At 44.3% G+C, this 71813-nt stretch overlaps 2 protein-coding genes and 2 non-coding genes across 8 annotated transcripts in view; all 4 read right to left on the reverse strand.

Annotated features, from left to right (window-relative positions):
* Positions 1–4989, reverse strand: part of Slc25a3 (solute carrier family 25 member 3) — a 7510-nt gene extending 2521 nt beyond the window's left edge. Inside the window, exons 1-4 of the mRNA XM_052753112.1 lie at positions 4858–4989; positions 4468–4616; positions 2750–2871; positions 63–242 (exon numbers count right to left, since the gene is read on the reverse strand). Of these exons, the coding sequence (XP_052609072.1) occupies positions 63–242; positions 2750–2871; positions 4468–4612 (447 nt within the window). The 5' untranslated portion in view covers positions 4613–4616; positions 4858–4989. The remainder of the gene's footprint in view (positions 1–62; positions 243–2749; positions 2872–4467; positions 4617–4857) is intronic.
* Positions 4990–29683: 24694 nt separating this feature from the next.
* Tmpo (thymopoietin) lies at positions 29684–56680 on the reverse strand. 5 transcript variants are annotated; one of them, XM_052753105.1, is made up of 9 exons: positions 56365–56680; positions 48778–48904; positions 46837–46995; positions 41463–41560; positions 35453–35572; positions 35260–35355; positions 34756–34866; positions 33857–33945; positions 29684–31836 (listed from the first exon to the last, which is right to left on the reverse strand). In XM_052753105.1, the coding sequence occupies exons 1-9, from the start codon at positions 56665–56667 to the stop codon at positions 31551–31553; spliced, it is 1389 nt and encodes a 462-aa protein (XP_052609065.1). In that variant the 5' UTR covers positions 56668–56680; the 3' UTR covers positions 29684–31550. The 5 variants fall into 5 exon arrangements, with proteins under 5 accessions (XP_052609065.1, XP_052609066.1, XP_052609067.1 ...); XM_052753106.1 differs by lacking the exon at positions 35453–35572; XM_052753107.1 differs by lacking the exons at positions 35260–35355; positions 35453–35572.
* Positions 56681–65434: 8754 nt separating this feature from the next.
* Positions 65435–65506, reverse strand: Trnaw-cca (transfer RNA tryptophan (anticodon CCA)). The gene has a single exon. It is a non-coding gene; the product is annotated as a tRNA-Trp (tRNA).
* Positions 65507–66149: 643 nt separating this feature from the next.
* Positions 66150–66221, reverse strand: Trnad-guc (transfer RNA aspartic acid (anticodon GUC)). The gene has a single exon. It is a non-coding gene; the product is annotated as a tRNA-Asp (tRNA).
* Between the last annotated feature and the right edge of the window lie 5592 nt (positions 66222–71813).

Genomic DNA, 71813 nt, shown 5'->3' on the forward strand with positions numbered 1-71813 from the left:
ACACAACATTCTTCTTGATCCCAAACACTCAGGACTTTTAGTGTCAAAGTTAACCCACATACCTCACCAAGCATGTTGCTATATAAGACTTTGAAGACTTCATAAAAGCCGAACTTGCAGAGCCCTTGCATGGAGTAGCCAATAAAAGTTGGGGCCCATCCTTTAGCCAGACCACGAACACCATCCTCTTTCAGGGTAACGGAGAACCCGTTAAATATGCCCTTGTACTTCTGAGGGTCCACCTTTAAGAAGGGAAATGTTAGTAAAATGCAAAGAGCTATGTTAACTAGCTGTGTGGTGTTTATTTGCAAGTTTTACAATGAGTTTTCTAAAAGAATAAAATTTAAAAATAATCTAACATTTTGCAAACATGGTATTCTACTAAGTTTTTCTTTTTTATTTTAAAATTTATCAACTACAAAAAAAGGTGTATGCCAGTTCTTAGCTTAATATAAACACCTATGATTTCTAAAAATCTGTGTGGTATATTCATGTGTGTGTGCTTCTGTGTGCATGCATGTGGAGGCCAGAGGTTGATGCTGGGAACATCTACCATGGGATCTTTCTCCACCACAGTGCCCGTATCTCAGGCTAGCTGGCAGCGACTTCCAGGGATTCTCCTGCATCCTCCCTGACGCTGGGATTACAGACATGTCCAACTTTTTACACAGGTGCTTAGGAATATCACCTAAATTCTTCACACTAACATAACGAATACTCTACCAACTGAGCCACCTTCCTAAACAAACCGGGATGATGTGGGTGGTTAAAACAGGGTCTCTATCCCAGGCTGGCCTCAAACTCATAGTGAGCCTTCTAACTCTGCCTCCCAAGTGCTGGATTATAAGCATGAGCTACCACTTCCCAGGCCCTACTCAGGATTGTTCTTATAAGTAGAAACAACTTCTACATTAAGGTCTAGGTTCCTTTAAACTATACTTAACTCTTGGATAATCATAACTATAAAATTCCAACAACAATAACAAAAAAAAACTGTTATTAATTCTCACCACCTTTTTCTTTTTCGAGACAGGGTCTCTCTCACTATACAGTTCAGGCTGGCATCAAACTGAAGAGATCTACCTGCCTGTGCTGGGATTAAAGGCATGTACCACCACACTACCTTTTAAAACAATTTAAAGCTATTTATTGTCTAAATATGTAAATATGTATTCCTGATATCGGAGTCCTTAAGTAGATTATACTATACTGTGAACCTTTGTGAACAGTAGATAATCAAACTAAATACAATTTTTAGAGGTACAGCATCTGAGAATCTTTTACTTCAGAAATTAAATTCACTCCAGAAGACATGCATGTTTCAGAGAAGCTATACTTCACACCTATTCACTTAACAACCAATGGGGTAAGGGGAGCTTATCTCACTATCTCTGCCAGTACTAGAAGGGTCGGTATACATCACCTTCCTCTCTCTCCCTCCTAATATTTCACCTTCCTTTCTCTTTTAGGTAAGGAGACTTCTAATCCTGTTTGGGACAATAAATTTGCAATGTTTGATTACTTTTGTTTTAATAGTTATAAGATATTCAAATAATAAATATAGAAGAGGCAATGCTCACAAAATTTTCCTATAGAGACAGTAAGAGCTTTGAGAAATCAACATGTTCTTTGCCTCAGTCTAGCAATATTTAGGGACAGGAAGTTACTTCACATAACACATGAAGATTGATTACCCATTCTGATAAATAAAATACTTATGCAAGGACTACTTGGGGTCTTAAATTAGTAAGCCTTGAAAAAGACCTCTGGCCAGAACTAAATACCAGCAGTTATGACAGCTAACAATCTACTCACACGTGTGAGAGGCACAGTCAAGGAGCACTGGAGAGGCAGCTCAGTGCTAAGAGTTCATACTGCCCTTCCAGCAGAGTTCAGTTCCCTGCACCCCTGCTATACAGCTCACAACCCTGGTAACTCCTGCTCCAGGAGATGGAACACCCTCTTCTGGCCTCCTTGGGCATCCACATACTTAAGTAACAATCCAGAAAAACAAAACAACAACAAAACAAAAAAACACCTTAAAAAAGAAAATGAAAAGGAACTAGGAATGTCCTTCCTGAAGCCAGCCGTTGTGAAGCTCCTGAGACAGCTGAGACCTGGGGCTGGAGAGATGGCGCGACAGCTAGTTATGAGCCCTGGACTGGATTCTCAGCACCCAGGTGGCTCACAACCACCGCTAACTCAGGCTCCAGGGAATCAGATGCCCTCCTGTGGCATTCCTGGGCACCAGGCACACATGTGGTACATGAACATACATGTAGGTATCCATACATACAAAGTAAAAATAAATCTTTTAAGAAAGAAACAAAAGGCTGGAAATGTGGCTCAGTGGTTGTGGTGCTCCTAGCACACATACTAAAGACCTTGGTTCCATCCCCAGCACAATATACACTAGTAAAAAATGAGGCCATCAGTTTGAGGGGAAGTGGATGCATGGGAGGGGTTGTCAGGAGCAAAGGAAGAGGGAAGTGATATAATTACATTCTAGTTTAAAACCATTTTTTAGTTAGTAAGAGAGACCACATATACAGAACACACCCAGGCCAGTAAAATGGCGGGCGCTTGCCTGCAAACCTGACAGCCCGGGGCAAGTTCCAAGTGGTGTGAACCAGCTCCCAGAGGCTGTCCATCTACCTCCACAGACACCCACCCACATACTGACATATCAATATTATTCATTTATACAGTAGAAATAAGTATAAATAAAACCACTCATGCCAATACAAACCTGCATGCGGCATTTTACTAAGTCCAGGGGAACAACAGCAGTGTGTGTCAGCCCACAACTTAAGACCCCACCAAAGCCACACAGTGCATAATACTTCATGGAGCCAAATTCACAACTGTACTCTGCAATAAGACAAGACACACCATGCATTTTAATATAAACTCGTATTAGCGGTCATCAACTTACCTCCTCGGTAGGTTAGGTTTCCACACATCTTGTTAGTAGCAGTCTATGTCTTACAACTTAGCAACCATATTTCAACAACGCTTTGGTCCAACATGCAACACAAACCTGCATTCTGCATTTAACCAGATCTAGAGGAACCAATGCTGTATGTGTTGTGCCACAGCTAATAATTCCTCCAACTCCACAGAGGATAAAGAATCTGCCAGATCCATAGTCACAGCTATACTGCTCTGTTTGATTGAAGGAAAAAAATCCATTATTTCTTCAGAGATTGAGAAGTCCAGGGGAATTAAAAAAAAAAATTCTATTTCCTTTTGAAATAGTACTATAACTACTAGGCAGCTTTAGCCACCAGCTACAATTCGTTAGAAAGATGAGTTCTTATACGGTGTAAATTATAAGAAAGTCATTGTCGAACCAAATCACTTAAAATTATCAGGATGTGTATCTGTGAGATTTCAATTGCCTCTTGACTATTCTCTAAAAGTCCCTACGGTGGTAACTTCAACCAAGCGCAGTTGTTAAGAGAGTAAAGAACAAATCAAATTCAAAAGGAGCACTTGACACGTAGAGCCTGCTAGCTTTAACGTTTACTCCAGCTATTAGCCAACTACTCACTCATGAACGCCCATAAAACCACAAGTGCCTAATTCCTGCAGTCAAAAAACGTTAACCATCGGCTTTAGCTTTTTAAAGCAGAGGACGATGAAAGGAAATAAATCGGAAAGCGGAAGGACTTTTCGATTCACATTTTAAGACATAACAGAAGCACATGAATGACTGGGGGGCGGGGGGGGGGGGGGACGACGCCTTTCTGTTTTACAGGCAGTGTCGGTAACCACTTTTGACTCCTATAATTCAATGTTCAGGTTTCCCCGTACCCATGTTCCACTGGGATTTAAAACGCACAATTCAATCAATCACCTCGAATCCCAGAACATAACCTCAAAGGGACGCCCACCTCTTAACAATCTGCAAGTCATCTCCTTCACCAGTAGCACCAAAAGCGAGAGACCCCCCCTCCCATCACCTCATAGACAACCAAACGAAAAGATGACCTCCCATCAGCTAACAAAAAAAAAAAAAAAAAAAAAAAAAAACCACTTGGAAAATGTGAGCGCAAAGGAGTCTTTTTCCAGGAGGGGTTAAAAAAAAAAAAATTGAGGCAAATCAAAAGTTATGGAGTTGCAACTGTGGCTGACCAGTGATCAGAAAGGAGACTTTACCCAGCTGACTTGGCTGACCAAGCGGGCACACGGGGGAGATAAAGAAGTTGGGAGCCGCCTCTCTGCCTCTACTCCTTTGGGGACACAGAGAGGTCACTGAGTGGCGCTGGGCCCGGGCCCTTCCACGCCCTTGAGGGAGGGCCAAGGATCCCGACAGCGGCCTCGGGTGTCAAGAGCTTGACATCCCAGGGTCAGCGTCCGGGATCGGTCCTCGGACCTCCAGCCCGGGTCTCGGAGGCTGAGCAGGGGGCGGGGGGGAAGGACAGCATGACACTGGCGCTCGCACGGAGCACGGGGTGACCTCACCTTCCACGGCGGCGGCAGCCAGGTGGCGGGAACGCCGGGGCGGGCCCGGGGGGCTGCGGGGGCCCGGGAGGCCATCGTGCACCAGCTGCAGGTGCGGCGCGTTGAAGGGGTTCGCCCGGGCCAGATGTGCCACGGACGAGAACATGCTCCTGCGGGGGGGGGGGGGGGGGAGAGAAACGGGGGGGGAGGTGAGAGACCCCGCACGGGGCCATGGCACCGGAGCACCGAGCCCGAGCCCCACGCCGGCTCGGCGCCCTTGACGAGGTCACGGCGTCTTCCCCCAGGGACGCCGCGCCCGGCCGGGCCCAGCGCCAAGGCGGCGGCCACCAGGGACCTGAGGGCTTCGGCGCCCCGCACCCTCCGCGCCCAGGCCCGGCCGCGCGCACTTGCCTAAGATGGCGAACACTCAACCGCTCGCTCGGCCAGGCTGCGGCGCACAGAGGCCGAATGTCCTCCCGGCCCGGAGATCCGTGCCCTTTCGCGCGGCGTCACCGTGACGCGCCCCGAGCGTCACTGCGCCGCGCGCCGCCCATTGGCGGAGAGGAGCGCGGAGCCCGGGCGTCACCACGTCCTCCTAGCAACCTTATCCCCGCCCCCGGCCCTTCCGGGTCTGCCAGTGCGCAGGAGGATTCGTACTGCGCAGGCGCACACCCCGAGCCATGCCCTTTTTTTTTTTTTTTTAAATGTGTAATCTTGGCCTTGGCCCGGCAGGCGACCTACCCACTTTGTCCCTTCACCTTCAGGTGTTTCTCCTTGGCGCCAGGAATTTTTTTACATACCTTTAAGTCATGGCTGGGATAAAGTTTTTAAAGCAGGAATGTTTTAAGTGATGGGTTATTTAGGTATTGAAGCTAGGCCGTGGCTACAAGATCTTATCATGTCTCAATGCCTGCCATCATCAAACTTATTGTAAAAAAAAAATTCCACTCACTGACTTTAGACATAGGCCTGTCTAAATTTTCCACCAGGTTCTGGGGGAAAGAAGGTGCAGGAAGAACTCATACACTACACAAAACAGCTTCTGCTTGGCAGTAATGTGGCGTGGAGATAGTCAATGCTTCATCCCTGGAGGCACAGGGATGCCCTGGAATGAAAGTGGACTGCCAGTCTGTGCTGAAGACATTCAGAAGATCATCAATACCCTCGCATCAAGAAGGAAGGGCCTAGTTCCATAGCGGGGAGGGTTTAGTAGGGATTAAACATTCTTGCTTTTAACATTTTCCTGGGAAATTTAGCTCATCTTTACTAAGCCTTTTTATTTAACCTAAGACACTAACAGAGCTGGCTCGTGGGCTGACCACTGTAGTTACACTAGGTCTACCTCTGTGTTTAATGCTTTGCTATATCATTTTTAAATTCTTTTTTTAGCCGGGCGGTTGGTGGCGCACGCCTATAATCCCAGCACTAGGGAGGCGGAGGCAGACAGAACTCTGTGAGTTCGAGGCCAGCCTGGGCTACAGAGTGAGTTCCAGAAAGGCGCAAAACATTTTCCATAAACTTAGGCGGCTTATATTGGTGTGTTGCGGGATATTGGATCACACTGTGTGAAAGGTGCCTTCTGATTGGTTTAATAAAGAGCTGAATGGCCAATAGATAGGCAGGAGAGAATAGGCATGACTTCCGGAAAGAGAGAGGAACTGGAGAAGAATCTAGGCACACAAGAGACACCAGCAAGATGTGGAGCAAGTCAGATGTACAGAATGAAGAAGCTAAAAAGAACAGTGATTAATAGAAGCGGGTTAATTTAAGTTACAAGAGCTAGTTGGGAACAAGCCCGAGCTAAAGGCCAAGATTTCATAATTAATAATAAGTCTCTAGGGCTAGAGAGATGGCTCAGAGGTTAAGAGCACCGGCTGCTCTTCCAGAGGTCATGAGTTCAATTCCCAGCAACGACAGGGTGGCTCACAACCATCTGTAATGAGATCGGGTGCCCTCTTCTGGCCTGTAGACATACATGCAGGCAGAACACTACTGTACACATAATAAATACATTTATTAAAAAAAATAAATAAATCTGTGTCATTATTTGCGGGCTGGCGGTCCCAAAAGAAAGCTAACTACACATTAGTTATTTTTTGGTTGCTGTGATACAACATCATGACCAAGGCAACTTATAAAAGGAAGGGTTTATTTGGGCTTACACTTCCAGAGGGATAAGCTCTAAGATTCCATCCATCGTGGTGGGGAGGCGTGGCAGCACACAGTGGGCGTGGCGGGAGGCGTGGCAGCACGCAATGGGCGTGGCGGGAGGTGTGGCAGCACACAGTGGGCGTGGTGGGGAGGCGTGGCAGCACACAGCGGGCAAGGTGGCAAGATCAGGAAGCTGAGAGCTCACAGCTTCATTAACAAACAGGAAGCAGAGAGAGGAAACTGGAAGTAGGCAAGGCCTTTTCATTTCAAAGCCCACCCCTGAGGTCCATAATGCCTCCGGCAGGACTGGTAAACCTCCCTGAACAGTGTTACCAAGGCGCCAAGTGCCAGGACTTTGGGGGACAGTTCTCATTCAAACCACCCCAGGGCTGGAGGCATAGACAAGTGGTACAAGAGGCCATGAATTCCATCCCCAGCACCAAAAAAGAAAAGAAGGTGAGCGTGAGCGTCCAGATAGCTCAGAGAAAGGTGGCTGTAGCCAAACCTAACACCCGGAACTGGATTTCTGAAACCCACAGATTCTCAAAAGCTGCCCTCTGGTTTCTACATGTGTGCCATGGCTCACATGCACCTACCCCCCCCACACACACACACACACAAAATAAAATCTTAAAATATGCTTTAAAAGTATTATCTAGGCACAATATTAAAACTCTCATTTCTTGAATTTTTATGTATTATTATCATTTTATGTGTATTTGTGTGTGTGTGTGTGTGTGTGTGTGTGTGCGTGTGTGTGCGTGTGTACACATAGAGGTTAGAGAACAACTTCCGGTTGGTTTTCGCTCTCTACCATGTGGGTCCTGGCTTGCCAGTCCTGGTGGCAAATACCTTTATACGCTGAGCCGTCTCAGCAACCTCCTAAACTCTTCCATTTAGCATGCTGCCACCTAAATAGTATAGGTGGGTGGACATTAAGACAAAGCTGGTCCTTATACCTGAGGCCGAGGGCCATATACAAAAATTACAAGAATGTGGAAGATATACTTAAGAAGACACAGGTGAGATCTCCATTTACTTATTAACAAGGTCTCAAAGGAATATTGAAAGAACTTATTTTCCCAAGAGTGGTAGTGGATTGCTTGTCAACCAAGTTCTACCATCAAATAGATGTGTGATGTCTGTCCCTCCACAGATGTGACAGCCACCCGACCTAAGTTCTGACACACAGGCAGGACTTTGACATTCAGGACGTGTCTGGTGAGAGCTGGCGTCCCAGGAAGATGGAGTTAATTAATACACAAGCAACTTTTATTGGCCAAAGAAAGGTCACAATGTCACTGCCGTCTCCTAGCAACTTTGTCGGGCCGTCTCCTCCTCCCCCATTACACTACATCTTCCCGACTGGCAAAAATCTCAGGAAGAATTCAGGAGTAGAGAGGGTATCAGAAAGTAGTGACAGATAGGGTGAAAGGTACCCAGACACCTGTGTGCCTTGGGCCCCCCACTAACCAGGATCGTCTACCTAATTTGCTCTCGTAGAAACAGAGGTAGTCTTGAAGGTTTATAAAGTGACCTTTATTTTTAAAAAGCTTATAAAGTTTATTCTACTCCTGCCTCTGGTCCCTTCTCCCAACGCCAGATAATATTGTTATAGCTGGATAAAGCTGGCGCCCTTCCCCTCAGTACTATGTATGCATCTGGTCCGGAAGTTGGCGGATGACATTCATGGCTAGCTGACAGAGCCGTGTGCTTCTCTGTCCTGCCAACAAGGTGACCTTCATAGGGTAACCGCTGCTGTTTCACGTCTGCTTCCCCAATAGTATACAGATTTTTCTTACGGTTAACCCCAACTCAAAAGCACGCAGGGAAAGGAATTCTGGGAAATATAGTTGCAGCTTTACAAAACAGTGAAGAAGTCACAGGGCTGGTGAGATCGCTCAGCAGGTAAAGAAGCTCACTCAGCCAGCCCGAGGTCGAGTTCAACTCCCGCAATGCACATAAAGAGGGAAGGAGAAAACCACCTCTACAGAGTTGTCCTGTGACCTCTACATACAGTCACACACACACACACACACACACACATTCACGCGCCACCACAGGGAAGTAATCAAGGTCATTGAGGACTATGACACAGAGCTGGAGAGTTAATTAGCTCTGGGGAAAGATGGTGATAAAGCATGGCTAGCTCAAACTAGGTGAAAGTACAGTGTTTCTAAATGTCTTTACTTGTAGGAGGAAGGAAAAAAGCACTCACCACCTCAATATCTGTAAACCAGGATACCGCCTTATTAACTTTACTATAATCCACACCTTACACAGTGCAGCTGAATGGGGACGTGGTAGGAATCATCATCCCTGTATCTCTGGTGTTTTGTTGTTTGTTTGCTTTTTGTTTTGGAATAAGGTCTTGCTATGTAGCCTTGGATGTCCTGGAACTTGCTCTGTAGACCAGGCAGGCCTCAGCAGAGATCTGCCTGCCTCTGCCTCTAGAATGCTGGGATTTAAGGTATGTACCACTGTACCTGGTTATCCCTGCTTCTTTTAAGTCCTTGATGTAGGCAGATGAGGTGGCTCAGTGGTTAAAATCACTTGCTGTTCTTGCAGAGGGCCTGCGTTCAGTTCCCAGTGTCCACAGGGGGCCTTACAACCACCTGTAACTTTAGTTACTGAAATCTAGTGCCCTCTTCTGGCCTTTGTGAGCACCAGACAGGTATGAAGTATACTTATATAAATACATGCAAAGCACTCATTCACAGAAAATATAAGTAAATCTTAATATATATATAAGCAAACCTTAAAAAAAAATAAAGTCCTTAGGTAGGTGTGGTGGTGCACACCTTTAATCCCAACGCTCTTGAGGCAGAGGCAGGAGGATCTCTCAGTTCAAGGCCAGCCTGGTCTTTAAGAATGAGTTCCTGGACAGCCAGGATTACACAGAAACTTTGTCTCAACAATAAATACACAAACAAATATAAAAATAAATAATAAAGTCCTTGATCATGCCATTAATCTCTGTGATCTCTGCAGGAATGTAGCACTGCTTTGGTTTAACATTTTGGAATTTCTAGTGCCTTCGTCTGGGCCTTTTATATGATGAGAGCGCCAAGTCCTAACCACTAGACCATCAGGGATGCTTGGGCCTTTTATATGATAACAGTCCTCATCCCACAGACCAGAGGCTCGGCACAGGGACTCTGCCAATGCTGAGTTCATACATTCCCAATGTGCATGCTGTGGGATGTCTTTCTGTATGCTTTGAATATGTGTTGCTCTGAATGGTTCATAGATAAAGCTGTGTGGCCAATGGTGAGGCAGAAGAAGGTTAGGCAGGACATTCCAACTGGAGGAGGAGAAGAAAGGAGAATGAGAAGATGCTGAGAGCCCATGCCAGGAGAAGCAAGATGTGAAGGTCCCGGTACGCCACGAAGCCACGTGGCAAAACATAGATTAATAGAAATGGGATGAGTTAAGTTGTAAGAGCTAGCTAGCAATAAGCCTGAGCCAATAGGCCATAGAATTTGCAATTAATATTAAGCTTCTGAATGATTATTTTATAAGCATCTGTGGAACTGCAGGGCCAGGTGGGACCGGAGAAACTTACGGCTATATGTGCATTTCAAAACTAGAGAATTATCATAAGATTAGTGTGGTGAGACCCAATGAGACAGATTTCATCCATAGGCTACTGATTGCTAGACTCCTGAAGTCTCCATTTAGGCTGGTGACCTAAATGGTATTTTGGGTCTCTAGGAATTGAGGTCAATTCAGAGATAGCATCCAATAATATGTTTGGAGGTTTTTTTTTCTCTTTTTCATTGAATAGCCAAACTAGTAAATGGATACAAGAGATGGAAACCTGGTGATGGTAGCCAGTGCCTTTAATCCCAGCACTCTGAAGGCAGAGGCCAACCTAGTCTATAGAGTCAGGACAGTCAAAACTACACAAAGAAACCCTGTCTCCAAAAACAAACAAAACAACAAAAAAGACTGAGACCTGTGGTGGTTTGAATAGGTATGGGACCCATAGGCTCATATATTTGAATGCTTGGTCACCAGGGAGTGGCACTGCTTGAGAGGGATTAGGAGGTGTGGCCTTGTTAGAATAGATATGGTCTTGTTGGAGGAAGTGTGTCACTGTGGGGGTGGACTTTGAGGGTTCAGAAGCCCAAACCAGGCCCAGGGTCTCTTTCTCTCTTCCTGCTGCCTGCAGATCCAGATGTACAACTCTCAGCTACCTCTCCAGCACCATGCCTGTCTGCTTCCTGCCATGCTGATAATGGACTAAACCTCTGAACTGTAAGCCAGCCCCAGTTAAATGTTTTCCTTTATAAGAGTTGCAGAGGGTTGGTGCCGGCAGCGCACGCCTTTAATCCCAGTGCTTGGGAGGCAGAGGCAGGTAGATCTCAATGAGTTCGAGGCCAGCCTGGTCTACAAAGTGAGATCCAGGACAGCCAGGACTGTTACATAGAGAAATCTTGTCTCAAAACAAAAACAAAAACAAAAACAAAACAAAAACAGAAAACAAAAAAAAACCCACCTCCCATTGTGGGAAAAAAAAGAGTTGCAGAGGTCATGGTGTCTCTTCACAGTAATAGAACAGTGACTGGGACAAGACCCTTGAGGTGATTATGTGGCAGAAGTTGCTGTCTACCCATCTAAGGGATGGGCTTCCCTAACCACTTAATCTTCCCAAGAGGCACCCTCACAAATTCTTCCAACAGTATGTTCAATAGGTTTTTTTTTTTCTGGTCAAATTGAGAACCAGGAATTTATCATTACAAGAAAAAAGAAATTTTATAACAGAACAATTTTGACGGTATAGCAGGGTCTTCCTCTACCCAGAATAGTAGTAGGCAGAGAGAAAGACAAGGTAAGCATATAGCAGAGCCAAATGTCTATAACAAAGAGGGCTCATGGACAGATTCGGTGCCTTATAAACAGGGTTCAGGTGGTAACTTTGACCAGAGGACTGGAGTTTGGCTCCCAGCACCCATGTGTGGTAGCTCACAACTGCTTTTATCCAGCTCCAAAGAAGCTGGTAGCATCTTGTGGATTCTGTGGGTCCCTGCACACATGTGCATATACTCTCTCTCACAAACACACATACACATAAATACAAAATAAATCCTTAAAAAAAGAGTCCAAGGAAATTCTTATTATCAGGTGTGCCTGAGATCTGATCCTCTCAGGGGCTGGAGACGGACATGAGGGACAACACCCAGGGAACAAGCTGAGCTGAGACAACATCCTGAGTTACCTCGTTTGCCATAGAAAACACTCAGTTACCAAAACTAAGTCCCCAAGGTTGGGGTGTAACACAACTGGTGGAGTATTTGCCCATTATGCGTCACGTTCCCTGGGTTCTGAATCCAGCACCTCAAAAACATGGAAACAAAAAAACAAAAGGAGTCCCTGCTTCCCGTGAACTCTCTCATAGCCATGGTGCACAAATCAGTACACCACACAGAGTGGAACAACTTCTTGATTCTGTAAAGGAGGTGTAAAAGGAGACAGGCTGTACCAGGGGCTCCAAGAGAGACACAGCCGCAGATTTGGTAGGACACAGACAATTTTACAATTTTAGGGGAAAAACCTAGAGGCTGTTTGTTCAAAACACACACACACACACACACACACACACACACACACACACACACACACACACACACACGGTTTGCAAAATGTCTCAGTGGGTAAAAGCACTTGCCCCACAAGCCTCCTGAAAGTTATCCTCCGACTTTCATGAATGCCCCCCCCATCTCCCTCTCTCTCTTTTTCACACACAAACACTACTTTAAAATTATTTATGTGTATGAGTGCTTTGCCTGCATGTATGTCTGTGCACCACATTCATGTCTGGTGCCTGAGACCAGAAGATGTCAGATCCCACAGCACTGGAATTACAGTCAGCTCTGTGCCATCATGTGCGGGTTGGGAATCAGGCTTGGGTCCTCTGGAAGAATGGCCGGTACTCCCGGTCTCAAAGCCAGGTCTCCAGGTGCAAGCACAATTTTTTTATTTAATTTGCAAAAAGAAAAGGAAATGTTTAATAATGAACATAACATAAAGCATTAAAGAAGCCAGGTGGTGGTGGCGCACACCTTTAATCCCAGCACTCGGGAGGCAGAGGCAGGAGGATCTCTGTGAGTTCGAGGCCAGCCTGGTCTACAGAGTAAGTTCCAGGAACAAATAAATAAATAAAACATTAAAGTTCTCCCGGGAGTAGAAACAGTTCTGTCCATCTGTAGGCACAGCGGGCAGGGTGGGTCCATACCTACTTTCTGCTTGTGATCTGGGCCACTATTAAGTGAAACATATTGTGCTTTTGTCACAATTAAAACCCCACACCACTTAGGATACCTTAATGTAGATACTGAGGGGTCTGCCCACAAATGGGCCTACTACACTTGCAGCCAGCTGTACATACAATAACAGAACCTCAAGAGAAAGTCATTCACTTGGCCATTGTGTCTCAGTACTTGGGAGGCAGTCAGTTGCGATGGACCAGCTTCAAAGAATCCAGATATCCTTTAGAGAACAGCAGCTTCAAACGCTAATGGAATGAACGGACAGGCTTTATTCTTCCGAGAGAAACCTACACGCCACTAGCAATTACTTAACATTTCCATAATGTGTGCTGCTTTGAAACATTGTAGGAAAAAAATCCAGTATTTTCCCTTTTGATTTCAAGAATTTTAAATTTTAAAAAATATTTAAATTATTGCTCATTTAAATTACAAAGTAGGGAAACATAAAGATCAAAGTAGACCAGTTATTCAATTTATTTAAATGGGGTGATTTGTGCATTTGGATAATTTGTTTTTCCATGTCAAAATGATCAGATTGGATATGGGAATTAAATGGATGAAGTTTTATTAGATTCATTACTTAAATAATTCAGCCAAAATTTAGAGATGAATTTTCTATTTTTTATTTATTTGTTTGTTTTTGAGACAGGATCTCACTATGTATCCCTGGCTGTCCTGGAACTTACAATGTAGACCAGTCTAGCCTTGAACTCATAGAGATCTGCCTGCCTCTGCGCCCCAAGTGCTGGGATTAAAGGCATGTGCCACCATGCCTGGCCTTAACTTTTCTATATTTAAGAAGATGTGATTAAGATAAGAATTTAAGCCGAGCGGTGGTGGCGCACGCCTTTAATCCCAGCACTCGGGAGGCAGAGCCAGGCGGATCTATGTGAGTTCGAGGCCAGCCTGGGCTACCAAGTGAGTTCCAGGAAAGGCGCAAAGCTACACAGAGAAACCCTGTCTCAAAAAACCAAAAAAAAAAAAAAAAAAAAAGATAAGAATTTATACTGTATCAAGCTGATAATAGAAAATAAATTAATTAATTTAAAAAAATAAAAAATAAATAAATGAAAATTTGAACTATAAAAAAAACCCAAAGAAACATATTTTGCTAAAGTAAAAAGGGGGAATCAGGGGCTCATCATTCCTCTCCACATTCTATTCTTTCCCTTGTTTTATATATTTTAAATTTTTTATCGGTGGATTCTGCTGGAGTATCCACTGCAGATAAGCACTGGAGGGCTCCTGTTGCAAATCATCCTCTGGAGCGATGGAAGGATCTTTCTACTGGCACTTGGAGGAGACCTGATCTGGTATTGGTGTGGGCCCGGGGATCTGTTTGTGTCTTTCCGCAGGACAATGAGGTTCCTCTTTGGGTTCCTGAGTGCTGTGTGTGCCCTGTGGCTGCTGCTGAAGCCCAACATCACAGAGACCTATTGGGCCTTCATGAAGAACTCTCCCCTTCTGATGCCAATGGGAATTGAGAGCCCAATTTGCAGTAAAGCTCGTTAAGAAAGGGAATGGCTCAGTTGCCTTTAGCCTACTGGCTATGGGCGGATTAGGACTTCTGTTGGTCTTTTCTGTGTCAAACACACACATTGCAAGCCCAGCGCCACTTTGAGATCTTTGGTAACAGTTAACTCTGCAGCTCACACACGATTAAGCCTGTATGATAATGAGTATTCAGAGACTGGTAATGCCTGGGGGGCACTCACCAACCTAAGACAGAGCGCCTGTGTGGCCTGGGCAGGCGTCTCCATGATGGGTAAGGTGACCTGCTGATGTCCCACACAACCTAAGTCAGAAGCTCATTTTTTAGTAAAAGGGGGACCTGTAGGACCCTGGCCCCCGTTTTGGGTAACTGTTGCCTTGCTTGCTGACCTTGACCTTGATGTCCTTCCTGTGCTAATTCCCTGCCAGGTTCCACCCTCCTGAATGCTTAAGGGAAGTTCCTTGTCTGTATACTGCATATTGGGCGTTAACAGCTTTGATGCAAGATTGTAAAACATTGGTAGTGAACTTCTGCCCTCTGGGGTTCTCCCATTGTGCTGTATTTAAGACCTCTTCCTTCCTTCAATAAACGGCATTCAGCATTTAAAAAAAAAAAAAAAGAAAAGAAAAGAAAAACCAAAAACCAAACCAGACCAACAAAGCAAAACAAGAAAAAAGAAAGGGAAAAAGAAAGAAAAGGAGTTTCTTTGTGGAAGCTGTGGTATATCTTCACTCTTCAGTCCTTTTGTCTTCGTTTGCAAGTCAGTGCTGGATTTTTTAACTTTTTGAAATTACCTTAGTTGACAATTTTATCCCCAGACAATTAAAAAAAAAAAAGGTTGTGATTAGTTGGGCCTGATGGGGCATACCTGTCATCCTAGCTACTTGAGAGGCTAAGGCAGGAGGATTACAAGTTTGAAGAAGCCTAGGCAATCTAGTTAGATCCTATCCCAAAATACAATAAAGGCATGGGGATGCATTTTAGTGGTAGAGTACCTGTTAGTTATTTCGAGGCGCTCTTACCCTGCGAGGAAATGTCACAAAACATGACAAAATCCGCTAACAAGAGTTTCATTAAGATGAAAGGGACAGACAAGTGCTCAGGCTTGTGAGAAAAACACGTGTGTAGAGAAGAAGAAGGCAGCCGGGAATATGGCGCCGCCGGCTTATAAAGGCTGGGCGTGCACAGGTCGACTTAACTCCACGCATGCACGTAGATCACATGGCTGCATTGTGCGCTCTTACGCAACCATGCAAAGTCATGGATCCTGGTCACGCGAGATGCCTTGACCCGGAAATGGCTATTTTGACCTGGAACTGGCTAGGCGGAAGTGTCCAGGTCTGCCAGGCATGTGCAAACACGCCCAACTGTGGGGGCCTGTTGTGAATCCATCAGTACCTGCCTAGCAAGAGTAGGGTCCTGGGTTTGATCCCCACTACTGCAAATAAAATAAAATGTAAAAATACATGTATATAGCCAAAAGTGGTAGTGAATGTCTTTAATCCCAGCACTCATGAGGCACGGGGCAGGTGGATCTCTGTGAGTTCAAGGCCAGTCAGGTGTGCAGAGTGAGTTCCAAGACAGCCAGGGCTACACAGAGAAACCCTGTCTTGGAAAAAAAAAAGTGTGTGTGTGTGTGTGTGTGTGTGTGAGAGAGAGAGAGAGAGAGAGAGAGAGAGAGAGAGAGAGAGAGAGAGAGAGAGAAAGACAGACAGACAGACAGACAGACAGACAGAGACAGAGAGACAGAACATCTGAAGGACATATACCTGGACATGTAATTTATTCTTAGGATGGTCTAAGTTGCTATATAACTTCCTTGTTGTCGTAGTTACTTTTCCTGTTCCTGTAATGAACACTACATGGTAGTTTAAATGAGAATGTCCCCCATAGACTTGCGTATGTAAATCCTTGATTCCCAGTTGGTGGTGCTGTTTGGGGAGGTCTAGGAGGTGAGGCCTTGCTAGAGGAAGTATGTCACCACGCCCCCCTCCATGGCAGTGATAAACTCTTACTCCTCTGGAGCCATAAGCCGAAATAAGCCCTTTCTTCTACAAGTTGCCTTAGTCACGGTGTTTTACCACAGCAATGGAAAAGTAATTAACATACACCGTAACCAAAAGCAACTTGGGTTTGGAAAGGGTCTATTTGGCATACAGGTTACTGTTCATCCAAGGCAGGAACTGAGCAGAGACCATGGAGGACGCTGCCGACTGCCTTGTTCTACTTGGGCTTGCCCATCTTGCTTTCTCGTACAATCCAGGACCACTCGTCCAGGGGTGGCACCACCCAGAGTGGGTTGGCCCTCACACATCTATAATTAATGATGAAAATGCCCCCACAGATGCCCCCACAGGCCAATATGATGGAGGCAATCTTCAGTTGTGGTCTCCTCTTCCCAGGTGTCTATCAAGTTGACAAAAACTAGTCACATCACTTGTGTAATCATGGAGTCCATATCTTGCTCTGTGTCTTGCACATCTGTGGGATTACTTGTACCAATTTTATTACTGATTTTTTGTTTGTTTGCTTGTTTTTGAGACAGTTTCTCTGTGATTCCTCTGACTGTCCTGGATCTCGCTCTGTAGACCAGGCTGGCCTCGAACTCACAGAGATCCGCCTGCCTCTGCCTCTACCTCCCAAGTACTGGGATTAAAGATGTGTGCCACCACCATGCGGCTTGTTACTGACTTTTGAACAAAGCCGTTTCTTGCAAACTGTATACAGTCTGTAGTGTCTTTATGTATGAGTGTTCTCACAACTCTATTACATAAGTGCATTTCCTTCTGAGCAAATGGCTAAGCCTCAGCCTTAACTATTAAGAATTTCTAGGGGCTGGAGAGATGGCTCTGTGGTTAACAGCACTGGCTGCTTTTCCAGAGGACCTGGGATTGAGTCCCAGCACCCACACGGAAGCTCACAACCATCTGTAACTCCAATTCCAGGCTATCTGACACCCTCTTTTGTGAGCACTAAGCAACAATCACAATACCAGACATACATTGGGAAGCCACCCATACACATAAAATAAACTGAGGGAAAAAAAGCAGAAAATACATTTATTTTTAATATCTGCTGGGAGTGGTGATTTATGCTTTTAATCCCAGCGCCTGAGAGGCAGAAGCAAGTAGACCTCTGTGAGCCAGAGGCCAGCCTGGTCTATATCGAAAGGTCCACGCCAGTAAGGTTACCTAGTAAGACTCTCAAAAACCACAAAACACAAGAAAGAATTTTTTTCTAGACAGGGTGTCTCTGTGTAGTTTTGGAGCCTGTCCTGGATCTCACTCTGTAGACCAGGCTGGCCTCGAATTCAGAGATCCACCTGCCTCTGCCTCTCCAGTGCTGAGACTAAAGGACTGTGCTTCTATGCCTGGCCCTAGAACTTTTCTTTAAAATAAAATAAAATACATACAGAAATTTTTTTGGTGGTGGTGGTGTGGTACTTTATAGCAAAAAAAAAAAAAAAAAAAAAAACCCAAAAAAACAAAAGACAAAACAGAGACATGAAAGTCACTTTTCTTCCGTCTAGACGCTACTCTGGAAACGCACGTAGCATTCAGCAATAGTTTTCACGCCCTTTTAGTGGTCTTCAGCCTGGAGCAGTCCTTCCTTCATCATTTATGGCCTTGGCATTTTGAAAAGCACAGGAGCTCAGGCCACACTGTGGAGAACGTAGATCATTTTGGCTTCTGTGACTTTTTCAAAGGACGTGGTTCAGATTACGTATGCCAGCCGGGATGACGCCGAAGGGCAGGCCTGGGTGATTGGCAAGAAGCACTGGATATCGATGTGTTGCATTCCTTGTGAGGTGAACTGTGATGAGCAGAGTTCTCCACCAGGCCTCTCCATGACAGCATTTCCATTTCCTCCATCATGGGAGGTAACTTGTGGGGAGAGAATTCTGAGACCATGAAATATTCTGCTCATCCACCCTTCACTCATTAATTTTCGCATCAGGAGATGATTCTTGTTTTGTTGTTTTGAGACAAGAGTTTACTCTGTAGCCCAGGCTGCCTTCACACTTACCATAATTCCCGCCATCGCTTCTGGAGTGCTGGGATTAAAGGCATGAGGCGCCATCCTGACTTCGCACTCGTGGTTCCTACCTGAATCAATTATTAACCGTGATGACTGACAAATGGTGAGTTTCCTAACCGCATAAATCTTCCTGTAATCAGTACTAAGTCTATGCTTACAGGGTTCTTTTGTAAGCAGGCGCTTTCCATTTCCCCATGGACAGATCTCAATCTATTTAAGCACTAATATCTAATGTTTTCATATTCCTATTGCCTCTGACTTGGCCAGGGAAGACCCTTTAATCCAACCCTTTGTTCTGTTGACAAGTCCCCGTTGTTTCTGAAGCTCTTCCTTACTTTGTGGCACATCACAGTGTCCCACGCTTACCTTATGCCTCTCTCTACCTCGAGCCTTGGAATCATCCACTTCTCCAAAGAGCGCTGAATCCTGCTGGAGAACCGAAGGAGCGGCTCTGGCAACAAGTTATGCTTGTTTCTCCCAGGATGACGCTGTTCCAGGCTCTTTCCATGAAGTAGCTCTGTAGTGTGCCTGCATTCCTGCCAGCACAGAAGCCAGGTCCAGCTGGCTCCTGTATTTTAACATGTCCCATCACTTTTGAGTATATTCTTACTTTTGTTTTGCTTGGTTTATTTATTTACTTTTTATTTTATTTTATTTTTTTGAGACAGGGTTTCTCTGTGTAGCCCTGGCTGTCCTGAACCTCACTCTGTAGACCAGGCTGACCTTGAACTCACAGAGATCTGTCTGCCTCTGCCTCCCAAGTGCTGGGAGTAAAGGTGTGCACCACTACTGCTTGGCTTACTTTTTTTTTTTTTTTTTTAAAAAAAAGACTATTTGTGTGTGCCTGGCAGTGGTGGTACACACTTTTAATTCCAGCACTCGGGAGGCAGAGCCAAACGGATGTCTGAGTTTGAGGCTAGCCTGGTCTATAGAGCAAGATCCAGGACAGGCTCTAAAGCTACAGAGAAACCCTGCCTCGAAAAAAACCAAAGCAGGGGGTGGGGGTGGGGGGTGGGAATATTTGTGTGTGTGTGTGCGTACACATGTATCTTGCCTACATGTATGTCATGCACCATATGCATGCCTGGGACCCTTGAGGTCAGAAGAGGGCATCTGATCCCCTGTGACTGGAGTTACACAGTTGTGAGCCACCATGTGGGTTCTGGGAATAGAACCTAGGTCCTCTGGAAGACCCAGGTATTATTCCCAGTCAGTGCTCTAACCACTGAATCAGCTCTCTAACCCACATTCTTTTGTTTTGTCTTTATTTTTTGAGACTGTCTCATTCTATTATGTAGCCCTGGCTGTCCTGGAACTCACCATGTAGACCAGACTGGCCTCGAACTCACAGAGATCTTCCTGGCTCTGCCTCCCGAGTGCTGGGATTAAAGGTGTGCGCCACCACCATGCCCAGCTTTCCAGCCCGTTCCTGGCTCAACTGTACTTTTCATTTCTTAGCTCTTGCATCATCCACTTCCCTAACATATTCTGGTACCCTAGAACCCAAGCCTGGGCTTTCCATAATCCTTTCTTAAGGCAAGATTCTTATTACTATTTTTTTTTGAGGCAATTTCTTGCATAAATCCCAGAGCAGCCTCAAACTCATTCATGGCCATCCTCTTGCCTCCTGGGTGCTGTGTCACCACCATACCTAGCCAGGACTCACACTATTGACTTGACTCACACTCCCACAATTCAGAATGCAATTACAGAACTGCATTACAGCCATTTCTTAAGCTGAGAAGTGGTTTCCTTCCTGCATACTCGAATCAACAGATAAATCCTCCAATAGGAAGAAGAGGCAGGAGCTGGAGAGATGGCTCTGAGGGTAAGAGTATGCACTGCTTTGACAGAGGACTTGAATTTGATTCCCTCATCCGGGGATTCTCAGCACGTGCATAGACAGCACTCTACAGCTGCTGTCTGAATGATAACCAAGCACACCCTAGAGATATGTGAGCTGTTCTGCCAGCGCTAAGGTCAAAGGTCTCCACAGAGCAGCACAGTCTCCGCATTCCTTCCTTGCAGTCACTTAGCCCATTACTGACTCAGCTTAAACAGACGTCCCTGCCCGGCAGTTTCCTTTACCGACATCGGATTAGAACCAGGCTAGAAAGTTATTCTTTAGTGTCCCTTTCTTATTTACAATTTAAAATGTACTGTCTGTGCCCAAGCACACACAGACACACTTTTCACAAGTGTGGCAGTCAGAGGAAAACTTGTAACAGCAGGGCTCTCTCCTTCCACAGTGTGGGTTCTGGGGATCAAACTCGGGCCCTCAGCCTTGGTGGGCGGCATCTTTACCCACTTAACCATCTCAGGAGTCCCAGTGTCTGTTTTTCAAGGGACTTTCTAGATGTCCTAAATGTGTTCTTCCAAGGTGGGTGCTTTAGCTGTCCTAAGTGGTTAGAAAGTGACCTTAGTATAAACTGTGACTGCGTTTACAGGACAGTACCCACCTCTACAAAGGCCGAGGCTCCTCTCTTGTCATCGTGAAGTTCCAGGAGCCCAGCAACCTCCCTTGAGGTGGTGGCTGCTGTCTTCAGTTACTGTCTGTGTGTGCGGCCTCCAACCTCTTTGTTCCAGTTCTCCGGTGTCTCTTTAACCAAACCCCATATGAAACATCTCGTTAAAATAACTAGTATGCTATGCTGACTGTAGAGGAATTAGACGATTCAAAAATGTACAGTTAAGCGGGAACACTTTATAGGCTTTATTTGAAAAGAAATTTAGCTACAGCCAAAGCTAACCAAACTTGTTCTTCTTCATTGTTGCTGGTGGGGAGCCCTTGGGCGGCATCTTGCCCAACCTGTGTGTAAATTTCTAAACAGCAGAACATAGTCCTGCTGTGAGCACTGAAAATGACTTGGTAATAAGGGCTCCTGCAGACGGCTCAGAGGGTAAAAACACTCCCCACAAAGCCTGAGTTGGACATATGGAACCCACGAAAAAGTGGAGAGTTTGATATCTGAAACCCACATAAAGGAGAGAACCAAGTTAATAAAGATGCCCTCTGCCCATCCCCCCCACCCTCCCACACACGTGCCAGCTACACCCATACAATAATACTTTTTAAAAAGGAAGAACTAGTCCTGGATTCAGGCAGTGAGGTGGCGGCTTCACACACCATAGGGCACTGGTGGGCTGGCTATCTATCTGGGTAAATTCTATGATGAGAATTTTATACCCTGTCCATTTCGATGTGGGACCCAAACCAAATGTTTCCCAGGTTTTCATGTGCACTGTCAAGACTGATTGGTCACAGGACTATGGAAGCCATGGGCACTTGGGTCCCAGAATAGTGATGATACACTAGCCTTGTGTTTATCCTACGCAGACCATGCCTCTGCAGCTCAGGACAGCTCCCCTCCACCTCTATCTCTTCTCAGTATCTTTTCTTTGGGTTCCATCTCTCCTCATTCCTCTACAAGTCTAGCTGGATTATAGTTTTTTATTATCATGAATAGAAACAAAATAACCAAAGGTTCTTTTCTTTTTATTTCCTATCAACTGACTTTTATATTAATCTACCTGTGCACCAACTTTATTGAAACTACATAAACATAACGTCTAGTAACTTTGGCTTTGCGGGGGAGGTTGGTTCTGGTTTTGAAATAGAGTTCAGCTATATAGCTCAGGATGGCTGAGAGTTTGCTACGGAGCCCAGACTAACGATCCCTCTGCTGCAGTCTCCGAAATGCTGAGACTAAAGGCCTGATTTCTAAGAGTATTTTTTTGACTCGGCATATAATAAAAACAAAAAGAACAGGAACTCAACTCTTAACTTACAACTGATAGGCCATATTTGGTAGGCTTCCCCCCGAGTAAGCAGAATAATTCACCATGTCGATTAATACAGCAGCACCTTGTGTACCCTTTTAGTAAAATCCTTTAGATTAAACCTTTGGGATGACAAGGCACTACTTTTCTTGTACTTGACTTACCAGTGTATTTGTTCGAGACAAAGTCTTGGTAATGTAATTCAGGGTGGTCCCAACTTGAAGTCCTCTTGCATGAGTCTCCCAAGTGCTAGACTTAAAGCGTCGGTCACCTAACTCTAATTTGTTTCCAGACAGTCTCACTATGTAGCCCTGGCTGTCCTGGAACTTGCTATGTAGACCAGGCTGGCCTTGAACTCAGATCCACCTCCTAAGTGCTGGGATTAAAGGTGTGCACCATCACCTGGCTTGTTGTTATCTGGGCTGGAGAGATGGATCAGTGGTTGAGAACACTGGCTGCTCTTCCAGAGGACCCAGGTTCAATTCCTAGCACTTACACATTAGCTCACAACTATCTGTAACTCCAGTTCTAGGGCTTCTGACACCCTTACACAAACATGTAGGCAGAACACCAATGAACACAAAATAGGACAGGGTCTCTATGTAGACCAGGCTGGCCTCCAACTCAGAGATCCATCTGCCCTTGTCTGTTATGTGCACAGATCAAAGGTGTATGTCACAGGGCCAAGTTAGGATCCAATTATCATTATTATTATTATTATTATTATTTTAAATGTGTGTGTGTGTGTGGTGTATGTGTCTGTGATCACATGTACATGTGCATGCAGAGTCCAGATGTCAACACTGGGTGTATTCCTCCAGCATCTTTAAAGATTTATTTATTTATGTGTGTGAGTGTTCTGTCTTCCTGTACATCTTCATGCCAGAAGAGGGCACCAGATCTCATTACAGATGGTTGTGAGCCACCATGTGGTTGCTGGGAATTGAACTCAGGACCTCTGGAAGAGCAACCAGTGCTCTTAACCTTTCAGCCATCTCTCCAACCCCTCTAATATATTTTTTTTAAAAGATGACTTTGAGTCAAGGCTCGGTTGGCCTCAAACTTGCTTTGTAACTGAGAAGACTTTGAATTTCTTACCTTCTTGCCTCTACTTTCTTTTGGGTTCCCCTCCCCCACTCTCCATGTTAGGTGCTGAAGCTGGGTCCTGTGCATGGTAAGCGGGCACTCTACCAAATGACACCTCTACCATTGGGTTTTCATTTAGAGCACAGAATCATAGAATTTATTAATTTATTATTTTGAAACGAAGCATTCCTGGCTGTCCTGGGAACTCACTCTATACATCTGGGATTAAAGGTGTACATCACCACCATGCGGCAGAATGTATTATTTTTTTATTTTTATTTTATTTTATTTATTTACTTATTTTGGTTTTTCGAGACAGGGTTTCTCTCTGTAGCTTTGCGCCTTTCCTGGATCTCACTCTATTCTGTAGTACAGGCTGGCCTCGAACTCACAGAAATCCGCCTGTCTCTGCCTCTCGAGTGCTGGGAAGGCGTGCGCCACCACCGCCCAGCTAGAATGTATTATTTTTAACTTGCTTCTTTTGCTCAATACTATGAAATTAATCCCTAACAGGTAGCTATCGTTCATATTAGAAACCCTACTATATATATTTTACAATTTATAGATTTGTCTTACTGACAGTTTTAAATTTCCAGTTTTTGGTAATTATAAACAATCCTGCTATTAATCTTTATGCACAGCTGTAAGCGGAGTTGTGGAAGTTGTCTGTGTGTGTGGTTGGGGGTGGGGAGCTTGGGGAAGTCCTGACAGGGTGAGGGAATCCAGTTCCAGGAGGAAGATGCCGGCTCTGGGGCGCAGCCTGGGAATTAAGACCCTTCTGCTGACTCATCTTTTCCTGGAAAACTGGATCGCTCCCACCATATGGCGATGAACCGCGGGAACAACAGTACCATGCCACCTCACCGTCACCTGACCACCTCGGCCTCACACTCACAGTGGAGGCAACATGCTGCCGCTGCCGCTGCCTATGACCTTCTTCGGAAGGCTGGAGGATCTCTGTGAGTTCAAGGCCAGCCTGGTCTACAAACTGAGTTCCAGGACAGCCAGAGCTGCTACACCAAGAAACCCTGACTCAAAAAAGCAAAACAAAATGTGGAACCATTGTTTTCCGGTTTGGTAACTAATACACCTGGAGAGATGGCTGGCAGGACTCAAGATAGCCCTAGGGGGTCTGCTGCACAAATCTCAAGTCAGCATTCACTACAACTCCACGCCTGTTTCAGGACAATGGTACCATCTTCTGGAGACACACAGAACTACTGGCAGACACTGAACTTCCACCTCCTGCAGACAGCACTGCACAAGGTCCTGGTGGTCACCAACAGCTTCCTTATGCTCATCTCCCTGGCCTACAATGGGTACTTGTATACCACAACAGCAGCAGGAGGCCAGGGTTGGGATAGGATAGATACTTCCTCTTTACTGGTGTAAGGCAGTGGCACTGAACATCACAGACATTGTCATCAATGTGACCCCACACGTGGCCTTATTGCAGTAGAAAGCATCTGAAAACGACTCCTACTCCAACCATCCTGTCTCTCTCCTGTCCCTTTCTACACACACACTTACTGAATAAAGGTTTAGCAGAGCCTCTTAAGTTTTTCTAATGAGATGAGATTGGCATTTCTCTTGAGAAATCTCCTCCGCTTCCATCCTAATCCTTGTCTAATCCAGGTAGCTTCCTAGTTAATGGGGTTCTTTTTTTCTTTTGTTTCTTGTGCATTTTTAAGAGACAAATTGTGCACTTGGTGGCCGGGGTTCTCAGCCAGTAACATAATTAATTGAATTCTAACTTCAATGGGATTGATGGCTGTTAGGGGCATTCTCACCCAAAGTAAACTCCAGTCTTAATGCAGTAAGTGGGAAACAACTGTGCTTTTCTCTAGGTATGATGTGTTACACTAAGTTTGGAGAGTAGACATATAAATACAGGCCTGGAGTTTGTGAAGTGTGTACTCTTGAGTTGCTCATTCACCAACCTGTGTTCCCGCTTTACATTTTGATGAGAATAAATTTGTCAATCAAAACACAAATAGGGCAATTTCAGATGACAGCGATTATTACATAAAGCCACTGGCATTAAAAACAAAGTGGTGGGTACACCCATGACCAACGCTTGTGCCTTATGTATGTCTGCGTACCGTTATTTATTTTTTCGTTTTCATTGCGCATTATTTGGATATACCACAATTTGTCATCCACCTGACAAATGACTGATATTTTAGGGACTCTCAAGGAGCCCGAACTTGATCAACACTCTAACCAGGGCCATTGGATCACACTGGTCCGTTAGCCAGGAGCCAAATACTGTACCTATACAGATGTCCCATGCTTCCGACTACTGGCTCTAACTTCTGCCCTGCCAATAACTAACTGTTGGTTCTATCCTTCATAACAAGAAGTTGGTCCCAAAAGCCCAAGTTGGCCCAGCTTGAGCCCAGCCATGGAGCAGTTAGGTCTACCAGAACTCCATAGTCAAAGTACACCACTGTCTGGGGCAAATGGACACTCGCAAACCATGTTGTTTTCCATGCCCACATCATCCTGAGTGCCGAGGTGGGAGAGAGCAGGAAGGTGGTTGGTGTGCCTACACACCCAGTTTGGCAAACCCTTCTACTATTCCTGGGTCTCACTGACTTCCAGTTCTGCTCATTCATCGCCACATATTAATACATATCAGGCTATTTTTCTTTTGATTTTTTTTTAAAGGTTTCACTGCACAGACCTGGAACTTGCTATGTAGATTGGGCCTACCTTTCCTCCTGAGTGCTATGATTAAAGGCATGTACCACTGTAGCTGGCTTCAGTACATACTATTTTCTATTATTCACACTGTTCAGTCAGATCTTTGCTCCACTCCCTAGTTACTCTGGAAAAATCTCAGCTTGGGTCCTATTAATTCCAGTTTCAGGTTCATCTAGAAAGTTCTGTTGAATTCCAAGGCTTTTCATCCTCTTGATTCATTTTTGTCCTCAAATAAGGTCAATCGAAACAAGGACAACTCCTTACGCTTGTGACCCCTCCCCCCAACGCCAAGAAACAAGTCCAACTGGTGTTGCCCATATACTCACTGGAGCAAGGTCAAACTCCCAGTGGCCAGCCCCTTAAAGAATACAGAGTCCTTCCCTACCTGTACCCCCACCAGAAGCCATCAATTGTGGAGAGCTACAATTGAGCATATTGTAAGCACCGGGGAAGCAGAGGCAGGTGGATCTGAGTTCCAGGCCAGCCTGGTATACTGAGCTAGTTCTAGGACAGCCAGAGCTACACAGACAAACCCTGTCTCAAAAAAACCCAAGAGTTCTCTCTGAAGGCTTTCTGTCTAAAGCAGCTTCCTTGCCCTTTACAGTCAGGGGCAACATGGGTCATGGACTTCCACATGGTTTCCGGCAACAGCATGGACCACGGACATCCAGATGGTCTTGGGCCTCAGCAGTCTCTGGTGGCAGTAGACCATGGACATCCTGTGGGGAGCCTTTTTGTTCTGCAGATACTCGTGTATTTGCAGCATTTTAAGCTTATTTAAAGACTCCCGTGTTAAGTTTCTCTCAAGTCTCAGTATCCTCCTCGCCAAGACTGGAGTACGAGAGGCTTACTGTGTGCTAACCACTGACCACATCCAGAACTCACTGCACTATCAAATGCCATGCTTTCCAACAATGAGACCCAACCCCGACGGGAGACGGGCTGGGACAGGTACTTTACAGCTGGGCTTGCTTCAGAGCCTTTGGGTCACAGCCGTCTGGGCCGCATGTTTGCTGCCATTATGGAGAGGACCCGGCCTCGGTAACCTGACTGATGTGGCCAGTCACCAGATGTATATGCCCAGTGGATACCAAGCACGCCACATTTTGAAAGCTTTTCAAAAGCAAAGTTGACCTTTCCTCTATATTAGTCTTCCTGTAGAATTCCTGTCATGACTGGCACTACCTTCCAGAAGGCCAAGTTAAGGTCCCCCAGGTTATTTTTCACTTACCCCCTCGGTCCAGATCCAGTCAAATCTACTAATTACTTTTGAAAGACTAAGTTTATATAATAGATCACAGCAAACATTTCAAACAACCATCTACAGCAGTGTTGATGCTCCCTACCAAAATCCCAAGAACTTGGGAGGCCAAGGAAAAAGGATCCTGAGTTTGAGGACACCCTACAAAATTTTGTTCCAGACAGGTGTGGTAGTACATGCCTATAATTCCAACAGTCAGGAACGCAAAGTAGGTGGGAGAGAGCAGGAAGGTGGTTTGTGTGCCTACACACCCAGTTTGGCAAACCCTTCTACTATTCCTGGGTCTGACTGACTTCATCGCCACATATTAATACGTATCAGGCTATTTTTCTTTTGATTTTTTTTTAAAGGTTTCACTACATAGACCTGGAACTTGCTATGTAGATCGGGCCTACCTTTCCTCCTGAGTGCTATGATTAAAGGCATGTACCACTGTAGCTGGCTTCAGTCCATGCTATTTTCTATTACTCACACCTATCAAAAGTAGGAAGGAGAATGAGCGGCCTTGAATTTAAAGCTAGCCTGGGCTATACAGTCAGCAGTCATCCTCAGTTAATAACCAAAAAAAGGTTCTGGAACCAGGCACCAAACCCAGGGCATTGTACATATCAAGTACATACCATAGCCAGTGAGGTAAACAGCTGGCCTGTCCATATGAAAAAGAACTTTAATATAATTCTACTGTGCAGCCCTGGCTGGTCATTAACTTACCATGATCCTTCTGTGTACTAAGATTACAGGCATGTGCCAATATGCACATCTCACAAGAATTATATTCACTAAAGCAGTATATAACATTCTTTCTTACTGCTTTACCACACCTAGAAAGTTGAGGTAGTCACTTTATACAAGCATGGTTCCACCTCTTGATACAACCTTGTGTGATTATCTGACACTTCAGCAGAACTGACCCTCGAGCATCAGGAACTGGCAAAAGTGAAGGTATGTTACTCCCAAAACTGGTTTTACAGAAAGGCCAACACGTTGCCATGGAAATCTCAGTGAATGCAATTTAAGAATTCAGACAGGGGTGGGTAGGAAGGGGCTGGAGAGATGGCTCAGAGGCTAAGAGCGCTGGCTGCTCTTCCAGAGGTCCTGAGTTCAATTCCCAGCACCCACATGGTGGCTCACAACCATCTGTAATGAGATCTGGTGCCCCCTTCTGGCGTGCAGGCATACATGCAGGCAGAACACTGCATACATAATAAATAAATCTTAAAAAAAAAATTCAAACTGATGACATGTGTTACATACAGCCTTTTCCTAATGAGACTCTATTGCTAATAAATGAATTTTTTAAAATGTGTAACAAAAGAGGAGGCGTGTGATAGAGAGGAAAAGAATTTTTTTTTTTTTTTTTTTTTTTTGGTTTTTCGAGACAGGGTTTCTCTGTGTAGCTTTGCGCCTTTCCTGGAACTCACTTGGTAGCCCAGGCTGGCCTCGAACTCACAGAGATCCGCCTGGCTCTGCCTCCCGAGTGCTGGGATTAAAGGCGTGCGCCACCACAGCCCGGCGAGGAAAAGAATTTTTAAAAAAAGCTGTTTGGAAGACAGGAAACAAACAGAAAATGAATTAGCAAAACTAAGGAAGGATTATACTTAAATGTCCACAGAAAGATTAAAACCAAATGCCATTAACCAAAAGCAAGAGGCAGAAGTGAGCCATTTAACCCTAAAAGGCACACAAAGGGCTTGGACCTTAGGAAACCGCAGGGCAGACCACAGATCTACAGCTGTGCAGAATCAGCCTCTCTAGGCAATTCTCTCTGAACGAGAAAGTAAGAAAAACACCTCCCCATAGGATGACCGCGGAAGTCCAAGTCCACACACACTAAGGGCACAGAACAGTGCTCAGCACACAGTGAAGAATACAAAGAATACACTGAGATTCACAAACTTAAATAGTCACCGCAGAGGGACACACAAACGACAAGGACAGAAACAGCAACCTCCATCTCACAAACACAGGCTGTGATGAACTCCAGTCATGAGGTTCAGACTCAAGCAAGACCAACAATCCTGAGTGTTCTACGTGAAAACTTAAGACAGTAGACACAAGCCAGGTGTGATTGTGCATTCCTTTAATGGGCGCTTAGGAGGCAGGTCTGTGAGTTTGAAGCCAGCCAGGGCTACATAGTAAGTTCCTGTCTCAAGGAAAAAAAAAAAAAAGAGGTGGTGGAGACAGTAAACATGGAGGCAGGCCGGGAAGGACAGACTGGAGAAGTCACTGCATTACAGAAAGAGGAGCTTTGGGAGATTCCAAATGCCATTCTCTAATGACTACACAGCGCTTACACCTTGGAACAAATAAAGACCCAACTACTACAGTAATTAGAAAGCAGGGAGAGATTCAAATGAGAACTAAAGCGTAATCTATAAATACCACAGGAGATGCTATATAGAAATCTTAAAATTTAAGCTATCTGAAAATCATTTATTACAACAACAAAACTAGAGGTTAATTACTTTATTATTGAATTATATTGTAAAGTCTACAGCTAGGAATTAATAAATGCTTTGCATTTACATCAAGGACACATTGACTCTAGTGGAATAAAACAGACACAGACAAAAGACCAAGTACACATTCAAAAAAAAAAGGGCATGTTTTACTGGGTCCTACTTTTGCTATATTGGACCACACTTTTCCTATTTGACTGACATTACATATGTTAAGTCTGATTTATCTCCCCACATTTTTAAACATTAAATGGGGCTTCTCATAATTTTTAGTTATAAACAAAAGACTGAAAACATGAGAAACAATGTCTGAGAACAAAGGAACAGATGGCTATTATGTTAAGAGTGGAAAAGTGGAGTAAAACATGGCCCCCCTGTGGCTCATCTCAAAAGAGACACTTTTACTCAGAGAGGCAAGCACTTCAGATACAAGTCAGTTTCTCACATGCCCTGAAAGACCAGACCTACACGTTCTGGTCTTAACGGCAAAAGTTTGCTTAAAATGTCTACGAAATATCTAAAAGCTAAATACAATAATAGAAAATTGTGTGCTGGTCTAAATACTTTTTCAGCTTCTTCCTTTTTAAAAATTAAAATTATCTTTACATTTTGGATGTTATTAAAAATAATTTACATTTTTAGTGTGCTTTACGGTCAATGACTGTAAAATTGCAACTTAAAAGACTAAGTTTAAAATTTTTGTTTTACTTGATTCTACTAAAATTTAGATCTACTGCAACTTTATCTAAGCCATACATGAGGTAAATTTCAGCTAAAAAAATAAGACAACCATAAGAATATTGTTAATCATTTCAAGAGTACATAAAATCATAATGCCCACCTTATTTGAAATTACAAATTAAGCATTCGCTACTGCGTATGTGATTTAAAAGCAAATGTTATACTTTTAAATCAAATTACATCAGGAATTATACAGTTAAGACAAACAAAAACCCCATAAACACCCTTCCTCAACCCAAAACAAAAAAATCCCTGGCAAAAAAAAATTTTTGGTAATAGAAGACATTGAAACAATGAATCCAAATGAAACAGAGGACCAGTGTTTAGTTTCTAATGTCTAAACAAACACCCCCGCACACTTATTTACCTAAAGAATATTATGATAATAAGCTGGATTGACAAGATCTATGCTTTGCTGTAAATAACAAGTACAGGTTCCAATGACAGTCTCATAGCTAGCTAACAGTAGCCTGAAACAGGTATCTGTGTTGCCCTAAGAGATCCCTGTGGAAAACCAAGTGTACTGAAATGGTTTTAATGAAGTAGGACTTTCATGATATGATATGAGAAGTATTTCCGGAAGTAGCATGATAGGCTGCACCAGCAATACCATCATAGCAGAGGTTCCAGAAGAGCTTACTGCTGTACCTTCCATGAACAACATACCACGGCATTACAGGAAGCACAAATGCCTGACCCTCTCTTACTGAACTTCATTCACATTTGTAACATTTTTACTCAGTAGAGAATAAGTCATAAATCTTTTCTGTAAGAATTCCAAGTATTTAATGTGTAGCTTCACATTACATCACCATGTTTTGCCTTTTTTTCCAAATACACAAAACAATGCATTTTCCCCAAAAGTGAAATAAGATGTCCACATTAAAAAAATAAAGCCTACAAAAAAGTTCCAGAGCTAAAAAAATTATTCATATGGCACAGTGTGATCTCCAAAGTCCAAAATATTGAAATGAGGTCCATGTATGCGTCTTGTTTTCAATGCACACTAACTTTACTGAGGTGAAATCACAATGCAGTTCTTCAGTCCACAGTGGACACAAATGTTTTTCTAGTTATTAAAAACAGGAGATCAAGGTGAATGTGCCGAAGTGCCTTCTTCAGTTGGATATTTTAGCATCTTGAAGAAAATTAGAGAAGGGATTTCCTTGGTTGGTTTCCATAGCTTGATAGACCAAAAACAAAAACACTACTACAACAACCAACAGCAACATTTTTATCCACATGGGAATGGAGCGTCCCTTCTTCGTCTTTTCCGACTTGACATCTGCCAAGGGGGCATACTTGGGGACATACTTGGATGAGAATGACGACTCTTCCATCCGGAAGTCACTGAGCTCCAGCGGCCGGCCTGCAGCCCCTTTGATTGGTCTGCGGCAGCTAGCGCTGTTAGAGTGAGAGAATTTCACAAGATTATCCCTCAGACCAACAACAAACTAGCACAACTTTTATTTCTAAGCACACTGTATAAAGCAGCAGCAGCAGCAGCAGCAAACTGACACATTAAAAAAAAAAGCAGAGAGCCCATTTGTTACATTTTTCTTTCTGTGGTGGTGCTGGGAGGTGAGCCAGGGCCTCGCATGGTAGGTGGGCATTTTATTATGGAGTCAAAGCCCAACTACATTTTCATCTTAAAAATGAGCTGCAGGCAGGCTGGAGAGATGGCTCAGAGGTTAAGAGCACTGACTGTTCTTCCAGAGGTCATGAGTTCAATTCCCAGCAACCACATGGTGGCTCACAACCATCTGTAATGAGATCTGGTGCCCTCTTCTGGCCTGCAGGCATACATGCAGTATACATAATAAATAAATAAATCTTTAAAAAATAATAAAAATGAGCTGCAGGGCTAGGCACAACCAAAAAGCCAAGAGTTTGGGTCCCAGCACCCACAGCCATTTCTTCAGCTACCTTTAGCCAGGTGTGGTGGCAAAAACCTTTAATCCCAGCACTCGGGAGGCAGAGACAGGCAGCATCTGAGTATGAGTCCAGCCTGGTCTACAGAGTGAGTTCCGGGACAGCCAAGGCTTCACAGAAAACCTGCTTCAAAAAACCCTCCAAAAAAAAAGTTAGCTACATCATTTATTATAACATAATATCGAGGGGCTGGAGAGATGGCTCAGAGGTTAAGAGCACTGCTTGCTCTTCCAAAGGTCCTGAGTTCAATTCCCAGCAACCACATGGTGGCTCACAACCATCTGTAATGAGATCTGGCGCCCTCTTCTGGCCTGCAGGGATATGTGCAGACAGAACACTGTATACATAATAAATAAATAAATCTTTAAAAAAAAAAAAAAAGAATAACATAATATCGAAAACATGGATAAATACTCTCTAACCGTCTTAAAGGTTATTTAAAAGGAAAAGAAAGACGCTCGCTTTGGCTGTGAATCTTCAAGCCTAATGACTGACAGCCCACCGGGAGGAGAAACCAACCCTGACCTTACAAGAGTGATGAAGCTTGGACTTGCCCACACAAAAACAAAACCCGCCTGCAGCACACACACCTGCAAACTCAGCACTTAGGCGAAAGCATGAGGATCAAGGGTTCAAGGTTATCCTCAGCTACACAGTGAGTTCAATGCCAGCCTGGGCTACACAAAACCAGGGCAGTGGCTTGGTTGACAAGGTGCTTGCTGTTTAACCTGAGGACCCAAGTTGAATCAATTCCCATGAACACACTCGGATACTCTAGTCAACTGACTCAGCCCGTGAAAAACCATTCACTGCTTTTCCAGTAAGCTTGAGGTTCTGAGTTTGATCCTCACAACCCAGGGTGAAGTAGGAGAACCAACTCCAAGAGCTACCCTCTGGGAAGGCAGAAGATAGGATTCCGGGGCTATTTGGCCAGTCAATCTAGCTGAACTGGTAAGCTTCAGAGTTAGTGAGTGACCCTGTCTCAAAATGTAAGGAAGAAGGGTTCAGAAATGGCCCAGTGGAGTAACCATTCTGGCCATATCAACAAGCTGCAGTCAATGAGAGACCCTGCCTCAAAACAGTAAGTGGGGAGCAACAGAAGTCACTGGACATCCAGTGTCTACCTCTGGCTTCCACAAGTAAACACGAGCACACAAAATAAGTAAAATTAAAAATAAACAAAGGGGTGTGTTCATGCATAATTTAGTGGCATGGAGCTCGCCAAACACGTATGAGGCCCTGAATTTGATCCTAAGCTCTGTCAAACCCTGTTTCCATTTTCTCCTTAAAAGAGTTACATGTAATACTCCGGCTTGATAAAATAGATTTTGAATGATTCAATTTCCATGGAGGTGAACCACAGCAGCTGAGAGGAAGTAATGTGTTCACAAAAGAACCACTTGATTCTGAGAACAAAGCTACAACAATGTTGTGATGAAGAACTGAAAGTTCCCTAGAATATATCCATTTTCCATTTAATCCATCCAAGTACCTGATTCCTGTTGGAGTAGATGCTTCATAGGGGAACATTTCCTTGAGAATATCCCTTTCCACTCGTCTTTCCTCTGTTTTCTCTCCCACCTAGGAAGAAACAAACAAACAGCCACAAGTTAGAATTCAGTATACATATGCAGGAATTAAAACATTTAGACAAACATTTTGGGACACCCTCTCATCTAGCCTGGCTTTGTTATCATCTAGGTATTCACAAGCCTCCAAGACTCTTCAAATGTCATCACTGAACAGTATCTAAGGTAGTTATTGGAGGGAAACGACACACATTCAAGGGGAGAATACCCTGCAACAAAACTGTAAATTCCCTACGGAATTTCCTTGTCTTGTATTAAGAGAGAACTGTTTCTTCCTGTTAGAAATTCTGTGATAAAGGATTAAATATAGAAGATGCCTAATTAATGTAGACCTCTATCTTGTTAAGTCAATCAAGCCATTCAAATCGAAAGAAATTTCATTTCCTTTGCCAAAGATTAAAATTATGAGCCATGCAGCTAGCATTTTAAAGATCAGTTATACAGGAGTTACCACAGTTACTTGAAAGTCTTATTGCTTGACTTTTTAACGAAAGTGCAGTTTCCCCACAGCCCAAGTAGCATTTTAAACTTGGATCCATGACAAAAAGAGCATGTTACAAGCAGCACCCAAACTCCCCTGCAATCAGGAACTGAAGAGCCACACAGCAGCAAGAGCATGGTATTATTAGTAGGTCATGCTATATTAATTTCCATTTTCAAAACTAAAATTGTCTTCATACCATATATGCATACATATACACACCAACACACATAAACCTCCCAGGAAAATCCTGTCCCCTCCCACTTAAAAAAACAAGTCTGAAAGATGAATGAAGTAGTGGGCTAAATTGTATCCATTTACTTCAGCTCTCGTCAATGGTTTCTTTGGTGTTCTTCTGGGTATGTCTGAGAATTCAGGGATTGGCAGAATAGAAGATGCATGCTTGAAATTTCCAGTCAACCTATTGACAACCTGCCAAGATTCAAATTATTCAGACTCAGAATTATCCAAACATAGCAAAGACACTTAAAATGAAAAGATATTCCACTTCCACAATATTTGACTTTCCCCTAATAAACATTTAGGTAACAAGATCTAGAAACACATTCAGTGCTTCATACGTGACCTTCTTGTAATTCTTCAAATATTTAGTAAAAAGTATTTTCATAGTATTTAGGATTCTTGTGGAATGAATTAAATTTACTTGTAAAATGGTTACATTCTGGATTCTAAAATCCAGAAACTTGGAGTAAATTAGTTCAAAATGCAATATAAATTTGTGATTTGCCAAAATTCACCCTCCCAAATTCCATCTAAGGGGTAATACAAAGAACAGCACTTAGATAATTTATGAAACATATTTACTAAGGATTCGTTGCTTGAAGCCTTTATAGTTTCAGCTATGGGAGTACTCTCTGAAATTACTGGACCATCTATACGAAAATGTTGTGAAGTTTCCACCTGTTAGTTTGAAAACAGAACAAAAACAATAAATGTAAATAATCACTAAACCCCTACCGCTCTGACAACCCACTTCTAAGCACTAAGCCTTCATCACCCTTTTCCTTGGAGTTCTCCTCGGCCCTCTTGTGGGCTCCCTAGTTAACGCCTGTAGAGCTCCGCCTTTTGACGATCCGCTTGTCCACTCAGTCTCAGTCACTCCAGCTTGAGAATAGCTCTAGTCAAGTACGACACGTTAAAAGTCAGATTCTACCGCAAACACCTTAATAATGACCATTTCAGCACACCGAGACACCAACAACTCTCCCAATGCCAGCAGTTACAAACAATGCTATGCCCTTGAAATAGTTCTAAGGGCACACGGACTTTGCTGCCTTGTAATCATCAGAAAGCAAAGCAGACTAATCATGATTCATACGTGTGTCATTTGTTACAATCCACTTTCCAAACTCAAAATTTCCTAAGTACCTGTAAGTTCTGCCCCCTACCCCCCACCCCCGGGAAATAATTAGGCTGCAAGGCCCCTAACAGTCACTGTCAAACTGCAATTGTGTTCTCACTCCCTACAGAAAGCAGACAGTGTCACCTTCCAGCTCCAGGTCTCTCTCTCTGGGCAGATAAAATGGACCCCCCTCATTGTAAAAGTACTTTAGTGGCTGAGCATAGTGGCACACTTGTAGTCCTAGCTTCAGGGAGGCAGAAGCAAGGGAATTGTCACAAGTTCTAGGACAGCCTAGGGTACATAATGAGACCAATTTAAAAAAAAGTAACGTAGGGCTGAGGACATGGCTTGCTTAGTACATGCAATGCCATGTTCAGTCACTAGCACCACGGAAGAAATCCTTAGCAGTTCTTACAGGCTAGCTCAAATCCAATAATAGTTTATGAACATCAATGGCAGCTTTATGTCTCAGTTAGTAACTAGTAAATCTAAAGAGCTACTTTTTACTCGTAGCCTGTGATAATCACCCTGATTTACTATAAGCACCACCACCCAAACCCTATAATTAGTCTCCTAATCCAATTCATGTTTATCTTTATTTGGATTGATATTAGAAGAGCTGTTTTTTTCCTTTGAGACAGGGCTTCCCTGTTTAACAGCCCTGGCTGTCCTGGAACTCTCTCTACAGATACCAGACTGAACTCGAACTCACAGAGATCCACCTGCCTCTGCCTCCTGAGTGCTGGGATTAAAGGTACAAACCACCAATGCCCAGCAAAAAAAAAAAACAAAAAAACGTTTAATTATGTGTGTTGTGTGTGTGTGTGTGTGTGTGTGTGTGTGTGTGTGTGTGTCTCATGTACACATACATATCACAGACCACAGAGGGTGTTGGATCCCTGGGGCAGGAGTTACAAGCGGCTGTGAACCATGACATGAGTCTGAGAACCCAACTCAGGTCCTCTGCAAAAGCTCTTAACCATCATTCAGTCATCTCTCCAACATCAGCAACGTAAAATTATTGACTCACAATCTGAACCTCAGGGTTCCTTAACCTGCTATTAGTGAGGAAATCTCTGTTGAACGTAAAGTTAATGTCAAAGACAAACCATACAAATAAAACGTAATGAATTCCTATTAATAGTCAAATTCCCAAGTATGTAAATAGAGGCTACACCACCAGCCTGTGCATCTCAATCCTGGTGACACACCTGTCATCTCAGACCTGGCCTCAAGGTCGTGATTCTCCTACGCTCACCCACCTAGTGGTGCTGCAACTATAAGAATACATCGCCACTCATAGCAACTGACTTTGAGAATATAAGTAATAAAACGATCATTTAATGGCAGAATTTAGAAAGATACACCAATCAATTACACAGAGGATTTTCTTACTAGTATGTACATAAGGTGAGTGCTCTATGCTTTGAGCCAAATAAGAACCACAGTCCCACTGATCGTCAGCAAGATGTTCCCCAGAAGTCCTGATTTATCATGGGGACACATGAAAGAAACCAATCTTTTCTCACTGAATTCTGATTAAGCTACCAAGTGAGGAATGAGTCAGAAGATACCAAGTAGCTGAGGCATGTGAGAATACAGGAGCTGTGCTCGTAAAGGTTACACATCCCAACAAAAAAACAAAACAAAACAACCCCCCCCAAAAAACCCCATCTCTGGCTGGGCAGTGGTGGCGCATGCCTTTAATCCCAGCACTCGGGAGGCAGAGCCAGGCGGATCTCTGTGAGTTCAAGGCCAGCCTGGTCTACAGAGCGAGATCCAGGACAGGCTCCAAAGTTACACAGAGAAACCCTGTCTCGAAAAACCATAAAGAACGAGTTGGAGAAAAACAGATAAAGGGGTGCACTTCAGCTGGGTGGGGTGGCTCAAGCCTTTAGCCCCAGCACTCAGGAGGCAGAAGCAGGTCAGCCTGGTCCACAAAAGTGTTTTCCAGGACAGGCTCCAAAGCTACACAGAGAAACCCTGTCTCGAAAAACCAAAAAGCAAACAAACAAAAGCCCTTACTCACACTAAAACCAAAACAAACAAAAGACTACACACAAAAAAATCTGTACTAGGGCTGGAGAGATGGCTCAGCAGTTAAGAACACTGGCTACTCTTCCTGAGGTCTTGAGTTCAATTCCCAGCAACCACATGGTGACTCACAACCATCTGTAATGAGATCTGGTGCCCTCTTCTGGTCTACAAGGACACATGCAGACATTACACTGTATATATAATAAATTTAAAAAAAAAAGAAAAAAAATCTGTACTAAATTACATTACAGTAAGATATACCCAAGTCTGGCATGATGGTACACTTATAAACCACAAGATGTTGACAGAGTGGGATGAGGAGATGGAGGCTCGTGTGGGCTACAAAGTAAGACTCTCTCAAAGTATCAGCAAAGGGGTATAGGTACCTAATATGTAAGAGTTCCTGGATCTGATTCTCAGGACAGCGGGAGAGAAAGGAGGGAGAACATGTAAATACGAATGAGACTAAAGAAGCTATACTACCCCCATGTGTTCACTACCCACACTCGGGTAAAGCATGATCAACATGACCATTCATACTGACTTGTATTACTCCAATAGAGAACAGTACTCTCAGTATTGCTGAGGTAAAGACGTTTGGTGACACCCTGCAAAAGCTACAGAATACTTTCACTTCCGCATTTCCCCCAGACCAAGTGACAAAGACCAGGCGCTCCCTGCGAATGGCTGCTTGTCGTGGCATAACCAGCATGTGAGCACAACTTCTCACACACTCACTAAAGGACAGGGCAGCTGAGTCAATTACCGCATACCCACAAATCTCAGTATGCAGGAGGAGGCTGCACAGGAGACGGGAAGGAAACATCTGTTTTGATTTGGAGTGGACTCTAGGGCAGATGGAAGGAGGGTAAGAGTGCTGTAAAGGGAAAGGAGCAAATATAAATAATCTATGTCGAGTACTTCCTATAGAAGACACACTAAAAAGGAAGTGTCCATTCACAAGATTTTAAACACAGTACTTTACTTTGTATCCTAGTGAGGTATCTTAATGAAAATGCACTGGATTGCATTTAGCAACCTTAGTATTATTTTGAAACATGTAAAACATGATATTTAAATTAAGAAAAGTGTAATTAAAAGAGCCAAGATACTCAGCATAGACACATGTCAGAACCAAGTTTATAACATCTATCTGTAAACCTGAAATGCCATCACGTGCTCAGATTCTCCTTAGGGATGGAGGAAATAAGGGAATGAGACTTCAGACCCTATTTACCCGGCTGGTAAAGGAGCCTCTGTAAAACGCTTGGACAGCATGCAGCAGGCTCTGGGTGTGATGGGGGTTATGACTGGATTACAACCAATCATGAATACAAAAATCACAGCATAAAACCTTTATCAGCCGGGCAGTGATAACGCACGCCTTTTATACCAGCACTCGGGAGGCAGAGGCAAGAGGATCTCTGTGAGTTCGAGGCCAGCCTGGTCTCCAAAGCGCAAAATTGGTCTCCAGGAAAGGCACAAAACTACACAGAGAAACCCTGTCTTGAAAAACCAAAAATTTATCATCCAGTGCGGCTGTGCACACCTTTAATTGTAGAACTCACATTTCAAGGCCAGCCTGGTCTACAGAGTGAGATCCAGGTCAGGCACCAAAACTACACAGAGAAACCCTGTCTCGAAAAACCAAAAACTGGCAAATAAAGGTATTTTTCTGGTTTTCTTGTATGATCTTACTTCAAGGCAACTAAGGAACCCAGCAAAGAAAGTTTTTTTTTATAAAACAATTAATTACTTACAGATATCAAATAATAAGACAAAGAGAAAAGTCATCATTTTGTAACTTCAAATAAAATCATGGATTTAGGCAATACCATCCACAGCTGTTAAAACCTTTAAGTGAAAAGTCCAGACAGGGGCTGGAGAGATGGCTCAGAGATTAAGAGCACTGACTGCTTTTCCAAAGGTCCTGAGTTCAATTCCCAGCAACCACATGGTGGCTCACAGCCATCTGTAATGAGATCTGGTGCCCTCTTCTGGCCTGCAGTATACATAATAAATAAATAAATAAATAAATAAATAAATAAATCTTTAAAAAAAAAAAAAAGGCCAGACAAAGCTTTATATCAGATGAGTCAACCTTTCAACATCTGAACTTGTTAATTAATTTTAGTGTATTTAAAGCAAATTCATGCTGTTTCCTGAAATGATCAAAAGGAGAGCTACAACATCATTCATGAAATATTCTTGTCAAAGAAACTGAATCCAAACCCGGATCAACCCTTGGGTCTATGCTGTCCAATACAGTAGTCACCAGCTACACACTTGTGCTTAAATTGCTATAGTAGCCTTAGTCCAACTACTAGAGACTGAAAGACCACTCTAGCAGACATCCAACACTTCTACTGTGACTAAAAAAAGGTCTACGATACTGTCACACACAGGTCTAGTCTCCAGTATACCAGATTATACAGGATATCAAGAAAAAAAATGAAAACAACCTACCACCTCTAGAATGTGGGAAACACTGTCATGATCAATTATGGTCGCCACATGGAGGGAGGAGAAAATGGCTGTAGTGGGAATTAGTATACTGTTCAGATTCCTCAACTGAATTACCCAGTAAAGCACGTTTGGTCAGGAATGGTGGTACACTCCTGTACCTAGCATTTGGGAGGTACAGGCAGGAGGGTCAGGCAGGGGTACCCTGGGCCCTGCCTCTCCACCTCAACCCCACAAAAGAAAGGAAGCAGGACATGGCAGTGCACACCTGTAATCCCATCTCTCAGGAAGCAGAAAGGTCGACAAGCTGCAGGCCAGCCTGGGATATATAGTGACATGCTGTCTCAAAAACACCACAGAAACGAGGCAGACAGAACGTGGAAAAGACAGATGAATAACAAAGTAACATGGTGTCTAGCTGAAGAGTAAGGATGAGGAAAAGAACCTTGGGTACCAACCCTAAATCAGAGCCCGTAATGCTCCTCTGTAAAGTAATATATTTATTGATGCCTTATACTTATTTTCTCCCCAATTTCCTGTAGTTTTCCTTTTGGAAACTGTATCTTGTTCTCACCCCATCCCCAGATTGTAAATCTTTATCTTAAATAATATAGTTTTAAAACCACACTAGCTTCATAGTGTAGGAAAAAGCTACAAGTGAGGAAACAAGGTAAATCAAAAATCTAGACACAATGACAAATATATAAAACTGTTTTCCCAAGTTCCAAAGAAGCTGTATCCAAAGTACATTTATTTCTATCTTCTTTTTGTTGTTGTTGCTGCTTTGTTTTTCGAGACAGAGTTTCTCTGTGTAGTTTTGCATATTTCTATCTTCTAAAACAATTCTTTCCAAAGGAAGCATGATGGTAGAATCACTGGCCTAGCACACCTGAGATCCCAGGTTCTAATCCGCTGCATCCAAATGAACAATGGGCAGGATGACCAACACCAGACTGCTCAGCACGGGATAGACACCACAGGGTATGAACGCTGACAAATCCAGTGTATCTATTTTCCATACCATTTAACAATGAGACTAAGTAGACGAGTAAGCTGGAGGAGTAAGTGTGCATGCCAACTATTTATCAACGGTCACAACACAAGACAGGGGAGTGCTGCTCAGGTGACTTACACCGGCGTAGGGTGATCATGAAACTTCAGATACCTGATTATGCTCAATTCTTCTTTGCTTGAGTGTTACTGGGGTCTTTGCTCTGCCCTTTAGTGGCTCTCTCTTCTCAAGCTTGAGCTCTATTTTAGAGTCTGGAAATAACATTGGAGAAAGCATTATCTACTGAAACACTTGAGTTATGTTTTACTCATATCACTTTGGAACCCTGGTTTTAGGCACATTAGTACACATGACAATCTGTTTATCGTAATATGTCGGTGGAGCAAAACTGCTTAGTAAAATTCATCAAACAAACAAACCTTCTTACAAAAAACAAAACAGCCCGAACCTCGAATTTTATAATCTTAGTCCATTCTTATCCCTTCCCCGTTTCATCTGATTACTCCTTCCTATTTACTCTTGTCCATTTTCCCACCCCTAGAATAACCTTAAACACAGAAGAATTCCAACTGTTCCGGTGGAGGCTTTTCACTAAAAACCAATGCAAATGTGGAGGTATTCTTTTGTCTAGGCAATTGATTACTGCTCTACAGCAAAGGTTAGCTAGTAAATTAAAATGTCGCATGTGGAAAGGGCAAATTTTAAAAACAAGATTGTGCAGCACCAATCATTTGATTAGGGGGTGCAGGGTTCAATCCTTAGCACCAAATAAACAAATAAAATGAAGTTTCTTATATCATAGTCATTAACCCAATAACACAGTTTAATAAAGAGCCAAGTATTCTAATTCTTGTAGTCTTGGTTTTTACCATAATTTGAAAACCTACACAGAAGATCTAGAGTTCAAGACTAGCCTGTGCTACAAGGTGAAGCTGCCTCAAAACAGAACAAAAACCTCACTTTTTTACTTTTATGGTCATTTATAATAAAGCAGGCCAATTAATGCTGGAACTTTTAGTTCCAAAATTGTGCTTTCTTAGCAAACAATAGAATCCGGTCTTAAAGTTTAATTTTATACAAGCTCAATGGAGCCATGCTTCAAAGTGATCAAGATAACTCTGTGCCTTGCTGAGCCTCCTGTCTAATCTTCTTAGTCCAAATACACCTGCCATCCCTCTCCCAAGACAGTGATTGAACCAACTAGTTCAGACAGGTCAATTAGACCAAGCAACCAACTCCAAGGCCAACCGTCACTAGATCTATGAATCTATCAGTACTGGTACACTGCTCAGTATTATAAAATCCACTCTTCCAGCAAAGCGGAAACTGATTAGACAAATAAGTCATCTGGTTACAAATCAAGTCCTTGTTCAAATTTAACGTCCAATTAAATATATGGTCCTTAAATAGTGGAAAGGACATTTGATCACCAGAATATTTTCAATTATACTGTTGGAATGTTTCAATGATGAAATGGAAAAGGTATGTTCATCCACAAATATTCAACTAGTTGAAACTCCAAGAAGAAAACACACATAAAACATGCTTCTGGAGACCACACAAACTGTTCAAATTTAACAACTTTATTGAATTTGTAGAAGCATTCTACAGGGATACATCGCTTTAAGAAACCACACAGCACTTAACAGGTACATGGATACATGTACATTTGAGAAGACAAGTAACAAAGCTGCAGAGATGGCATGTGCAGTCTGAGAACAGGTAGTAGACATGTACACTCAATGGACTGTATTTGGTTATGCTTAAGACCATTTTCCATGTCTCTACAACCACGCTACCTTACCTTACAACCATACACATGAAAACAAGGCAATACATTGCTTCATACAGACACAGACATTGGGGTAGAGTAAAATTTCTTAAGGTTTTTAGAAAATAATTCAAATTTGCTTTTAGCATTCAGATCTGAAATTTAACTACTCAGGACATACAACATGCCTTTACATACATGTAAGTAAAAAAAGCCCTGTCTTCCCAGTGTCTTTTTCATCTAACGAAAGTCATGTTGAGTGAACATCAACTGTATCAGAACATCTATACTTATCCACAGCTGTGTTCCTCAGTGTGGTCTACATGCTCGTATGACTTGGCTGCCTCCTCTATCAGAACATATAACTGTACACTGCTTTTTTCACTGAAGTGAGCGCATATGTGATGTGTGTGTACATACATACAGGCATGCGGTGTACCTCTTCTCATTCTCTTACAAAGTATCTCTCTAGGTTTAAATTCTTTCATGAAATTTTTTTGGGTGGTGGTGAACTGAACTCAGGGCCACGTGCATGGTAAGCACATGTTCCTTAGCACTGAGATGCAGCCCCTTTCCCTTCTATTCTTGCAGAGTGTCTGAATCAGCACGTGTGTGGACTGGCACTTAGAGTTACACTGATCTAGAGTTACCATAAAGTCTGTTGGAGACAAAAACATGAACAAGAATGCTGACAAATTTTAGAACGTGTGGCTACTTAGCCAAGAGTGACAAAAAGAATAAGTGCAAAGGTCGCCTGGAGATGACCTGCAATGTCATGAGTGGACAAAAGGCCTCCTAGCCAAAGATTTGTGTAATGAAAATAAGCAGCAGCAGCAGAGCAGACTGAAATCACAAGGGCTGTGTGCCTATGTCACTGCTCTGAGACTTGGCCTTCCTGCACACTAGACTTTTCAAACTAAATTCCTGTGAGAAGGGAAAAAACAAAAACGATGATTTAAGTGGTTAACAATGTTTAACCCTGATCGAGGCATAAAGAAGTATGCGAATGGCACTGATAAAAAGAGGGAGGCCGCTAGGCGGTGGGGGTGCACGCCTTTAACCCCAGCACTCATAAGGTGGAGGCAGGCAGATCTCTGTGGGTTCAAGGGCAACCTGATCTACACGGAGAAACCCTATCTCGAAAAACAAAACAAAACAAAAAATGATGATTCTACTGATACTTTAGTTGCTGGAATTCTTTTTAAATCTAAGAGCTGTAAAATTTTTTATTAGAAAGAAAACAATTTAAGACTTGTGTAAAAGTGTTATGTAAAACAGGAAGCTATAAACTTATGTGAGACAAACATGTGAACTAAACTTAAACTGTACTAGGCTTCTCTGTGTGTAATTATACTATAATTGATGAGTGGAAGCTTAACACCTTGAAATTAGTGCTATTAGGAGATTAAAAAGGCCTCAAAAGAAAATTCTGGCATAGAAGCTGCTAGAATTCCTAGAAATGTTCATAAATTCTACAATCAAGAATAAGTCCCTTTGTTTTTAACTACATTACTGTTTATTTCCACGCTTTTTAATAACTTTGTGTACTTCTCCTCCGAAGAGTGTTCCACCCTTAAAGGGAGCAACAGTCAGTTTATTCTTAGAAGCTGGGGTAATCTTACAGTCCTTCAACCACAGATAACGCCGACCCATAGTAGAAGAACCCATGATATGGGCAGACACCCTCACGTCATCAAACGCAGCATCACAAAGATACGAAGCTGCATCATAGGTCCTGCTCAGAATCTCAAGGGCTTGGTGTGCATGACTAGGATCTGAACTAATGATCTGTGCAGCCTGACTTATGTCGGCTTGCAGAGACTTAGCTACAAAGGCAGTGTGGGCTGCAATCTGCAATGCTGATGCTGCAGCTTCATAAGATCTACAGAGAGCTAAGTCCAAATGTTTATCACAAGACTCAGTGGAGGACGCCTGAACTGCTGCGGTGCGTGGGGTGGTTTCAGGAACAAGCCCCAGGATTTCATCATCTACTGCTGGAACCGATAATATCCGTGTTGCCTCGCTGGAAGAAACTGGATATTTGCATGCCAGTGAAGGCAGCTGCCTATCAATCTGCTGCCACTCCTCTTCGATCACGTTTAAAATCGATTCATGTAGAGGAAAAGACGGTTCGGAGGCATCTATTTTATTCTGCTGTGCTTGCTGAGACACTTCTATTCCTAAGGTTGTAAGGGAATGAGAGACAACACTCTTGACAAAAGAAGACATGTGTTCAGATGCAGGCGTATTCTGAAATGCCACACGTGAACCTGAATCCCCTTCCTTTCCGGGCGTCTCACTGAGTCTGAGGACTTTGCGGGGAGAAGACAGGGATTCAGACTCTTGCCGATTAGACTGGCTAAGTCTCTTGCATATGTTTTCTATATCCAGTGTGGGTACAGAATTAGAGATCCCAGGCACACTGCTGACCCCACCCTGGACTAACAGAGAATTAACATAGTCTCTGATCGCACGAGCAAGTGGTGGAGAGATGACCTGGGACCTCTCTGACTCCTGCAGCACCTCTCTTTCACTAGAGATCACAGACTGATCTGAAACACCAGGCCCCTCAGCACTGGATGGCCGAGCTCTACCTTTCCCTCCACGGCAGATATTTTCTACTACGTCTTTACAGTAAGTAGTAGTGGTCTCTCTCATCAGTGAGGGAGACGCTGCAGCAGAGGCCAGCCTGGCAGCGAGTTCACGCTGAGCAGATGATGAAGAACTTTTCTCTACACATCTATCATAGCTAGACTCGGAAGGAACAGATATATTCCGTCCAGCGGCCAACCTCTGCACCTGTCCCTTCCCAGGCAAGACTGTGTCAGTAAGAGGCTCCCTGGGGGGGTCTCCCTTAGAAGTGTGGACTCTCTTAGCTGCCTGCACTTCCGTCCTGCCCAGAGGAGGGCGGGTGGAGATTTCAGGAAAAGAAATACCCTGAAAAAATCCACCAGAGGGAGCAGATGCAAGTTCAGAAAAAGGAACAAAATCCCTAGTGGACTTCACTTTCTTGTGTTCTTTCTTCTTCCCTGTAGAGGCAAAAGAGGCAGGAAGTTTAAGCATGACTGGTTTGGGCTGGTCTTATTCTGTGCCTCCTTGCTAAAACAGTGTTGTTGAAGAAAAGGACCCTGTACTTCACACTCCCAGAAAACCAATCTGGGACACAGTGCCTTGGAAGGCACGGTCAAATTAAATATTTACAGAATCAGCAAATTATGAGTTAAAACTCCAAGTACCAAATTCTGCATTTACTCTAATTTAAAAAGGAATGTACTTCCTGTTCTAAAAAATATTTAAACTCATGGTCAAAACTGCCATGAAATCCAATTATGGAAGCAAAATCTTTTAAATAACTTGCATGCCTATCAATAGAGAAGAAAACGTCATATAACACTATATATTTATTATAAGGAATAAACACAAACATGAAATATGATCCAAAAAATATAACAAGGAACAAAATAGCACATAAAAGACTCAGTATTATCATTTATCTAGATTTTTTAAAAAACAAAGCAGCATTTATCAAACTGACCATTACATATAAAAACTGGAAAGATTAGATATCAAATTAATGATTTCTTCTGGAGATGTGATAATGGGGAAAGAAAAATTTTGAGAAAGGTTCCATTTGCAGCAAAAGTTAAGTGGCTATTTAGACATCTATCTTGTCCATACTGTTTTAAATTTTCCCTTCTTCACGGTCAACACCGAGTCGGGAAAACCCTCAGATGTGATGAGAGCATTTAACCCTACCTTCGTCGTTGTCACTGTATCTGTCGGAGTCGTTACTTCCATTCTGTCTTGTGTTCTCTGCTGAAGAAGAGACTGTTGGCAGGGGCGTAGATGACCGTGATTCTGTTCCCTGTTCCCTCAGCTTCAACAGCTTTTTCTCATACAGCTTCCTGGTTGTCCCTGGGACAAGGCAGAAGTTCCACTAGTATTGACATGAAACTGTCTTTTTACAAGATTGAAAACAAACAACAAAAAACTATTATGTGTGTGTGCAGTGCAGATGCCTGGAGACCAGAGGAGCCAGATCCCCCTGGAGCGGGAGTCACAGGCCATTGTGAGCCACCCAGTGTGGGTTCTGGACAAGACTCAGGTCCTGACAAGGGCAGTGGACTCTTCAAACTGGGACCATCTTTCCAGCCCCTACAGGAAACCAGTTTTTAAGCAACATGCTTTCCGTTTCTAAAGTGATTAAATATAATACATAATGAACTCTTTTCTGAAACGGCTGTTCCTCTGAGATGTTAATGCAAGATCATAATCCGTTTTTCTGAGACAGAGTTTCTCTGTGTAGCCCTGGCTGTCCTGGAACTCACAGAGATCCGCCTTCCTCTGCCTCCTGAGTGCTGGGATTAAAGGTGTGCACCACCACTGTCTGCACAAGATTACAATTTTCTTAAAAAGGTTTTATTATTTATGTGAGTGGGTGTTTTGTTGGCATGTCTATCTGTGCGTCATGTCCCTGGTGCCTGTGTAGGCCAGAAGAGGGTGTTGTATACCATTACCGATAGTTGTTAGGCACTTGGGCGCTGGGAATCAAAGATCTGCTGTAAGAGCAGCTGTGTTCTTAAATGCTGAACCATCTCTGCAGCTCCCCAAAGAGCTTTCTTATAAACAGATGGGAACCCTCAACAAAAAACTGACTATACTTCACAACATTAAGAGATCAATATGCCTATAAATAGTCAGTGAACCATGGGTTAAATTCTATAAATCATACTTGAATGTCTTTAATTTTCTACTTACATTAGGTATGCATCTTTCCTTAATTTCTGGAAGATGATATGACAACTAGTTTATTGTTCACAAATAACACCTATTTATTATATAAGTAGTCTTAAGACAAATAACTGGTACATTAACATGTAATTTAGTGTATTTTCATGTAATATACATTTCAGTGTTTCTCAGAATTTTACAAAAGATATCAAATGTCTATTGGTAATTACAGCCACAGGTTTGTCTGAGAATAACCTATGAAGTGCATACATACTTTTAAATCCAGCCCTTGAGTGGCAAAGCTAGGTAGGCTACATAGTGAGACCCAGGCTCAAACAAACAAAAGACAAAACCAAAGCATTGTTTCCACTATAGCTATAACAAAACCCACCCAATCTCCCCCCAGCCTTCAAAATTTTACACAGCCCTGACGCTGCGTGTTAGTTTTTCTCATCTTAGGGTTACTACCTAAACCCTGTAAGAAAATCGTAACTAATCTGGCAAAACTCCTGCCATCCAGAAAGGCACAGGAGGAATCTAGAGCCCTTAGTTCTGCGTGTCTTCTGTTTCATTTGTCCTTCAGGGTTATCAAGACAGAGTTAAAAAAAAGGACTTGAATGCTAGTTAGGAAATGGAACTTGTTAGTTAGGAACTAAGTAATCTGCACTCTGCTCATTGAGAGGATTTGACCAGATTTTCTTCAACTGTCAGATAAGATCCAAGGCTTACAGATTAGCTCAAAATGACCACTGACTAGGACAACATCAGCAATACGTAATTTTACATATCATCATCTACGGAAACTCTCATTTTATCTTCCTCATTTAGAGTTAATGAAACTAAAGTGTTGATTGGTTATATAAATACTGACAGCCCCCGAAGACCCAAATTCTAACAATTACTGAGAGTAAAAAATGCTCTGGGCTCTTGCTTCTTAGAACAGACATTTGAGACTTATCAACTTACCCACAATGGGACCAGGATTCACCCCGTATCTCACAAGCTGATCCAGAAGTTCTTCATTAGAGAGCTCTGTCACATCTAGGTCATCTTTATCTTCTAGTCTGGGCTTATCAGTTTTCTTTGTGGCTTTCTGTAAACAAAGTACAATTACCTTCTCTACATGAAAAGTATTCATTTACACGACATTCTCTACGCTATCAACAGGTGACTTGTTACATTAGCCACAGCAATTTGGCTAAAATAAGAACCATTATTGGAAGGCTTTTCTAAGTTCAATTGTAGTTAGACTGTACAAGCCTGATATACAAGTAACTTAGATGCTAAACACTGCTGCTGGAGGTGAGGGTATGGCTCAATGTCAAGGCCCTGCCTAACCGAGGAGATAGTAATAGTGTGTCCTTTGACACAATCAAGTGTCCAAAAGGAAATAAAAACAAAGTAAAATAAATTAACATTGGTCAACACATCTAATATGAACCTTACATATTCTTGGGAGTCTTGGAATTACAACCATGGTACCATGCTGACCCAATCTGATTCTTCATATTAGGCTACCATTTTCAGTGTGTAGTTTGAGTAATCTGGGTATAATATGTAAGAGAACATGAGAAAAAAAAGGCAAGAATAGTATCACATTTTTACCCCAAGCATCAAAAGAGACAAAGGGGGCCACTGAATGACTCAGCAGTTAAGAGTACTTTAATTCCCAGCACTCAATTGGTAGCTCACAACATTCTCTAACTCTAGTGTCAGGGGATGTGAGTGGCTTCCTAGGGCACTGGACAAGTGGTACACAGACATACATGTAGGCATAACACCCATACACATAGAATAAAAGATTAAAACACAGAAACAGCTTAGGCTGGGCAGTGGTGGCACACACCTTTAATTCCAGCACTCGGGAGGCAGAGGCAGGAGGATCTCTGTGAGTTCGAGGCCAGCCTGGTCTACAGTGAGTTCCAGGACAGGCACCAAAAACAACAGAGAAACACCCTGTCTCGAAAAACAAAACAAAACAACAAAAAGCTTAACCCATAAATCAAATAAATCAAAGTGCAATTTGATGAGGAAAAATTAAGTCATTAAAGAAATCTCTTATTAGAAATGATGGGGCTGTGAACATAGCTCCACAGTGGAATGTTTGCCTAGTATGCCCTGGGTTCCAGTCTGCCCTCAAAAAGAAGAAAATAAAATAAAATAAAGAAAAAGAAAAAGGGAATAATGTAGGCTTTTAGAAGCAGGAAACCAATTCACACTTCCATAATGAAAAAACTTCAAGTGAACAAAGAAATTTTTTGAGTGGGCAATATGCTCTCATAAAGTGAACCATCAACAGGCCGCTTGATTTTAAAATTTAATCTGCCTTGGGAGAAAAGTTCCAGGAAAGTAAATGTCACCTAATAAATATTACATTTAGGAAGAACAAAACTTGGGAGGTGGATAATTTGTACACATAATTAACAAAGCCGCAGATTCAATTAAGAAGGAAGTAGTAACTGTGTGGAATTCTCCTAACATTAAGTATATAGGTAGCACCCTTTCTTTAAAAAAAAAAGTTATGTGAACGATTGCTCTGCCAGCATGCACTGTGCACATACCGTGTGCATGCAGCACCTGCGGAGGCCACAAGAGGGCATCAGATCCCTGGAGCAAGGAGTTACAGATTTCAGCCACCAAGTCAGTGCAGAGAAGCAACCCAGTTCCTCTGGAAGAGCGGCCAGTGCTCAAGTGCTGTAACCCAGGGTGACCTTGAACTCCCAGCAATCCTTCTGCCTCTGAGTTCTAGGTCTAGATGCACGAACCAGTATATCCAGTTACTATTATAAAATATTCCACTGAACATCATTATGTATCCAGTTGAATTTTAAGTGTATTATATTTGCACTAACTTAAGGAACTCTAAACATTTAGCCAGGCAAGGTGGCATACACATTTAATCCCAGCAGAGGTAGGCAGATGTTTGTGTTTGGTTTTTTAGAGACAGGGTTTCTCTGTGTAGCCCTGGCCATCCTTGAATTAAAAGAGATCCACATGCCTCTGCCTCCTGAGTGCTGGGATTAAAGGCGTGCGCCACCACCGACACCTGGCAGCAGGCAGATCTTTGAGTTGGGAGGCCAACCTGATCTACTTAAGAGTTTCAGGACAGCCAGGGTTACATCTAAAAACACTGTCTCAAAGAAACAAAAAAGAATCCTAAAAATCCCGTGGGACAGACACATTAATATCTCCATATTATAAAGTAAGGAAACTGAGACCCAAGGCTAATCTATTAAATCTTCAGTGTGTTTACATGGACATCATATAATTCTTTCACATACACCCTTTTCTGGAAACTATTATCACAATAACTTTGCACTACATTACCCTGACATTAAAGAAAGCAATCAGAAACCATATATAGTATAAGCTACTGAACACAAGGCACACACTTATGAAACCTAATTAATCAATTTCCAACCTAGTTAAGTGATTACTAGATTTCTACGTTTTACATGAAAAGGCCAGGTGGTGCAGAGCACCGAGAGTTCAAGGTCACCCTCCTGTCCTATACAAGAGTTCAGGTCTAGTCTGAGCTACAGGAAACCCTGCCTCAAAACAAAAACGGGGTGTGGGGTGTGTATGTGTGTGTGTGTGGGGGGGTGAAACAACCAATCACAGGTTTCATTGTCACTCCAGACATGGTGGGTCTGAACTCCCAGCACACGAAGTCTGAGAAGAGGACCCCAAGTTTGATGCCAGCCTGGGCTATATAAATTCAATAAATGAATTAAGTGTGCATGAAGTTCTGGATTCAACCCCTAGCACAAAACAGTCTCCCTGGACAGGTTCACTCAAGAAGGTCTCTAAGCTCCACTGCATCCCTAACAGCTCAACCTGCATGCTCTGCACGCTCAGACAAAAAGGCAGATTGCCAACTCCATAAATGTTTACTCTTGTGCCCACTATCTAGATAATTGTAACACCTAAAAATACTGATATCCAGACAGATAATTAAAACCCTAAAAACAAAACACACACACACACCAAAAACACAACACCACACACCCTCCCATCATATGCACCCAAGGTAAAATACTATGGTGGTGATAAGAAACAATTTATCCTTTAATATATATATAAAAAGACTGGGCATAGCAGCACATGCCTGCAATCTAGCACTTAGGAGATCACAGCAGGAAAACCATGAGAATAACTTTATACAAACAATCATAAATATTCTACAAGACTTAAAAGTGGTAACTTAAGATTCTGAAATAAAAACTCATTTTATTTATGTATTTAAAACAATACAACATCAACTGATGGTCAATATTAATTTTGGGTAGTTGATAGACTCCAATCAAGGCTACACACCTAAAAAAATTTAAATGTTGCAGGTGGAGAATACAGACCTATCATTATGAGACCCACAGAACACAGAAGGTATTCTGCCTCCCCCTCACCCCCAAGTGATAAGGGCTCAACACAGCACCTAGAGCATTCTAAACTGTCCCTCCACTCGAGGTTCAGCACAACTCTATTGTAGGTGCTCAAAAAAGGGTAGGATCCTTCTGGAAAGAGGAGCTGAGCTGGGATGAGGAAATAAAACAGCTTTTAAAAAATAACAATAAAAAGTATGTAACCCATGAAAGCTTCAAGCCCATTATGTAGATGACTTTGAACTCCTGATCCTCCTGCCTCCACCAGATGAACTGGGATTTAATTTTTTTACATACAGCCAGAAGCTTTATGGCTTTATACACTTGGACAAACACTTGGATGATTTAACAGAATACCTGCCTAACCATGTGGCCATTTGAAATGGAAAATATTTTTTTTTGTTTTGTTTTCTTACTAAGTACGTACCAAGATAGTTCAAATGCTACCTCCTTTTTTGGGGGGGAGGTTGAGTCAGGGTTTCTCTGTGTAGCCCTGGCTGTCCTGAAACTCACTGGCCCTGAGTGCTGGGATTAAAGGTGCCTGTACTATGCCTGTTTCTTTTTTCTTTTTTTTTTTGGGGGGGGGGGGTGCTACCTTTTAAAAGAGCTGATGGAGAAGGGGCAGGAGAGATGGCTCAGGGGTCACTAGCACTGGCTGCTGTCCAGAGGATCCAAGTTTGATTCCCAACACACACAGGGAGGCTCACAACCACATCTAACTCCAGCTCCAGAAGGTCTGATGCCCTCTTCTGGTCCCCTTGGGGAATGAGTGAACACATACACATGATGGGCATACATAAATGCAAGCCAAACATTCACTCACATACAATTAAAAAAGGAGCAGGGCGGTGGCACATGCCTTTAATCCCAGCACTCTGGAGGCAGAGCCAGGCAGATCTCTGTGAGTTCGAGGCCAGTCTGGTCTACAAATTAAGTTCCAGGACAGCCAGGACTGTTACACAGAGAAACGCTGTCTCCAAAAACCAAAAAAGAAAAGAAAAGGAAGGAAGGAAGGAAGGAAGGAAGGAAGGAAGGAAGGAAGGAAGGAAGGAAGGAAGGAAGGAAGGAAGGAAGAAAGAGAGAAAGAAAGAGAGAAAGAAAGAAAGAAAGAGAGAGAAAGAGAGAAAGAAAGAAGAGAGAAGAAAGAAAGAAAGAAAGAAAGAAAGAGAGAAAGAGAGAAAGAGAGAAAGAAAGAGAGAGAGAGAAAGAAAGAAAGAAAGAAAGAAAGAAAGAAAGAAAGAGAGAGAGAAAGAAAGAAAGAAAGAGAGAGAGAAAGAAAGAAAAGAGAGAGAGAGAGAAAGAAAGAGAGAGAGAGAGAGAGAGAAAGAAAGAAAGAAAGAAAGAAAGAAAGAAAGAAAGAAAGAAAGAAAGAAAAGAAAGAAAGAAAGAAAGAAAAAGAAAAGAGTGTGGTCAACTCTTATGGGAAAACACCAAAGTGGGATTACTAGACCGATGAGTCTTTCTAAAGCTGCTGAGGAGACCTTCTGGCTTCCACATCTTGCCCTAAATTGGTGACTGACCTGAGCCTGTTTTTTTTCTCTTCTACAAAATAAAATCATTAATATCCATAAAAAAACCAAAACAAGCAAACAGATAAAGGGGTGCACTTCAGCTGGGTGTGGTGGCTCAAGCCTTTAGTCCCAGCACTCAGGAGGCAGAAGCAGGCTCATCTCTGTGAGTTCAAGGCCAGCCTGGTCTACAGAGCCAAGCTCAGGGCAGTCGGGGCTACAGAGAAACCTTGTCACGAGAAACTTAAAAACAAAACAAAAACACCCCTAAAAAGCAATTCTCTTGTTTAGAGACAGGGTCTCATCAGTGCAGCCCACCCCGACTCAAAACTTCTTGTGATCCCGTCTCGGCATCCTAAAGGCTGGAGTTTGACTTGAGCCGTGCTGCTAGTAAAATCTACTTAAAGTGTGTGGGTGTGCCTTCCACGGTTGTTTTTTTAAAGACACATGTTACTGCTGCACTCAGCTCTTTACGTGGGTGCTGGAGATCAGACTGTGCATGGCAGGTCATTTCCCAACCCTCCTTAAATTGGCTTTAAACCCACAAAAAAGCATGGAAAAGCCACCAAATGAAATCACTGCGCGCACTCGCATACGGTGGTGGTGGCGCGGCGGCGGCGGCGGCGGCGGGAGGGGGGGGGGTTGTTTTTTGGTTTTTCGAGACAGAGTTTCTCTGTGTAGCTTTTGGTGCCTGTCATGGAACTCACTCTGTAGACCAGGCTGTCCTCGAACTCAGAGATCCGCCTGGCTCTGCCTCCCGAGTGCTGAGATTAAAGGCATGCATTGGGCGAGGCCACAAAGAAGTTTTATTTGTCTATAAAGAACAAAATCATGTCATAAACATAATGGATGACACTGGAGATTATGTTATGTGAAACTAGCCACTCAGGTATGGTGTACCCTCATAATCTCAGTACCTGGGAGTCAGAGGCAAAGTCATCCTTGACTACAGTGAACTCAAGACCAGTCAGGGTTACATGAGACCCTATCTCAGCTTCCCTTCCAAAGACAAATATCGCATATTTTCTCTCATATGCAGACTCTCGATATTATTTTAAAAAGCACGACAGTAAAGTAGAAAGGGGTAAAGGGACTACTGGGAGGGCAGAATGGGGCGGGGAGTCAATGGGAGAAAACCCGGAAAGAACTTGATACACATGTAAGTAAAAATTCCAGATTAAATCCATTATTTTAATTAAAAAATGTAATAAAGTGGTATGTTTGCCCCCAAAAAAAACCACAAATAGGGAGACACCAAAGACAGTAAGATAATAGGTGCGGCTGGTCAATATTTATGTATTTATTGGTTTTTAAACCAGAGCAAGTAGCTAAGGATCGCCACGATGGAGATCCCATCTACCTCTCCACCCGATCATCCGGCCAGTGCTTACTAGACAGCACCATGTGCGCGACATAAGACATCGGGGGAAAAGAAGCTCGGTGAAGCTTTCTCATCTAAATCCACACGTGCCTATGACGAATCCTTCTCTCATTTGGGCAATCAGCGAAAGACATCAAAAACAAAACAAAACACTAAGATTAAACAAAACACCGTAAAACTTTCAAAGAAGCAACTGGCCCGAGGTGTGGTTCCGCGCTAGCCCATGCTACGCTGTACTAGGCTGGGGGTTCAATTCCCAGCACCAAGAGAAGCAAGCCGCGATTTTTTTTTTCCGGCTATAACAGTAGCAACAACTCCAATCAAAACATTCACTGGGTCTTTCAAAGACTTTAAGTTACACCAGTCACGAGTCTTAATTACTCTTTATGACTTGAGTTCCGGTAACTAAGTATAAACCAACAAAATACTATTTAAAATGTACCCAAAGAACAGCAACAAAAACAAACAAAAAAAACCAGTAAACATCTGAAGGAACCCCTCTTAGATTTTAAGGGTCTGAGGCTTCAAACTGTAATACTGATACATCAGCATGTCATAAACTTTTTTTTTTCTGCTTCGGAATCCTTCCTCCCTCAAGCAAAATCTTGAAAACGGTAAACAACTCCAACTCTTACTAACTAGGAGCTACTTTTGCAAACGCGGTGTGAAGCATGCCACCTGCAGTAAAGCTTAACCCACGAGAAGCGGGGCCCGTGGACCGCACACGAGGAACACGCACGAGGAAACCAACGGTTCCAAGAAGCCCTCCGGAGGTACACAACATTTAAAAAAAAAAAAAAAAAAAAAGGCGGGAATGTCTTCAGTTCAAAAAAAAATCGGCCAGAAATGACGATGTCTCGAACTGCCCTCCAGGGAGCGCTCTTGACACTCTGTTGCGACTCACTCGGGCCCGAAAGCGGGAAAATGCTCCAACTTCAGCCAGGGTGCAAGAGGCCAAGCCTGCGGGGAGGCGGCTTTTTGCAAAAGGAGGCCGCGTCTACACCGGCTCCCGACCTGCGGCGCTGGGCCCCGGGCCGAGCAGCCAAGTAGCCGAGGCGCGGCGGCTCGCACCGATCATCCTTCCCCTCTCCGTGCCCTCCCTCCCTCCCTCCCTTCCCGGGCCAGCGGCCTGGCGATCACGGCACCGCGGGCACCGGGGTGGGACCCCAGGCCGGGAGGGCGAGCACGCGCCCGCGGGCCACCGCCAAACGCCCGCCTCCGTGGCCCCGAGCGGGCGAGCGAGCGGGCGGGCGGGGGTGGGGTGGGGTGGTGCGAGCCTTACCCTGCCGACGGCGGCTCGGCCGCGGCCCGAGGAGGCCCCGGAGCCGAGCACCGGGGTGGGCTCGCGCTCCTCGTCGCTGGAGAAGTCGGGCGGCCCCTTGCTGTTGGCGCCCGCGGCGAGCGGCGACGACGACGACGACGGCGGCGGCGGCGGCCGGTTGCGCGCCGTGAGGTGCTGCAGGTAGAGCTGCACGTACACGTCCTTGCGCTGCTCGCCGGCCGGGAGCGTCACGTTGTTGGCGACCAACTCGCTCTTCAACTTGTCTTTGGTCAGGACCGAAGGGTCCTCCAGGAACTCCGGCATCTTCGGGCTCGGCCGACTCGGACCCCTTCCTCGGCCCCCCCTTTACGGTCGTCGCCGCTCAACGCCGGCGCGCTCGCCCGCTTCGCTCGGTCGCTGCTGGCCCCCGGGAGGGCTGCGCCGCCGCCGCCGCCGCCGCCGCCGCCGCGCGGGGAGGAAGAGGAGGAACGGGAGGACGAGGGATCCCCTGGCCGGGAGCAACGCCGAGGGGCAGCGCACAAAGTCGGGACACAAAGCCCAGGTCGGCCCCGGCCACAAAAGCCCCCGGCGCACGACGAGCGAGCAAGTGCGGCCGAGCCCGGAGCCCGCAGCCAGCCTGAGCCGACACCACACACAGACACACACACACACCAGCCGGAGGGGGCGGGGGGAGGAGCCGCCTGGCTCGCGCACGCCCCAAGAACGCGCGCTGCCATTGGCGGGCGGCGGGAAAGGAAGCGCGGCGCCGATTGGCTGCGCGCCTCGCGCGGGTTCCAGCCGCCGCCGCCGCCGCCGCCGCCGCCGCCGCCGCGGCGCAGAGCGAGAGAGGTGCAGAAACGCAGTTTCAAAGGCGCTCCGGGGCGGGCGGGCGGGCGGGGAGAGCCCGGGCTCGGGGGAGCCCCCCGCTGTTTCCTCGGTTCTCCACCCTTCCCCTCGGACGCTGATAAGGGACGGGCGGGACTGTTTGGGCGCCCCGTTTCCTCTCCTTCCTTCCCGCCCTGCTCCGGAGAAGCTTTGCACCGGGGTCGGTCGCCTTCGGAACGGCCGGAGTGGGTGCGCCAGCTGGGGAGGACCCCTCTGGCCCGGGCCTGGCTCCCTCCCGGGTCGCCGAGCCTCCTTTTCCCCCGAAGAACGGCGACAGCCTGGCCTCCCCCCCCCGCCCGGTGCTGGCCCTGGAGGGGAAGCAGGGAAGCCCGGCAGGCTGTGGGCGCCTGTGTCCCCCAGATGTGATCGCTCGGGGAGTGGAAGCGGGGCGCAGGAAAGGCAAAGCCCCTCTGTTCGCAAACGCTTCTTTTGTTCTGGAATCTAGGGAAGAGCCACACTTCCACAGCTGGATGAGTTCATGCTGCTTGAGTTTGTTACAAAATTGCATTTTTAAATCTCCCCTTCGCTTCTTAACCTGTTACTAAATGCTTTGGTTTCAGTAGTTACTTGGGGCTTAAAACAAATCTCTGCTTTTGTGTTTTCCTTGAGCGGTCTAGGTAAGACACCCCTCGCCCTCACCCCAAACGCACCAAGGATCTCACCATAACTTCATCAAACCTTGTGTTTGGTGATGGAACAAAACGAAAGCGCAATGTTTAGAAACGCCTTAATAGGCAACTTCATATGCATCTACGTAGTGGTGCATACTGGATTTTTTTATTTTAGAGGAAGCCAGGAGCTCTATAAAACTCATGTTATTGATTCGAGTTAGAGCTTGATGGAGTCTCAGATATGCTACAGTTATAACGTCTTCTAGAACACAATACTGAACAAATGTTTCTCATTAACATATATTACATATAGAGGGGTGAACATGATCAGTGTTTATTAAATATGTAAAAAGTCGCAACAAAACTCATAGTAAATGCTAATAAAACAATGTATATGTGGTTTTGAACGATATAAATGTATGCATGTAGATGTATACACACACAGAGGAAAGGTTTCAGGGTACTTCTCAGGAGAGGAAGTAGCTGACCTCAGATTCAGAGTATCTTAATCATTTCCTCAGTGTCTAAGCTCTAGATTATGTTCTATAAAAAGTCTTAAATTTTAAACATGAACAAAATTAAAAAATATGAACAGAAAAATATTTTTAAAAAGTTTGCCTGTTTTTACATGGTTAAATTGGAAAAAAGTTGAAAAGCAAAGCCTTCACTAAAAATGGACCTATAAATTTGAAGAAACATGATTTTGTTTTTTCGAGACAGTTTCTCTGTGTAGCCCTGGCTGTCCTGGAACTCGCTCGGTAGACCAGGCTGGCCTCGAACTCTGAGATCTGCCTGCCTCTGCCTTCCTAGTGCTGGAATCAAAGGTGTGTGCCTCCGCTGCCTTGCAGAACATTATTTTAGTAATAGATATTATCCAAAAGGCAATTTCTCCTTATAATTATTAGTTTTTTTTTGAGACAGGGTTCTCTGTGTAACAGCCCCAGCTGTCCTGGAACTTGTTTTGTACACCAGGTTGGCCTTGAACTCACAGAGATCGACTTACCTCTGCCTCCTGAATGCTTTTTTTTCTTTTCTTTTTTAAAATTTTTATTATTTTTAATGGTGTCTTTTCTTGACATGTGTGGCATGTGCAGATTCCTGAGGACAGAGATGTTTGAATCTCCTGAACTTGGAGTTACTGGCAATTGTGAACTGCCTGGTGTGGGTACTGGGAACTGAATTTAGGGAAGAAAAACAGTGAGCCCTTGCTCCGGCCACTGAGGTTTTAATCACAGCACCATGCCCAGCATTCAATCTGTGACTCACAAAGAGCTACATTGTAGATGCCTGATGTTCCCTAAGCAAAAACTTCACTTTGAGTCTGTTGAGTTGCCCACCTTCTTAATTGTTGGGACACTATCTTCCGGTGGGTTTGTTTGTGTGTTCTTGCAGAAACTAAATTTCTCAGGAGACATGATTGTTCTCATCAACTCTCAGAAATGTTGCTTTTCTATCAAATAAATAATTGGAGATGCCCATGGGTATACCTTCAGAACTAATTTTAGTGATGGAAGTTTTTTGGGGGGTGGGGGAGTTTCAAGACAGGGTTTCACTGTGCAGTTTTGGTGCCTGTCTTGGATCTCACTCTAGACCAGGCTGGCCTCGAACTCTCAGAGATCTGCCTGGCTCTGCCTCCCGAGTGCTGGGAATAAAGGTGTGCACCACCAATGCCGCCCGGCCAGAAGTTTTGTTTTTAACTCTGCTGTAGAATTCCAAAGTAGAGAATATTTTTTTCTCATATTCTGTACAAGTTAAGGTCAGGAAGTTAGGCTAGAAAGTCTGTGCCTAATTACCATTTCCAAACTTGACTCCAACAATCCTTTGTTCCTCTGATAGCCTTTGCTAGCTTCCTTTACCAACTTTGCTGGATGTTTGCCAGAAGTTAACTGGTGTTTTTGGCCAGAGGACCTTGCCCTGTGTATTTCAGGATGGCAGTGAGTCCAGTCGAGGGCTCAAAGGCTCCTCCACCCAGCTCAGCAGCGGCACCTCAAGTTTCCCTTTGAGCTCTGCCTTAGCCTGTGTGACGTCAGCAGGGGGTGACCTGAACAGTACCAGCAACCGCCCCTCGGTCACCTTCTTAGCACCAGCTTGCCCCTGCATTTGGCCTCACCCACGGCGGTGGCTGGACCCAGCCTTCATCAATAATTGCTGTCCTCCTCCATCTCTGTTTCAGGATCCCAACCCCTAACCACTAGGCTTTGTTGTACTAATGTGTTGTACTCTCTTTCCTAGTTACAACTTCCCACACAGCTGGGTAGGGTCACCAGCATTGAGGGGGCTGAGGCAGGAGCATAGCAAGTTTGATGTCAGCCTGAGCTACATAGCAAGAGAGACCTTGATTTAGTAACAGAAGATTGAATATCTTATTGCCTAAAATAGAAAAAAAATAAGTATTTTATATTGAAATGGGTACTAAACTAAGAAAAATCCTTAAAATACAAGTGATGCCTGAAACCGTGAGAATCAATGGGAAAATATTTGGATGTTAATGGAAAGGTTTAAAACAAGATTTGGTGCGATTATTTTGTCATAAAGCTTTTTTTGCTTATTTTTATTTTTTTTGTTGCTGTTAGGGGTTGAATTGACATTCTGTACGTACCACTTAACCACATTCTCATTCCCAAAGCTTTATTTTTTTCAATCATTTGGATAAGTGCATCCCTTTTGCATGCTATTAATGTGCACTTGACTTTTTTAAAAACTGTTTTACATGGGATTGTGAACTTCAGGATATCACATTACTCATCCCTAATGACTTATTCCTGCCACTATGTACCATGTCCTACAGACTTCACAGCCTCAGAGTCACCACAAGCTGATGACCAAGTGCTCAAAACTAGCCTTTGGGGGACATTTAAACCATAACAAATACCTCATAATATATATATTCACATGAGGAAATACTGCATGGCCATAGAAACATATTATTGACATTTATTTGAGTGTGCCAGGTGTGGTGCTTCTTGCCTTTAATCTCAGCAGTTGAGAAGCAGAAGCTAGTGGATCTGTGAGTTCGGAGCCAGCCTGGTCTACATATTGAGTTCCAGCCACAGCTACGCGATAAGACCTTGTCTCAAGGGGGCAAAAAGGTGGGGGCAGGGAACGGTGGCACATGTCTGTGATTCTTACGCTTGGAAGGCTGACTGTGCATTAAAGGCCAGCCGAAGCTACATAGCTGGTATCAAGAGAATCAAGTAGTCCTGGAGCGATGGCTCCATTTCCACACACAGAACCACCATAGAGGTGGATGGAGGGAGAGACCTGACTCCACAGAGTTGTTCTCTGACCTCTCTGTGTCTCCTACATCAGGCATGTGCAAACACTGCATCATCATCATCATCAATAAATTAAAAACTATGCAGGGACCGGAGCGGTGGCTTAGCAGATAAGGACACTTGCTTTTTCAGGGGACTAGAGTTCAGTTCCCAGCATCTACATCAGCTTACAACTGCCTATAACTCCCGTTCACAGGGACCCGGTGCCCTCTTCTGAGCCCGGCAGGTACGACAAATCCACAGAGAAAACATTTTTAAAAATTAAAAAAAAAAAAAAAAGCAAAGCAAAGAATGCTGTCAGTCGTTTGTTGTCGCACTGACACTGTATCTGAGCCAATCAGCCTACAGAATGAAAGGATCGTGTCGGCTCACAGTTTCAGAGCTTTCAGCCGTGATTGGCTGTGACATGTCTTAGGGCTGTGACAAGGCATAAACATTACCACAGAAGGGCATGGTGGAGGAAAACTCTCATCTGATGCCTCATGGCAACTGAGAAGCCAGAGAGACGGGAAGGCAGGAGGAACAAGATATACTCTCCAGGGGGCTGGAGAAGGCTCAGTGGTTAAGGCATTTGTTTTGTTTTGTTTTGTTTTGTTTTGCAGAGGACTTGGGCTCAATTCCCAGCACCCACATGGCAGCTCACAACCGTCCTTAACTCCAGTTCTAGGGGATCCAAAACCCTCTTCTGAATTGAGGGCACCAGGCACAAATGTAATTCACACACCTACATGCAAGCAAAACATTGATACACATAAAATAAATGAAAACAAATCTAATATATATTCACCGACCAGGCCCCACCACCTACTAGCCCATTCAGGATAAACTGATCTATGGCTTAACCCCACCAATGAAGTTAGTGCTTTCAATGGGGCCTGCAGCTGTGGACCAACCTTCCAACATATGGGCCTTTGGGGATATTTCATATCAAAACCATAACAAACACTAAATTAGTACTGGCCGTAACGTTCATAGTACTTCCACTGTGGGAAAGGGAGTCACGAGATGGCTCAGCAGGTAAGGGCGCTTGCTGCCGTTCCCCATGACCTGAGTTTGGTCCCCAGAACCCTCAAGATGGAAGGAAAGAACCGATACGTTGTCCTCTCCCTCCCATAGGCAGGCCTTAGCACATGTGCCTTTCCCTAACAAAGTGGTTCCGGTGGGCAGAGAGGAACAGGTGAATTCTCCTTCTATATTTTCCAAGATTTCTACAGTGAACATGCATAGCTTAAGAGGTAAAGGTACCTGTTACCAAGCCTGATCCCACAGGCGGTTTTCTCACTTCCACAAGCATGGCAGCACCAGCCTCCCACCCCCACAAGAACAAACAAACAAGTGTGATTAAGAAAAACTAAAATAGTGTGAGAACTGAGTGCGGTGATGCATGCTTGTCCTAGCAACAGGAGGCTGAGGCGGGCAGGCGACAAGCTGGAGGCCAGTGTGGGCTACATACTGAGATCCTGTCTCAAGAGAAAACCAAACAAAACCTACCCCAACCCCTGCCTAAAAACACCAAAAACCAAACAAATAAACAAACAAAACTGAGAAATTAAGGGATCACTTGGCCAATCGAAATTCAAAGTCTGTCCTCCATGTTGCACATTTAAAAATTCCATTTAATCAGCTCATCCAGAGACTATCCGTTTTAGGAAACTGACTTAAAATAATCTCAGAGGAAAGAGGTTATTAATCAGGTGAATACATAACCAGATCATACTGTATTAGTAGCTCTATCCCTTTTTAGGATAAACAATACTAGATCATTTTTTAACGAACAAGCACCAAGTCATAGAGTGACTACGTGTCAAGAGTTTGAAAAGCCAGGGACTGGAGAGACATCTCAGTGGTTAAGAGCGCTTGATTTCCTTCCAGAGGTCCTGAACTGTTTCCAGCAGCCATGTCAGGAAGCTCACGATCTGTAACTCCAGTCCTAGGAATCTTGAAGTCCTCTAAAGCTTCTGAGAGCACCCCCCCAACACACACACACACACACACAGACACACACACACACACACACACACACACACACACACACACACAGACACACACACACACACACACACACAGACACACACACACACACACACACACACACACACACACACAGACACACACACACACACACACACACACAGACACACACACACACCCACACAGACACACACACACACACACAGACACACACACACACACAGACACAGACACACACACACACACAGACACACACACACACACACACACACACACACACAGACACAGACACACACACACACACACACACAGACACACACACACACACACACACACAGACACACACACACACACACACACACACACACACACAAGATAAATATATATATAACTGAAGAGTCAAATATGGAAGTGTGTATTCCTGAGTTTCTCTCGACAAGCCATCCCTATATAATGAATATAGGCTAGTTAAAATGCAGTGTTAGATTGCTTCTAAATTACACTAAGCCACCCAGTTAACCATTCTAAGAAACTACACAGATCCAACTTAGAGGAAATGCTAGGACCTGTGAAAGAAAAAAATAGTAATTGGCCAGGTGGTGTTGGCACACACAGGCCTTTAATCCCGGGATTCCGGAGGCAGGGGTAGGCAGATCTCTTTTTGAGGCCAGCGTGGTGTGTACATCGTGAGTTCCAGAACAGCCAGAGCTACACAGTGAGCTCCTCTCTCAAACAAACAAACATACAAACGGTAATATTCAGGTACATATATTTGCCCTAGTTAGCTCTGTCAATTTCACAAAGCCTAGAGTCAGCTGAGAAGTCTCACCCGATGAGGGAATGTCCCGATTAGATTAGCCTGTGGATCTGTCTGAGGGGAACCGCCTGGTTAATCGATGTAGGTCAGCCCAGGACCACTGTAGGCAGTCCCATTTTGCGAGCAGGTGGTCCTGGGCTGTGTAAGAAAGCCAAGCATGAGCCCGAGGGTTGCAGCAAGCAGCGTTTCTCTGTGGTTTGCTTCAAGTTCCTCCTCCAGTCCCTGGTCTGATTTCCCTCGGTGATGGACTGTGACTTCTAAGTTGAAAGAAACCCCTTCCTTCCCCCAGTTGCTTTGGTCAGAGTGTTTTATTGCAGTAAACGGAAGGCCACCGCTTTCCAGTTTAGATGCATTTTGACGTATTTGGACTTGACACCCTTAGCTTGTACGGTGAACAGCACGGCCAGTCTTATCGGCCCCTGTTATTCCCAGGGTGCAGTGCAGAAAAAGGCTAGGCCATGTTCTGTGTTCTCGGTGATCCTGTTAAAGTCGTGAATGACAAAATTATGAATGACTGTAACAGCTCTGCATTTCCCTGAGAACAAATCAGAAGGCCACAAGCTCCTGTATAGTCTGCCTCTCATTCACCTCTCCAGTCCTTTCCCTGTGGAAGGAGGCAACGTGGGCTTCTTTTGAGGGTGGCTGCCTTCTGCTATCTCAACACGAACTTTCTATGTGCACACATCCCTGACATGCGTCCAGAAGCATGACATCAGTCCGACTGCATTAGCACTCCATCTAATAGACTCATTTTTACTTAATCAACTCTTTAAAAGCCCTGTCTCCAAATAGCCACATTCTGAGTTACCGAGGATGGGGGAAGGAGTGAGTTAGGGCTCCACCATGAAAACTTTGGACAGACAATTCAGTGTCGAACTAAATCTACCTTTCCCCCACGTGTGCACTTTCCTGTTACAGTACTTCTTTATCTTAGCTTGAACCAAACACGTTATTTCATTTGTACAAACGTTAGCCTTTTTGGTGCAGACAGAACCGGTTGTATCACCTTGTAATGGGCTGTATGACCCGGGGCAGAGTTAGTGTGTCCGTTTTATCTCTCCATTCCAGTTTATGTTACTTTCATGGGCACTTACTCCAACATCTGGCACCGGATGGCTTAAAATATGTTTTCTGCTGCTCAAAATCTGTAACATTTAATCAATTGTACGCGATCGTACTTGCTTTCAAAAGGCGAACAGATTAAGTCCATTTTTGGAGAAACAGTCTGTACCGCAATATCGCGTAATTGCTGTGAAAAACAATGCTTAACGCAGAGCAGTAAGACCATTTCTCAAGTCATTAATGACAACAACGAAAAACCAAACCCTCACTTTGCAAGGCCTAAAAACCGCCTTCAGGCGCTATGCTATTTGGTAAGCCTTATTTTTCAGCAACTAAAGTATTACGGTGACTTCTGAACGAAACCTTAAAGCACAAAAGGCAGTTTCGAAAAATGGCGGGAACACACCACGGCTCGCACTAAGCGAGTGAATTCAAAAGTCAAAAAACAAAATGAAAGAAAAAATGAGCCATGACCCCGACGTGATTCGAACACGCAGCCTTCTGATCTGGAGTCAGACGCGCTACCGTTGCGCCACGAGGTCCTGCTGGGCTGTGGCTCGCGCGGTTTCTTAGGACTCCGAGCACATGGCGGTTGGCGCCGGCCTCCCGCGTCCATCCGCTGCCTCTCACTCCGGAGCTGGCGGAGCCGGTTCTCTCGGCGCCCGCTCCGGCTCTCTCCCTGACAGCTAGCTCTCCGTCTAGGTCGGGAGATCACCAGCGGAGGCGGGAGACTAGGGTTCGCGCCTAACCCGGTCGGCGGGAGGGCGAGGAACCCGCACTTCCGCTTCTTCCCCCCCCCCCCCCGGCCACTTCCGCTCTGGCCGCCCCGCCCCCGCCCGTTAGGGGCGGAGACGCCCTCTCCCCTCCCCCACGCGGTCGGTCTGCGCGCCCAGGGAGGGACCGGCCTTTGTAATCTGGCGGGACGCCACTGCGCACGCGCGGGCCTGCGCCACACGGCGCCTGCGCACCGGCCCCCCCCCCCCGCCCCGCCCCACTGAGTCCCCGCGCTTTCTTCTCCTACCCCCGCGCTAAGCGTTTTCTCTGGGAGAGGGCGATCTCTCGTCTCACCGGGCATCGGCGAACTTAAAAAACGATTGTCCCGAGAGGGACACGGTTTAGGGTTTAAACACAATTCTTCCGCAGGCCGGTAAAATAAAAAACAAAAACAAAACAAAAAGCCTCGACCTCCCCGTCGGGGAATTGAACCCCGGTCTCCCGCGTGACAGGCGGGGATACTAACCACTATACTAACGAGGAGCCGTGAGTGGCTCCCTTCCCAGGTGTCTCCTAAAGGAGAGATGAGGTTTCTCCAGGTTCCAGCTCCTCCCCCGAGGACCGAGGATGGAAAATTGGACGCCTCGGAACGAACGGCTGTTGCACTTGTTTATCTGGCCATGTTGCTGGTTCTCGCCGTCTCTTTAGAAGAAAACGCACTTCCAAGTTCACTCCAGCGAACTACGTGAACATTCCTTGGCAGAGCTCTAAGCTCTCCCAATGTGTCAGGCTTTTTTTTGTGTGTGTTTGAGTTAAGCGTGATGAAGGGCATGTGAGTTGAGGTCCTCACAAATTCGTGTTTCACTTGGAAGTTGAAGGCCAAGTGCATGGTATGGTCAGAGCTGTTCCGCAGCCCTGTGTCTTCGAACGATCCGTCAGCGTTCCTGACACAAAAGGATCCGTGCGCAGGATTAGCTACCTTCAAATGAAATTTTGCTGATCGACTGACTTCCTATGCCCGTCTTAAGGTGTCTACAACTTAAAAATGACAGAAATAAGTTTGTACACGGCTAAGGAATCCTGCAGTTAGAGAATTAAAAACAAAGATGTACCATCTGATTAACACAGGGCTGTGAAAATACACCAACAGGACCAGTAGGAGCATTTGGGATATACTAAGCCGTTTCGTAAACAGGATCAAGCCATTTTTTTTCCCCCCAGGGGAACAAGGAGGGCCTCACTTACAAACTTTTACTTGGTCACCAAGTGCATTTATACAGCCATAGATAAACAGACACCATTGAAAGGATTCCGGAGCTATATGGAACTTACAACGTACCAGACATTGTATTAGATGCACTGGAAGATCTTAATGGGTAAATCCCGACCTTATGGGGCTTACGTTATCGTAAAAGCCAGACAGACAATAACAATATAATATTAGAACGGTCACTCATGTACCTTCGGGTCCTTTTCTTGCAGTGTGTTAAGAACTAGTGAATTTTTATAGATCATGAATTACATGGTAATTAAAAAAAATAACATCTGCTGGCCAAGGTTATTTGTTTAATATAGACAGAAATGGCCATTTCTGAGGTGTGTTTTGGCCCGTTCCTTTTTTTTTTTTTCACCTCTAACTATATTAACTTCCTCAAAAAAGCCCTCCATATCCTGTGGCATGTGCCCACTTCTCATTCTCCAATAACTCTTGTGAGGTCCAAAGGGCCCTTGTGGTAACTCTGGCGATGGCCTTTTCTGGGTAGGATCTAAAGGACTTGCCCAGGTCTCTCTCAGTTGGCAGAGCTACGAGGAAGCAGGCGCCGAGGTCAGCTGGAGCACCTGTTCGCCCTGCTCCATAAAGGGAGAAGAGGCGCTCATTGCGGGCACCCTGGGGACACTGAGCAGTACCCTGAGTCAGCTCAGACCCGGGAGCGAGCAGCTCAGCACCTGCTGTCGGTCTTCCTAAAATGGAAAGGAAAAGCTGGTCGTTAACCTGAACCGGGTTTGGGAGATTCCTTACTGTCAGCATTTGGGAGAAACCTCCGCTTACAAACGCGGCTGGCAGTGCACAGGACAGGGTCCCCCCAGTGCTCTGTGGAGGGAGAGAGCAGAAGGGGCAGTTGATAGTATTGGAGTTTCAAGTCGTGGTCGAGCTAAGTAATTGTTTGGCTAGTAATCCTATCTCACAAAACGATCCACACTCTCTCATCATAGGTATTAGGCAGCCGACACAGGATGTGAGGAAAAGCTGGGAATCATGTAAGCTCTGGCAGCAAATCCTGGGCTTTGCAGCTTCGATCCATATGCTTGTACGTTAAATAAGTAAATACCGGCCACGGAGAGAAAAGTTTATAACTAGCATTTGTGTTTATATGACACACGGACTGTGCTTGTTCCTGTATTATTATTGACTAATCAGCTATTATAGTTGACAGGCAATGTATGGTTACTTATTCATGTACTGAACTTAGTGTTAGATGCATTGGGATATTTCAATGGGTAAATCCTAGCCTTATGGTGCTTTTATTATATTGCCAGGAAGGCAAGCAGTAAGCTATATAATAACATGTTAGACATCAGATAATAAACAATATAATAGCATATTAGACATCAATAAGAGCAGATTTTGGAAAAATAGTAGAATAAAATTAGAGAGTAGCTAGTTAAACAGGTTTAATGCATGGAGGTAAGCTGGGTTAAGAAGTGAACACCAGGCTGGTAAAATGACTCAAAGTGACTCAAAAAGAGCATGTATAGATGTAGCCGAGGACCGAAGTTTGGTTCTTGGCACCCACATTAGGTTGCGTGTAACCATCTATAACTACAGTTCCAAGGGATCAAGCTCTCTGGCCCTTGTGGGTACTGCACTCATATGAACATATCCCTACCCACACACATAATTTAAAAAAACCGTAACAACAACAACAACAACAACAACAACAACAACAACAACAGCAAAAGATATGAATACTTCCCAAGGCTCAGAGAACATGGAGGCAGATAGAGGATGTATAGGAGTGCTGTGAGAGCCAGGCTGTGGTAGTACACATCTTTAATCTCAGCACTCAGGAGGCAGAGGCAGGCGGATCTCTGTGAGTTCGAAAGTTCCAGGACAGGATCTAAAGCTACACAGAGAAACCCTGTCTTAAAAAAAAAAAAAAAAGAAGTCTGTACAGGCTGAGCCATCAGGATTCCATCATGGATGGGGAGGGCCTCATAAGGCCCCACCTGTCTGTGAAGGAGATTCACATTCCTCAGTGGTATAGCCATTGGAAAGTTGCCCTTATCCAAATAAATAATCCCCACCGATGCTTATGGAAAAAAACACTAAAAAAGTGTTGTGTTTGGGGGAATGTAAAAAGGGGACCTGTTGGAAAGAAGGGGGTTGATGGGGGGAAGGTAAGACCGGAAGGGGGGACATGATCAAAGTATGTTATAGATGTGTGTGTGGAATTGAAAATAATAAAAATGTTTCATTGTTTTTGGTTTTTCAAGGCAAAGTTTTTCTGTGTGACAGCCCTGGCTGTCCTGGAACTTGCTTTGTAGACCAGGCTGGCCTCAAACTCACAGAGATCCACCTGCCTCTGCCTCTCAAAATAAATAAGTAAGTAAATAAATAAACAAACAAGACAAGAGAAAAGAAGCAAAAGGTTGGCTGGGTTGAGAATAGACTGTAGGGAGGTAACAAAAGCAAGAAGGTTATTAGTGAAGAAATCTATTGCGACAATCCACGTAGGCGTCCTGGTTTGCTTTTCTGTCCCTGTGACCAAACACTTTGACCAAAAACCACTTTCAGGGAGGATGGTTCTTTTATCTGACATGTCCAAACGATCGTCCTTCCCTGAGGGAAATCAGAGCAGGGATTCAAGGCAGGAACGCGGCAGCAGGATCTAACGCGCTCCGAGGATGAATGGTGCTTACTGGACCGCTTTCTAGCTCCCTGCTCATCTTTTAATACATCCCTGGTCCACCTGCCTAGGGAATGGTGCTACCTACAGTGGCCCAGACCCACCCACATCAGTTGTCAATCAAAATCTCTCATGGTCATTGCCGTAGGTCAATCTGATGAAGGCAATTTTTCGTTTGGGGTTCCCTCTTCCCAGAAGACTCTAGGTTTGTGTCATGTTGACAATTAAAAACTATCACAATAGGAAACGGTGGTTTATATTTATCTTTTAAAGAAATGGTTACATTGTTTTACTTGGGCTGCTCTTCCAGACCCCAAGGCGGCTCACAACCGTCTGTCACCGCTTTATTCCTGCTTTGGGTGCACAGCTCAAATAACGGTCTTTGAGTTGCTTGCGAGTCTAAGAAAAAAAGCTGTCTGGAGCACTTCTGTAATTTTATCCTCCTTTATGCGCAAAGTGTTGATATAAGAATTTACCCATCATCAGCCAGGTGTGGCAGCTCATGTCTTTAGTCCCAGCGCCTTAGAGGCTGAGGCACGAGGATCATCTGAATCTCAGGCCACCCTGGTGGAGGAGAGTCTGTCAAACAAATAACAAGAAAGCAAAAACCTATAAAGTGAAGCTTTAGTCAGGAAATAGCACACCGCCCTACTCTTTATGCATTTATAAATACATAATATTTATAAATATATAAATTTATAAAAGTTGGAAAGAAATAGAAAAAAAATCTGTTAGAATGTGCCGATCTGGAAACCAGGCAGTGGTGGCTCACGCCTTTAACCCAGCACTGGGGAGGCAGAGGCAGGAGGATCTCTGTGAGTTGGAGACCAGCCTGGGCTACAGAGTGAGTTCTAGGACAGCCAAGGGTGACACAGAGACACCCTGTCTCCAGGGGGAAAAAAAAAGTTGAATGAGAAAATGAGGTCATGACTGCTCCAAGGTATACTAGATACGAGGGAGAGCATAGGCAGAGGCATCTGGAAGGGTCTGGACTGAACTGGGCCATGAGAGGAGAGAGAGGAGGCGGGGAGGGGAGAAAGAGGGGAGGGAGGGCAGGAGAGGGGACCAGGAGCCCAGAGAGCCAAGCCCACCAAGAGGGCGCGCAGCCTGCAATGGTTGAGTTATGTAGGGAAGAGGAGCTGGGGGAAGAGAAGGAAGCTCGGGTGCTGGAGAGGTGTAGGGAGGGGTGGGGGTGAGGTGTGGGGCAAGAGCTAGGACTCTGCAACCAGTAGTGGGAATGCCGAGAGATGCAGGGAGAACCTGGCGGCTAGCATCAGCCTTGATACGTTAAACAGGCAACCTCAATTTTCTACTATGTGCGCGTTATCAAAAACAGTAATTTTTTTAAAAGTTACTAATACTAGGCAAAACAAACAGCTCTAATGTCCTTCCTTAGCCCTCTGTTGATTTTTTGTTTTGTTTTGTTTTATTCTACTGTGTTTTTTTCATGATTGCGCAGCTTAAGCTGCTTATTTCTGGTCCTCAGCCTGGCGAAGGAGCCAGGGCTAGGGCGAGCGAGGAAGCGGATCCAGCCCTGGGCGGGCGGCCCTTTCCCGTGTCCCTTTGTCTCAAAGCCCAGCGTTCCCGGTCTTTTGTTCTCCGCACCCACCAGGATCTGAGATTTAAAGAAAAACAAGAGCCGAGTCTCCTCGCGCCCTCTGGTGTCCCAACGAAGTATAACCAGGAAAAAAAAATCCACAACGATCGCGGCCATTTCACGTAACGGAGATGCCCAGAGAGAGAGGAGAATGTTTGGAATCCGGGAGGAATCACACACCAACAGAATTTATGTGCGGATACCTATTAAAAAACAAACAAAAACCCAACAGTGCCCGTGATGCAAGTATTTAGGAGAATTGTAGGTGCTGGGATGTAGCTCTTGGTGGCTTTTGCCTGTGCAAAAAAAAAAAAAAAAAAAAAAAATCTCTGGGTTTGATGCCTATTAATGTCACAAACAAAACTAAAAACAAAACCTCATAGTAAACAAATCAGCTCTGAAAGCACTTGGCAAGAATTTCTGGATTCTAGAACCAAGAAAGTCAAGTAAATCCAATATAAATCACTATTCCAGTTTTTTTGTTTTGTTTTTTGATTTTTTGTTTTTGTTTTGTTTTTTGAGACAAGTTTTTTCTGTCTGGCCCTGGCTGTCCTGGATCTCGCTCTGTAGACCAGGCTGGCTTGAACTCACAGAGATCCACCTGCCTCTGCCTTTGGAGTGCTGAGATTA

Source organism: Peromyscus californicus, unplaced genomic scaffold, assembly GCF_007827085.1.
Source record: "Peromyscus californicus insignis strain IS unplaced genomic scaffold, ASM782708v3 Scaffold_24__1_contigs__length_46423439, whole genome shotgun sequence".
In the NCBI taxonomy this organism is placed as follows: Eukaryota; Metazoa; Chordata; class Mammalia; order Rodentia; family Cricetidae; genus Peromyscus; species Peromyscus californicus.

Coding starts and splice junctions, on each gene's coding strand:
- Tmpo (XM_052753104.1), bottom strand. CDS start 56,667: ATGCCGGAGTTCCTGGAGGACCCTTCGGTCCTGACCAAAGACAAGTTG. Junction 48,905..56,364: donor GCCGAGCCGCCGTCGGCAGG/GTAAGGCTCGCA, acceptor CTTTGTTTACAG/AAAGCCACAAAGAAAACTGA. Junction 46,110..46,836: donor ATACAGTGACAACGACGAAG/GTAGGGTTAAAT, acceptor TTGCCTCTACAG/GGAAGAAGAAAGAACACAAG.